General features: G+C 37.1%; 1 protein-coding gene and 1 pseudogene across 2 annotated transcripts; one reads left to right on the forward strand and one right to left on the reverse strand.

Moving 5' to 3' along the window:
* The first annotated feature begins 17,017 nt into the window (after positions 1–17,017).
* HNMT (histamine N-methyltransferase) lies at positions 17,018–54,328 on the forward strand. The gene is made up of 6 exons (XM_081051613.1): positions 17,018–17,332; positions 22,608–22,660; positions 39,844–39,951; positions 41,007–41,137; positions 43,546–43,639; positions 51,556–54,328. The coding sequence occupies exons 1-6, from the start codon at positions 17,196–17,198 to the stop codon at positions 51,909–51,911; spliced, it is 879 nt and encodes a 292-aa protein (XP_080907739.1). The 5' UTR covers positions 17,018–17,195; the 3' UTR covers positions 51,912–54,328.
* Positions 37,767–39,664, reverse strand: LOC308498872 (broad substrate specificity ATP-binding cassette transporter ABCG2-like; annotated as a pseudogene). The gene has a single exon. The product of its transcript is annotated as a broad substrate specificity ATP-binding cassette transporter ABCG2-like (transcript).
* Positions 54,329–72,089: the final 17,761 nt, after the last annotated feature.

A 72,089-nucleotide genomic window follows, 5' to 3' on the forward strand; every position in this document is an offset into this window, starting at 1 on the left:
TAATCAAAGAAATACCACAGACATAGTGTATCTTCATTTCAACAGGACATGTGGCAAAGGTTTCATGCAACTTTAATAGGTTAATGAGCATTATAAATATCCAGAAGCTATTAAATACAGTACTTTCTAAATTATTTGACCATAAAACCCATTTTTGTAGCACACTTAGTAACATTGGAAAGAACTTGCGTTGGACAGAATATTGTTGAGAAACACTAGTTTAGTCTAAGACCAAAAGTAGCAGTCTACACTGTTTAAGCAACCTTTGGGATATTGTGTTTATTTCAAAACACCATTTTTTAAAGGAACCCTGACAAAGCAGAGTTTACCCAAAGGAGTAGACCAGCATACTAGATTATATAAAGCTACATAGTGAAGGAAATAATTGGGAACTACTATGGACTATTTGTGTACTCTCAAAATTATATGTTGAAATCTTAGCCCCCAATGTGATGGTATTAGGAGGTGGGGACCTTTGGAAGAAGATTAAATCATGAGGGTACAGCTAATGAATCATGAGGGTACAGGTAATGAATAAGATTAAGTGCTCTTACAAAAGAGATTTCAGAGAGCTTTTCTGCCCCTTCCAACATGTGAAGAAGCAGTGAGAAAATGGCTAAGAAGAAGGAAACAGGCTCTCACCAGACACCGAACCTACTGGCACCTTGATTTCAGACTTCCCAGCCTCCAGAACTATGAAAACTAAATGTTTGTTGTTTGAGCCATCCAGTCTATGTTTTGTTTGTTTGGTTGGTTGGTTTTTATGGCTTTGTTTGTTTTTTAATAGCAGTCCGAATGGACTAAGAATTATGAAACTATGGAAGAGACACCTTTGGGAGTAGGGCTGTCCTATGAGCCAATTCCAAATTTTCAATGGGTGGTATATTAGGAAAGAATTCAAATCATTCTGTTTAGTTTAATCAATCAGACATAGAAGTACTACCTAAAAGTTATGGAAGGGGGCAGATCTGGGTTGAATATAAAGACTTGTGAAAGCACTGGCGTTGGGATTTGATGGATTAGAATTACATGCCCAAGCCTGCTAGTGCCCAATCAGGAGTCCTTGAGCAAAAGACATAACTGCTCAGAATCTCAGTTTTCTCATCTGTAATATAGGCAAACTTACAGAAGTACTGCAAAGTGAAAATCCTAAAATACTAAATTTGAAATGATCCACACAGTTTCTGGCACATAGTAAGTACTCAATAAATGCAATTATAGTTGTATTAAAAACAGAGAGAGACGTCATCAAAATGGCAGCGTGAGGTGAGCCTCTGTAAAGCTCCCCTAGAATTTACAACTAATTGAACAACAATAACTCCACAAAAAACTCCCTGCACAGCAGACAGGCAAGACGAAGAGTCCCACTACAGAATTCACCTAAAGGTGGGTGAATCGTGCGAGCGGGGGAGGAGGGAGAGGAGAAGTGTGGAGAAGGAGTCACACAGGTGCAGGACACAGACCTAGCTCAGTGCTCCGAGCTCGCTGCATCCCAGATCTACTGCAGCTGCAGGAGACGGAAGAACTCGCACTGCTAGGTCTCCGCTTATGGCCCACAGGACTGAGGGGGCAGCATATAACACGGCTGAACCCAACGCTCACAGCAGAGACCTCAAAGAAAAGACTGAGGGAAGAAGGCTGAAAACGGTGGTTTAAGCCCTCACTACCGAGCAGAGAACGGAAGCCTTAGGCACTGAGACTAGCCGCCCCCTCCTTACCCTCCCAGTGCTCACCCCACCCCCACCTGCCCGGTGCTAGAAGCAGAACAGTAGCAGTGTCAGATCAAAAGAACAGAGTATTTGCTGTTCTGAGAACTGTGGACCGCAGACACAGATTCACAGCCCAACTAGTTCCGGTAAAAGGGAGGGAGCTGTGGGAGTGGGACTGGCTGTGGTGGTGGTCACCGCCATTGCTCTGGGCCACCTCTCACAACTCACCACGCCCCTGGCCCCACCTATCTGGGTGGATCCCTGCAGGAGTAAACAGAACTGCTGAAACATACGGGCTCTGAATCTGGTGCAGAAAGAGCTTTGGAACTCCAAAAGCTCTCCGCACCCACACAGGGATGTGGTGCCATATGACCCAGGCAAACTGTTAACAGAGGAGAAGCCCGTTTCCCAGGGAATCCGCCCATTGTGTGAGAAGCTGGAATAGTGTAGAGAAAACATAGCACTACTGTGTGAGAGAGGAAAAAGAAGGCTGCAGTCGGAAAAAAATACAACATTCTACCAAGAAGTATTGGAAAACAAAAGAAAGACCTCTTCCTATCAACCTGTTGCAGAAGCCACTCCTGTAGATGTCTAGGAAGTGACATAATAAATCAGTAATTGCCATGAATAACCAAGGCAATGAGACAGCTCAGAAAGAAAGTGAAAAGTCTCCAGAAAAGGAACTTAAAGACATGGAAATATGTGACTTAAATGACAGAGAATTCAAGATTGCAGCTCTGAAAAAACTCAACAAGATGCAAGAAAACACAGAAAGGCAATTAGTGAACTCAGAAAAGCAATCAAAGAACAACATGAGCATTTTACGAAAGAGAATGAAATTTTAAAATAGAACCAAATGGAATTTCTGGAGATTAAGAACTCAAGAGAAGAAATTAAGAATGAAATAACCATCTTAGGTAGTAGAGTTGACCAGATGGAGGAAAGAATCAGTGACATCGAAGATAGAAACCTGGAAATTACACAGATGGAAAAAGAAAGAGACTTGAGACTTGAAAGAAATGAAAGAACTCTACAAGAACTTTCTGACTCTATCAGAAAGAGCAATATAAGAATAATGGGCATACCAGAAGGAGAAGAAAGAGAGAAGGGAACAGAGAATATATTCAAACAAATTGTTGATGAGAACTTCCCAAACTTGTGGACAGAACTGGATCCTTGAATCCAAGAAGCAAATAAAACACCTAATTACCTCAATCCCAACAGGCCTTCTCCAAGGCACATTGTATTGAAGCTGTCTAAAATCAATGACAAAGAAGAATCCTGAAGGCAGACAGGGAAAAGAAGACGGTAACCTACCAAGAAACGCCCATTAGATTATCATCAGATTTTTCAGCAGAAACTCTACAAGCCAGGAGGGACGGGAACCAAATATTCAAACTATTGAAAGAGAGAATTCTTTAGATATGAAAAAGGAATAAAGACCTTTGAAGACAAACAGAAGCTGAGGGAATTTTCTAATACACGACCTGTACTACAAGAATTACTAAAGGAGGTTATTCGACCACCATCAACAGGGACAATTGGTGGCAACATAAAAAGGGGGAGGTAAAGGCCTGAACCGGAATATGGGAATGGAGAAAGTAAGTGTGCTGAAGAAAATGGAATACTCTAAATATCAAACTTTCTTTTACATAATCTTAAAGGTAACCACTCAAAAATAATCCAGAACTGAAATATGTACTGTAATAAAAGAAGAAACAGAGTGAAACATCATAGAATACTACCACGCAGAAAAAATAGACAACAACAAAAAGGCAAAGAAACAATGGAGACACAGCCTTACCAGAAAACTAAAGATAGAATGACTGGAAATCCTCACAAATCAATAATCACCCTAAATGTAAATGTATTGAACTCACCAATAAAAAGGCACAGAGTAACAGACTGGGTCAGAAAACTAAACCCAACCATATGCTGTCTCCAAGAGAGACATCTCAGCTACAAGGACAAGCATAGATTCAAAGTGAAAGGGTGGAAATTGACACTCCAAGCAAATGGTACCCAGAGAAAATCAGGTGTAGCCATAATGATATCAGATGAAACAGACTTCAGGGTGAAAAAGGTAATAAGAGACAAAGATGGACATTTCATCATGGTAAAGGGGACTATACAACAAGAAGACATAAAAGTCATCAATATTTATGCCTCCAATCATGGAGCACCAAAATATACCAAGCAACTACTAACAGAACTAAAGGGAGAAATTGACCAAAACACAATTATACTAGAGAACTTAAATATATCATTGACAGCGATGGATAGATAATCCAAACAGAAAATAAATAATGAAATAGCAGCCCTGAATGACACATTAGATGAAATGGACATCATTGACATATATAGAGCATTTCATCCTAAAACATCAGACTATACATTCTTTTCGAGTGTACATGGAACATTCTTAAGGATAGACCATATATTGGGACACAAAATCAGCCTCAGCAAATTTAAGAAGATTGAAATCATACCAAGCATATTCTCTGATAACAAGGCTTTGAAATTGGATATCAACTGCGAAAAAAAAGAAGAAAAAAACACAAATACATGGAGATTAAACAACATACTTTTAAAGAACGACTGGGTCAAATAAGAAATTAGAGGAGAGATCAAAAGATACATAGAAACAAATGACAATGAAAATACATCTTACTAAAATTTTTGGGATACAGCGAAAGCAGTTTTAAGAGGGAAATTTATATCATTACAGGCCTATCTCAAGAAACAAGAAAAACCCCAAATAAGTAACCTCATGTTACACCTTAAAGAACTAGAAAAAGAACAAGTGAAACCACCGTCAGCAGAAGAAAGGAAATAACAAAATTCAGAGCCGAACTAAATGAAATAGAGAACAAAAAGATAATAGAAAAAAATTAATGTGACAAAGAGCTGGTTCTTTGAAAAGATTAACAAAATCGACAAACCCTTGGCTAGACTCACTAAGATAAAAAGAGAGAAGACACTAATTAACAAAATCAGAAATGAAACAGGGGAAGTTATCACAGACACCACAGAAATACAAAAGATCATCCAAGAATACTATGAAGGACTATATACCACCAAATTCAATAACCTAGAAGAAATGGACAAGTTCTTAGAAACATAGCCTTCCAAGGCTGAACCATGAAGAACTGGAAACTCTAAACAGACTGATCACCAGCAAAGAAATTGAATCAGTCATCCAAAACCTTCCCAAAAGCAAAAGTCCAGGACCAGTTGGCTTCACTAGTGAATTCTACCAAACCTTCAAAGAGGATCTAATACCAATCCTGCTCAAACTCTTCCAAAAAATTGAAGAAGAGACAGTACTCCCTAACTCATTTTATGAGGCCAGCATTATCCTGATACCAAAACCTGGTAAGGACAACACAAAAAAAGAAAACTACAGAGCAATATCTCTGATGAATAGTGATGCAAAAATCCTAAACAAAATTCTAGCAAATCGAATACAGCAATGCATTAAAAAGATTATTCATCACAACCAAGTGGGGTTCATCCCCGGGGCACAAGGATGGTTCAACATCCGCAAATCTATCAATGTGATACATCACATAAACAAAATAAAGGACAAAAATCATATGATTATATCAATTGATGCAGAAAAAGCATTTGACAAGATACAACATCCCTTTATGATTAAAACACTTTATAAAATAGGTATAGAAGGAAAATACCTTAACATAATAAAGGCCATATATGACAAGCCCTCAGCTAATCTTATAATTAATGGTGAAAAACTGAAGCCCTTTGCTCTACATTCAGGAACACGACAGGGCTGTCCCCTATCACCTCTGCTTTTCAACATAGTGTTGGAAGTCCTTACCAGAGCAATCAGGCAAGAGAAAGAAATAAAAGGCATCCAAATTGGGAATGAAGAAGTTAAAATATCACTCTTTGCAGATGACATGATGCTATATATAGAAAATCCTAAAGACTCCACCAAAAAGCTATTAGAAACAAGCAACGAATACAGTAAAGTTGCTGGCTACAAAATCAACGTAAAAAAGTCCATTGCATTCCTATATACTAACAATGAAATCTCAGAAAAAGAAATACAAAAAACAATTCCCTTTGCAATTGCAGCAAAAATAATAAAATACCTAGGAATAAACTTAACCAAGGATGTGAAGGACCTATATGCAGAAAACTATAAGACATTTTTGAAAGAAATTGAAGACACAAAGAAATGGAAAGACATTCCATGCTCATGGATTGGAAGAATCAACATAGTTAAAATGGCCATATTACCCAAAGCAATATACAGATTTAATGCAGTCCCCATCAAAATCCCAATGGCATTTTTTAAAGAAATAAAACAAAAAATCATCAGATTTGTTTGGAACCACTAAACACCCCGAATAGCCAAAGCAATCTTAAGAAAAAAGAACAATCCTGGAGGTATCACACTCCCTGACTTTAGCTTGTACTACAGGGCTACAATAATCAAAACAGCATGGTATTGGCAGAAAAACAGACACATAGACCAATGGAATAGAATTGAGAAGCCAGAAATAAAACCACATAAATATGGACAGGTAATTTTTAACAAAGAAGCTAAAAACATACAATGGAGGAAAGACAGCCTCTTTAATAAATGGTGCTCGGAAAATTGGATAGCCAGGTTGAAAAGAATGAAACTGGACTGCTATCTGTCACCATGTACCAAAATTAATTCAAAATGGATCAAAGATTTAAGCATACAACCTGACACAATAAACTGCATAGAAGAAAACATAGGCACTAAACTTATGGACCTTGGGTTCAAAGAGCATTTATGAATTTGACTCCAAAGGCAATGGAAATAAAAGCTAAAATCAACGAATGGGACTATATGAAACTTCAAATCTTCTGCACAGCAAAAGAAACCATCGACAAAATAAAGAGGCAACTGACTGAATGGGAGAAGATCTCTGCAAACAGTACCTCCGATAAGGGGCTAATATCCAAAATATACAAGGAACTCATGAAGCTCAACAGCAAAAAACAAACAACCCCATTGAAAAATGGACAGAGGACCTGAAGAGACATTTCTCCAAAGAGGACATACAAATGCAAATAGACATATGAAAAAATGCTCGACATCACTAATCATTAGAGAAATGAAAATAAAAACCACAATGAGATATCACCTCATCCCAGTTAGAATGGCTATCATCAACAAGACAAATGGTAACAAGTGTTGGAGAGGCTGTGGAGAAAAAGGAACCTTCTTACACTGTTGGTGGGAATGCAGACTTGTGCAGCCATTATGGAAGGCAGTGTGGAGGTTCCTCAAAAAATTATGAATAGAGATCAAAAAAAAAATGGCGGCGTGAGGTGAGCCTCTGTAACGCTCCCCTGGAATTTACAACGAATTGGACAACAATAACTCCACAAAGGACTCCTTGCACAGCAGACAGGCAAGACAAAGAGGCCGACTACTGAATTCACCTCCAGGTGGGTGAATCGCGCGAGTGGGGGAGGAGGGAGAGGAGAAGTGTGGAGACGGAGCCGCGCGGGCGCAGGACACAGACCTAGCTCAGTGCTCGGAGCCCGCTGCTCCCGGATCTTCCGCAGCTGCTGCGGGAGAGGGAAGGACTCGGACTGCTAGGGCTCCGCTTACGGCCCACAGGGCTGAGGGGGCAGCATACAAAACCGCTGAACCCAACGCTCGCTCACGGCAGACCTCGGAGCAAAGACTGAGGGAAGAGGGCTGAAATCGGTGGTTTAAGCCCTCACTGCCGAGCGGAGAACGGAAGCCCTAGGCACGGAGACTAGCCGCCCCCTCCCTACCCTCCCAGAGCTCGCCCCGCCCCCACCTGCCCGGTGCTAGAAGCGATAAAGTAGCAGTGTCGGATCAAAGGACAGAATATTTGCTGCTCTGAGAACTGTGGACCGCAGACACAGATTCGCAGCTCAACTAGTTCCGGCAAAGGGGAGGGAGCTGTGGAAGCAGGACTGGCTGTGGTGGTGGTCGCCGCCATTGCTCTGGGCCACCTCTCACAACTCACCCCGCCCCTGGCCCCACCTATCTGGGCGGATCCCTGCAGGAGTAAACAGAACTGCTGAAACAAACGGGCTCTGAATCTGGTGCAGAAAGAGCTTTGGAACTCCAAAAGCTCTTCGCATACCTATCAACCTGTTGCAGAAGACACTCCTGTAGATGTCTAGGAAGAGAAATAGTAAATCAGTGATTGCCATGAATAACCAAGGCAACAAGATAGCTCAGAAAGAAAGTGAAAAGTCTCCAGAAAAGGAACTTAGAGATATGGACCTTTGTGATTTAAATGACAGAGAATTCAAGATCGCAATTCTGAAAAAACTGAAAGAGATGCAAGAAAACACAGAAAGGCAGTTTAATGAACTCAGAAACACAATCAAAGAACACCATGAGCATTTTACAAAAGAGATTGAAATCTTGAAAAAGAACCAAATAGAATTTCTGGAGATTAAGAACTCAATAGAAGAAATTAACAATAAAATATCCAGTTTAGGTAGTAGAGTTGACCAGATGGAGGAAAGAATCAGTGACATCGAAGATAGGAACCTGGAATTTACACAGAGGGAAGAAGAAAGAGACTTGAGACTTAAAAGAAATGAAAGAACTCTACAAGAACTTTCTGACTCCATCAGAAAGAGCAATATAAGAATAATGGGCATACCAGAAGGAGAAGAAAGAGGGAAGGGAACAGAGAATATATTCAAACAAATCGTCGATGAGAACTTCCCAAACTTGTGGACAGAACTGGATCCTCGAATCCAAGAAGCAAATAGAACACCTAATTACCTCAATCCCAACAGGCCTTCACCAAGGCACATTGTATTGAAGCTGTCTAAAATCAATGACAAAGAAAGAATTCTCAAGGCAGCCAGGGAAAAGAAGACGGTAACTTACAAAGGAAAGCCCATTAAATTATCATCAGATTTTTCAGCAGAAACTCTACAAGCTAGGAGGGAATGGAACCAAATATTCAAACTATTGAAAGAGAGAAATCATGAGCCAAGAATAATATATCCAGCAAAGATCTCCTTTAGATATGAAGGAGGAATAAAGACCTTTCCAGACATCCAGAAGCTGAGGGAATTTTCTAATACACGACCTGCACTACAAGAAATACTAAAGGAGGCTATTAGACCACCATCAACAGGGACAACTTGTGGCAACCAAAACATAAAAAGGGGGAGCGTAAAGGCCTGAACTGGAATATGGGAATAGAGAAAGTAAGCGTACTGAAGAAACTGGAATACTCTAAATATCAAACTTTCTTTTACATAAACTCAAGGGTAACCACTCAAAAAACATCCAAATCTGAAATATATACTGTAATAAAAGAAGAAACAGAGGGAAACATCATAGAATGCCACCACACAGAAATAACAGACAACAACAAAAAGGCAAAGAAACAATGGAGACACAGCCTTACCAGAAAACTAAAGATAGAATGACAGGAAATCCTCACATATCAATAATCACCCTAAATGTAAATGGACTGAACTCACCAATAAAGAGACACAGAGTAGCAGATTGGATCAAAAAACTAAACCCAACCATATGCTGCCTACAAGAGACACATCTCAGCTACAAGGACAAGCATAGACTCAAAGTGAAAGGGTGGAAATTGACACTTCAAGCAAATGGTACCCAGAAAAAATCAGGTGTAGCCATAATGATTTCCGATGAAACAAAATTCAGGGTGAAAAATATAACAAGAGACAAAGATGGACATTTCATAATGGTAAAGGGGACTATACAACAAGAAGACATAACAGTCATCAATATTTATGCCCCCAATCAGGGAGCACCGAAATATACCAAGCAACTACTAACAGAACTAAAGGGAGAAATTGACCAAAACACAATTATACGAGGGGACTTAAATACATCATTGACAGCTATGGATAGATCATCCAAACAGAAGATAAATAACGAAATCGCAGCCCTAAATGACACATTAGATGAATTGGACATAATTGACATATATAGAGCACTTCATCCTAAAACATCAGACTATACATTCTTTTCTAGTGTACATGGAAGATTCTCAAGGATAGACCATATATTGGGACACAAAATCAGCCTCAGCAAATTTAAGAAGATTGAAATCATACCAAGCATATTCTCTGATCACAAAGCTTTGAAATTGGATATCAACTGCAAAAAGAAAGCAGGAAAAAACACAAATACATGGAGATTAAACAACATACTTTTAAAGAACGACTGGGTCAAAGAAGAAATTAGAGGAGAGCTCAAAAGATACATAGAAACAAATGACAATGAAAATACATCCTACCAAAATTTTTGGGATGCCGCAAAAGCAGTTTTAAGAGGGAAATTTATATCATTACAGGCCTATCTCAAGAAACAAGAAAAATCCCAAATAAATAACCTCATGTTACACCTTAAAAAACTAGAAAAAGAAGAACAAGCAAAACCCAAGGTCAGCAGAAGAAAGGAAATAACAAAAATCAGAGCAGAACTAAATGAAATAGAGAACAAAAAGACAATAGAAAAAATTAATGTGACAAAAAGCTGGTTCTTTGAAAAGATTAACAAAATCGACAAACCCTTGGCTAGACTCACTAAGATAAAAAGAGAGAAGACACTAATTAACAAAATCAGAAATGAAAAAGGGGAAGTTATCACGGACACCACAGAAATACAAAGGATTATCCAAGAATACTATGAAGGACTATATGCCACCAAATTTAATAACTTAGAAGAAATGGACAAGTTCTTAGAAACATATAGCCTTCCAAAGCTGAATCATGAAGAACTGGAAAATCTTAACAAGCCGATCACCAGTAACGAAATTGAATCAGTCATCAAAAACCTTCCCAAAATCAAAAGTCCTGGACCAGATGGCTTCACCAGTGAATTCTACCAAACCTTCAAAGAGGATCTAATACCAATCCTGCTCAAACTCTTCCAAAAAATTGAAGAAGAGTCAGTACTCCCTAACTCATTTTATGAGGCCAACATTACCCTGATACCAAAACCTGGTAAGGACAACACAAAAAAAGAAAACTACAGACCTATATCTCCGATGAATACAGATGCTAAAATCCTAAACAAAATTCTAGCAAATCGAATACAACAATGCATTAAAAAGATTATTCATCACGACCAAGTGGGGTTCATCCCCGGGGCACAAGGATGGTTCAACATTCGCAAATCCATCAATGTGATACATCACATAAACAAAATAAAGGACAAAAATCATATGATTCTATCAATTGATGCAGAAAAAGCATTTGATAAGATACAACATCCATTTATGATTAAAACACTTACTAAAATTGGTATAGAAGGAAAATACCTCAACATAATAAAGGCCATATACGACAAGCCCTCAGCTAATCTCATAATTAATGGTGAAAAGCTGAAGCCCTTTGCTCTACGTTCAGGAACACGACAAGGTTGTCCCCTATCACCTCTGCTTTTCAACATAGTGTTGGAAGTCCTCGCCAGAGCTATCAGGCAAGAGAAAGAAATAAAAGGCATCCAAATTGGGAATGAAGAAGTTAAATTGTCACTCTTTGCAGATGACATGATGCTATATATAGAAAACCCTAAAGACTCCACCAAAAAGCTATTAGAAATAATCAATGAATACAGTAAAGTTGCTGGCTACAAAATCAACGTACAAAAGTCCATTGCTTTCCTATATACCAACAATGAAATCTCAGAAAAAGAGATAGAAAAAACAATTCCTTTTGCAATTGCAGCAAAAAGAATAAATTACCTAGGAATAAACTTAACCAAGATGTGAAGGATTTATATGCTGAAAACTATAAGACATTTTTGAAAGAAATTGAAGAAGACACAAAGAAATGGAAAGACATTCCGTGCTCATGGATTGGAAGAATCAACATAGTTAAAATGGCCATATTACCCAAAGCCATATACAGATTTAATGCAATCCCCATTAAAATCCCAATGGCATTTTTTAAAGAAATAGAACAAAAAATCATCAGATTTGGTTGGAAACACAAAAGACCCCGAATAGCCAAAGCAATATTAAAAAAAAAGAACAATACTGGAGGTATTACACTCCCTGATTTTTCCTTGTACTACAGGGCTACAATAATCAAAACAGCTTGGTATTGGCGGAAAAACAGACACATAGACCAATGGAATAGAATTGAGAACCCAGAAATAAAACCATATAAATATGGACAGATAATTTTTGACAAAGAAGCTAAAAACATACGATGGAGGAAAGACAGCCTCTTCAATAAATAATGCTGGCAGAATTAGATAGCTACGTGCAAAAGAATGAAACTGGACTGCTATCTGTCACCATGTACCAAAATTAATTCAAAATGGATCAAAGACTTAAGCATAAGACCTGACACAATAAACTGCATTGAAGAAAACATAGGTACTAAACTTATGGATCTTGGGTTCAAAGAGCATTTTATGAATTTGACTCCAAAGGCAATGGAAGTAAAAACTAAAATAAACAAATGGGATTATATGAAATTGAAAAGCTTCTGCACAGCAAAAGAAACTATTGACAAAATAATGAGGCAACCAATTGAATGGGAGAAGATTTTTGCAAACAGTTCCTCTGATAAGGGGCTAATATCCAAAATATACAAGGAACTCATGAAACTCAACAACAAAAAAACAAACAACCCAATTGAAAAATGGACAGAGGACCTGAAGAGACATTTCTCCAAAGAGGATATACAAATGGCAAATAGACATATGAAAAAATGCTCAACATCGCTAATCATCAGAGAAATGCAAATGAAAACCACAATGAGATATCACCTCAACCCAGTCAGAATGGCTTTCATCAACAAAACAAATAGTAACAAGTGTTGGAGAGGCTGTGGAGAAAAAGGAACTCTCATACACTGTTGGTGGGAATGCAGACTGGTGCAGCCGCTATGGAAGGCAGTGTGGAGGTTCCTCAAGAAATTATGAATAGAATTACCATATGACCCAGCAATCGCTCTCCTGGGTATCTACCCCAAAAATATAAAAGCATTTCTCTATAGAGACACGTGTACGCCAATGTTCATTGCAGCTTTGTTTACGGTGGCCAAGACATGGAAACAACCAAAATGTCCTTCGATAGATGAATGGATAAAGAAGTTGTGGTACATATACACAATGGAATACTATTCGGCGTTAAGGAAAGATGATATAGGAACATTTGTGACAACATGGATGGATCTCGAGAGAATAATGCTAAGTGAAACAAGTCAGACAGAAAAAGCAGAGAACTGTATGATTTCACTGATATGTGGTATATAAACCAAAAAGAACAAGACAAACAAATGAGAAACAAAAACTCATAGACACAGACAATAATTTAGTGGTTACCAGAGGGTAAGGGGGTGGGGGGTGGGTGATGAGGGTAAAGGGGATCAAATATATGGTGATGGAAGGAGAACTGACTCTGGGTGGTGAACACACAATGGGATTTATAGATGATGTAAGACAGAATTGTACACCTGAAATCTATGTAAATTTACTAACAATTGTCACCCCAATAAAATTAATTAAAAAAAAAAATTATGAATAGAATTACCATATGACCCAGCAATCCCTCTCCTGGGTATCTACCCAAAAAATTTGAAAACATTTATACATAAAGACATATGTGCTGCAATGTTCATTGCAGCTTTGTTTACAGTGGCCAAGACATGGAAACAACCAAAATGTCCTTCGATAGATGAATGGATAAAGAAGTTGTGGCGTATATACACAATGGAATACTATTCAGCAGTAAAAAAAGATGATACAGGAACATTTGTGACAACATGGATGGATCTTGAGAGTATAATTCTAAGCGAAATAAGTCAGACTGAAAAAGCAGAGAACCCTATGATTTCACTGATATGTGGTATATAAGCCAAAAACAACAAAAGAACAAGACAAACAAATGAGAATCAAAAACTCATAGACACAGACAATAGTTTAGTGGTTACCAGAGGGTAAGGGGGTTGGGGGGAGGGAGATAAAGGTAAGGGGGATCAAATATATGGTGATGGAAGGAGAACTGACTATGGGTGGTGAACACACAATGGGATTTATAGATGATGTAATACAGAATTGTACACCTGAAATCTATGTAATTTCACTAACAATTGTCACCCCAATAAATTAATAATAAATACATACATAAATAAATACATAAATACATACATACATACATACGTACATACATACATACATACATAAATAAATAAATAAATAAAAGAAAAAGAAGGGAAAAAAACAGAGTTGCCCAATAATGAGAAGGATGAAGAACATCTGATGGTGGAGGGCATCTCAATAGTGCAAGTGATCAAGCACAATTTTCACCATTTAAAATAACAGAAAGCCTACTGTGGGGGAAGCACACATCAGGGGAAATAGATGTGATTCAGTTCCGATCTTTATGAGCTACCAATCATATGGGGATCAGCAGGGCAGATAATGTAACCATGCAAAAACTTCACTTCTTTAAAAACTTCACTTCTTCTCTTCTTCCTTCTTGATTGAAACTGGCCTTGTCTAGTCTGATACCTAGCACTCTGACTCATTTCTTCTTTTCTGTCCTTACCCTTCCACCTTTGCACATACTGCATGTCCACTCCCTTAATCATTATGCCCTGAGGATATCAGATTCTGGTCAGCATCAGTCTCAGGAACAAAGCCTCAGGTCAGTTGATCACAGAAACAGAGTTTTGGTCAAACTAAAGATAACATCTTAACCTCAGTTCTATTTCAGCTCCAGACCCATGAAGGAGGAATAACCCTACTGGCCACCTCCCCTCAAAACCACTCAGAATGACACCAGGACTCACATCAGGACCTGATGCAATCATCACCCAGCCCCCACCAATCAGCAGAGCCCATGACCCACCTCCCTTTCCTATCAAGACTAATGATTTTTCCCTTATTTAAGCTATCTTCTAGAGGTCATCGGAGAGCCACGTCTTAAGAGTGCTAGCTCATCTGTATCTCCAGGCTTAGCACCATTTCCTTAAACAAACCTTTATTTCTTTGCTGCAAACTCCTGTTTCTGTCTCACAGGCTTTAATGCATGCAGGCAAACAAACCCTTTGAGTTTGGTAACAATAAGGCAAATATATTAATAAATTATAGCACAAGGAGAAGTGCTATCAAAATTGCAAGAGACTCAGAAGTTAAGAGCCTGAGTGCTAATCTTTTTGAGGGAAATATGGAAGGCTTCATGGTAACACAGGAATGGGAAAATTTTCAGTGAGGTAACAGGAGCATTATAGAAGACAGAACTATTATGAGGACAGACTGTAGGCAGGAAAGCAGAGGGATATAGCCAGATAAGCAGTACAGTTTGAAAGGATACAACGGAAAGTCTAAAAGAAAATGGAACATCAATCCAGATGATTTGAGGAAGGCGGGGCAGTCACGGAATGAATCTTGGACTTAACTTGGGAGACAGTGGGGACATGGTAAACATTTGAGGGGAGAGGAGTGACTTTATCAAAATTGTGCTTTAAAAAACTGAATTTGGTGGTGACACTAAAAAATTGACTAGGATCTGCCTCATTCCTAACAAAGGAAGGCCAGTAAGAAAAATAGCACAAGTGAAAAAAGAGCATCTTAAGCAGGTTGGAAGCAATGATAATGGAAAGGAAGTGTTTAATGAGACTCACAGGAAGGGCAAACTTGAAAAATATTTGGCAAACAAGGCAGGTGATAGACTGAGGAGAAGAGTGAGTCTTAGTTAATTGTAGGTTTTAGGAGGAACTTGTTAAAATAAGGTCAAGGATATTTCTTCTCAGCAGAATAACACCCAATAGACCCTCAAAATATTTGTTTAGTAGCTGAATATATGAGTGATTTGGATTGAGTTCTAAAGAGAAGAGTCGAAGATGGTAACAGAAAAAACAAAAGCGTGGGGCATCAGTGTGAGGAAGGTGAGGTCGGTTGGACAGAGATGGGAGTTAAGTAGTGTTTGTATGGAGGCCTAGAAGCTAGATTAGGAGTTGGCCATTTAGGGTTCATGGGCCAAACCCAGCCCAGCACTGGTTTTTGTGCAGCCCAAGAACTAAAAGTAACTTTTATATTTTTAAATGATTTAAAAATATCCAAAGAGTCATATTTCATGACATGTGAAAATGATAGGAAACTCAGTTTTCAGTGTCTATAAATAAAACAACTTTTTTGTTGTTTTATTATTGCAGAAGAGACCGGCCTGCACTTTACAGGAGCAATAATAATGTGCTAACCACTTTATAAATGTTATCTGTATAATTCTTATTTATTGTTCCCATTTGACTGATGAGCAAACTGAAACTTTTGTTTCAGCCAAGGTCACACAATTCATTAGTGGCAGAGTCAGAAACTACACCCATATCAACGTGCCTTTCCAGACTTCTTTACCCTGGAATAAAAGCTCTAGCTCTAAAAGTAGTGAGACCACAAAATGCCTATAAAAGAGGGGTTGGGGGTGTGCTGAATGCTTAGAGGGCAGTTTTGGAACTGAATCAGAGGATGGGAATGGTATAGGCAGACACATTGCTAAGAGATGTATACGAATTAACACATTTAATTCTCACAACTCTTCCATGAGTTGGGTACTATTATTAAAAATCCTATGTTGGATAAAGGATGGCTTCCTTAACGGCCCCAGTAAAAGGCCCAGGGTATGGAGATTCTAACACTCTGGGTCTTTTGATTGGTGATACCACTGGACCTCCAAAGGCTTATGAACCCTAAGTATCTGCCTGTGATCCCACATTCAGAAGCACTTAGGAAGGCTTCCAATGGACTCAGCTTTTCTCCAGGTGCCCTTCATTCTTGCCCTAAGGCTCTTCTTTCATCTCCCCCCATAGGCTTCTGAGACCTGCTAGCTAATAGTTCTCAGATGGCTTATTTTAAGGAGACTTTCTAAATCACAACGAATTAATCAGTAGTTGAAGAAATGCAGGAGATGAGCTTAAAGATGAACTGCTGAGGGATATGAAGACATGAAACTCTCCTATAGAAAGCAGGGAGGTAAATGAGAGTCTTATGTCAAAAATTTCAGCAGCTATAGGTATCAGAAAGCACTTTGCGCTTTATAGCTGCCATGATTATTCCTGTATTTGTCACCTCTGGCCCTTAACGCAGCCCCTTTCCCACTTGGAACTTACTTGTGGCAGCTGCTGACAAAAACAGGAAGTGATTAGAATGTAGTTTGTTTTTTCAACTCTCTGAACTTTGAGTTTTGAAACAAGCTTCAGCAGAGGATTTACTGCCTTGCTCTACTACCTCCAGTTCTTATAGAAAAAAACTGTAGGCGGTTAAGTATCAGTGTAAAATCCCATACAAAGACTGACTTAATATCGAGCTTTGCATACTAGTCATTCCCTTGCCTGTTAAATTCAAGCTAGCATTTTTTTTTTTTTTTTTTTTTTTGGATACAAATTGGTGGGGGTGGGGAGAGAAACAGGGAACCCGGGAGAGAAGGAAAGGGGAAGTTAAACCTTCCCTCCCTCCCTCTCTTCCTCAGAAAACCAAATATGGCATCTTCCATGAGGAGTTTGTTTTCTGACCACAGCAGATATGTTGAATCCTTTCGGAGGTTTCTCAACAATTCCACGGAACACCAGTGCATGCAGGAATTCCTGGACGAGAAGCTGCCAGGCATAATAGCAAGGTAACAAAAAAGGACATTTTTGTCAAAGGGACCAGCCTCCGTGCTTTCTTTTCAGTGACAGATGAGTGGAGCCCAGCCCTGCAGGCTGGGCGAGGGGATAAGAACCTGCTACTGATAGCAAACCAGGCTCCCTCCTCGCCCGCCCCACCCCATGCCCCTTTTCCTGTGGTGCTTTAGTTAGACATTTGCTTTAAACATTCAAAGGTTCCTATTTGTGCAGCATTTCCAGCTGCATGGAGATAAGCTTTAACCATTTCAAGGCACAAATTCGTGTTCATCTGGGAAAAGATTAGATGCAAACCTCTGAGCTCAGATTTTTCAACCCTCCTCTAAATTGTGCATTCAAAAAAGTCCCAAGTGGAGTCTAATATTCTTTTCATTAGAATCAAATATAATTACCAAATACTATTTGCTCCTGAGGATTGAGTGGGTATCTCTCGATTCTAATATCCATTTAAATTCATTTTTCTTATCCATTACTATTGTTATCACACTCCAAAATAAAATAAAAAAAAAATTATCTTTTCCATTCAACTTAATATTACCAATGTGGCCCAAAAAAAATGCATTTTCCCATTATCAGTGAAACTCACTAGTTCCTATCCTTCTTGCAGACTACTTTTTTTGGTGATTAATGTGTTCAATTTGTGCCAAGGCTGATAAGCATTATGAGAGTAACAGATTCCACATGCTAAAGATAATCAAATCACTTATCTAGGGGTGGATTGCTGTAACTTACTCTGCTTCAGGAAATAATGATGGGAAACTAGTAGGAAGAAATGAGTGACTGTAGATCCAATTTGCAACAGCAAAAGAACTGATATTTTATCTTTTGCTGGCTTTCTCTCTTATAGGCTTGAAATTCTCTCACCAGGATAGTACAGTACTTCTGCCTGACCACAGCAGACATTGTTGGATGTGTATGGAATTATTTCCCTTTCTGTTTTTCATGGTTCAGTTTTTAGATGTGTTTCTTCTCAACTTAAAAAAAATGTTTTCAATTACAGTTGACATACAATTTATGCGTTTTTAAAAACTAGAGTATTACAAAACTTATTAATAATTAAAAAGTAATAGAGTAATGATGCAAAAATCAAAGCAGGCAGCAAACTTCTGATTCGGAAACTAATTGTAGTTTACTCCTTCGGGTCTTTTTGTTCATTTCTAAAATTAAAGGTAATGCGTTAATTTCTGAGTTCTTTTGCAGAACTAAATGTCTGTGTTCATGTCTATAGTTCATCCATGTACTTGGTTTTCTTTAGCCATCAGTTTTGTTTGAAGAAACATCATGGATGGATATAACGTAATAAATGCTGACCCCCATCTTCAAGGTGTATACAATCTAATTGGAAATATTGAATGTAGAATTTGTTCTGAAGAACTTGCAAAGGCATAATTAATTTTGCATTATAATTAGGAATGATCTACATCAAAGTATCATTTATTCAAAAAGTAACTTTTTTTCCTGAAGGTGATGTTTGGAATGAGAGTTAGCTGAAGCACCTTCAAATTGCTGCTTAAAGTTGTTTCTAAGTTACATGTAGGTGATATGCCTGCCTAATTTTTTATTCCAAAATTTTTTTGAAGGTCAAATGGTTCTAAAAAGCTTATAACAACAACAGCAACAAAAACACTGGTTCCATGCCCTACCCAATCCCATCCCTGACTCCCACTCTCCAGAAGCAACTACTTTCAACACTCTTAAATCTTTTAGTTGTTTTTAATGGAATTTTCTATCGTAATTCTAAATAACATGTTATTCTTCTCCAAGTTTATTGTATTAAAATAGCTAAATAAACATGCGCATTTCCTCCTTTATCATGTGAATGTATTTCAAAATTTTTGTATAGATAATTTGAGTGTAATATCATTTTACCTCTATACATATTACTTATAATTGAACAATACATTATACTACAATTACATTCTCTTTTATGTACAACTTTTTGTTGTTTTACCTAGAGTTAACTATTGTTTTGATTTTAGCTTCTTCTTAGTTTTCAATACCTCAACAAGCAGAAGTATTAATCTCCTCTCAATATATTCCAACAGATCAAGTAAGCTGTTAATTTTTCCTAGGGGAACATCTTTTCTTGTTTTCTCTGTTCTTTTTTCCCCAGTCTGTGGTGATTTGCCCTTGGCCTGCTATACAATTATAGATAAGGGAATTTATTTCATGTTTTAGAAATTCTCTTCTCCTCGCTCTAGTATTGGATTCCCTGATTCTGGTTCTTAGGCCCTTCTTTTCTTGGTTTCCTTTGTCTTGTTTTTTTTTTTTTTTTCTTTCTTTCTTTTTTCTTCAATTAATCGTTTAACAGCTTCCCAAGAAAAATTCACATGGGAGTCTTTGTATATTTAAAAATGCCTTCACTCCATGCTCATCTTTATTGGGTAGTTTGACTAGGTATAAGACTCTATGCTGAAATGATTTTATATCAGCGATTTAAAGGTATCCGTCCATTGTTTTTTAGCTACTAGAGTTATTGTTGAGAAATCCAGTACCATTCAAATTTATCATCTTTGGCTTATGACCTTTTTATTGTTTTTTGTTTTGTTTTTGTTTTTCCTATGTAGAAGCTTTTAGTATCTTCTCTATCTAGTATTATAAAATTGTAAGATAATGGGTTGTGGTGTGGGTCCTTTTCACCATTTTTGTTGGTATTGCCTGCGCCATTTCAATGGACCTTTAGATCATTCAAGGAAACTTCAGTATTTTTTTACTCATTCTCCCCTCTCTTTTTTTCTTTCTGGAAATTGTATTTATCAAACACCAGTCCTCCTGAATTGATTCTTTAATTTTCTTGTATTTCCAATTTTCTATATATTTTTTTTTCTTTTAGCTCTTCTGTTAATTTTTTGCTATTATATTTTTAGTTTCCAAATGTTATATTTTTATAGCATCCTATTCACATCCTGTTCACCTTTCAAACATGTAGTTCCTTCTTTTATGTATTATAAAATTGTCCATTTTTCTCTGCGTGTTGAGTTCTGTTTTTGTTTCTTTTGGTCTCTGTCTCTCATGTTAGGAGAGCTCCCCAGCTATTTGATTAGACTTGGTTGTCCATCCAATCAAATAATGAGGCACTCAAAAGTGATTCAGATCCTCCTTGTGTATGTAAGGGAAAAGTTTGTTGAGTGGATAACTCATTGTTGCAATTGGATGTGGACTCAGCTGTTTGTTGGGAGATTCTCAGGTGTCAATATATGCAAGTTGACTCACTGAGATAGCTTGTTTTTCTAGGGAAGAATTCTTCAGTCCTCTATCTGGAAGTGAAGAGTGGGATGGGGAGAGTTAGAGTACGTGGCTGTAAATAGTAAATGTTTTTTGTTGTTGTTATACATAATGCATTTAGATCCTTGCCTGGAAAATAGTAAGTTTTCAATAATTATTAGTTATTATAATATATGAAATGGGATAATAGTAATTTACAGAAGAGTTGTGAGGATTCAAAGAGTTAATTCATGTAAATCCCTTAGCTATACCTGGAATAATCATAATTGCTAATAATGTATGCTTGTAATGAGCAGATCCAATTTCTAAGAGATTTAGATGAATTAAATAATTTAATGCTCATAACTCCTCCATGAGTTAGATACCATTATTACAATCCTATAAGATAGATGGTATTATTATTGTATTTCATAGGTAATAAAGATGCAGAGAAGTTAAATAACTTGCTCAAGGTAATGAACGTATCAGTAAACTGGAATTTCAACCTGGGTGCTCTGCTCCATAGCCTCACTATACTATCCACAGATAAGCATTTTTAAGAATTAACCAAGAGCTTAGATAGGAATGGGTATATTAAGACTCATGATTATGAGTTGGAAGATAATTAGAACTAAGGAAGGCAACTCATTCATAGGTGTGCTTGATTCTATGCTTTCCAGTTTCCTTAAGAACCTTGCTTTAACATATCTTCATCCTATTACTCTGTGAATGCTCTTCCACTTTAACAAAAGAACAGAGTTGTTCACTATCCTAAAGCCCGAACAAACAAATAACATCCTTTGAGTTCATGTCTCCCCTCTAATAGTCTCCCTTTCTCTTCTCACTCTTTCATCCTATTTTCAGCACTCTCTAGGTCTTCTTCCTCTTTATCAAGTTCACTTTTAATCCCTCTGCTATCTGACTTCTGCCCTCAACCTTCTCTTAAAACTGCTATTTTCAAAGATATTCATTTTGCCAAATTCAATGGAGATATTTCCTTTTTTATTTTTTCGCAGTGTACTCCACTACTTTTGACACTACAGATGGCTTTCTCCTTTTCTAATATTCCTATCATCTCTCTGAGCTTTACTGTTTTCCTCTGTCTTCTTTGTGTATTTCTCATAATCCAGTGACTTTTAAAAGTTTTTATTGCATAATCACCCCACTGCTCTTCCATTTGCAATATCCTTGGGTGATGGCATCTACTCTCCTAGTTTTGACCATTACTTTATGACAACAATTCTCCAGAATATATCTTTGATGCTGATATCTCCCACCCAGATTAAATTTTACATATCCAGATTTCTGTTGAATTCAGATTTATCAAAACAAACAAACAAAACCCTAACAAAATGTAAACTTGCTATAAAACTATATTCTCCAGCTTAATTTTTAGCTCCATGCTTCACCAAGTCATCCACGCTGGAAATTTGGCAGTCATTGTGCACTCATACTTTTTTCTGACCACTGTACATCAGTCTAAAGCAAATCATACTGTTGTTTTCTAGCCCATCAATCCCACTCTATTTCTTGTACTAGAGTCATAATGTTTGACTTTATTATCTCACATTTCACTTGAGAACAAAGTAGTATCTTCTTTATTTTTATATTCTCAATACCTAGAATAGGCACATAGTAAATATTTAATAAACACTTGTTCACTGAAAAAAAGTTAGCAAGAAGGAAGGAAAGAAGGCAGATATACAGATAATACGAATCACCTTAGCCTTTTCCCCATATACAGTGAATAGCTAATTATATCACCAGACTCAAAGGCCCATTTTTTTCTGTTCTTTTTCTCCAAATAAATTCTAAACAAATGGTTTATTCTGAGATGTTTATACTGTATTTTAAAAGTCTACCAGTTCAAGATTGTTAATGAATGAAACCTATATTTCTAAAGATTTCTAAAGACATCAATATAACTACTGAATTAACGGAATCTTTTACGTTAGCTTAATTTTTATTCACTATAATTGTAATCTGTTCTCTCAACTAGATTTTATAATCAGATTATACCAAGTACCTAGCACATTTTTCTTAAACTACGTCTTTTTTTTTCAGGATTGGAGACACAAAATCAGAAATTAAGATTCTAAGCATTGGCGGAGGTGCAGGTATGAATAACACATTTTAAAATGCATATTTCACTTTAAGTAAGCATCAGTCTGTTTGATGGCAATATTGTTCATTCTTTGGGAAAACTATTTTGCTTTGCATTTGGAAGACATTAGCTTATTAAAACTAGTAATAGCAATACCACTTCAACTAAGATCAATACCCATAGATTTACAGGGTTTAGAAGGACATCAACCTCTGTTACTATCTGTAATGTAGATAAGATGTGGCTTTCTTTTTTATAAATGGAAAAACATACAGGATATATTTGGATAACTTTTATCCAAAATGATTTAACTGTTCACAGAAAAGGAAAATTTTGTAAGAAATTTCTTAAACTTAAAGTGTGGTCCTTGGACTGGTTGCTCATTTGCAAACTGTTACCGGTCCACAAAAAGATAAGAAATGTGCACTGAAATGTAAACAAGTGCACAGCTCCCTTCATTGAGAAACTATTGCTATGGGGGGAAAATATGCTTAATGACATAGTTAATTTATCTGCTTGTGACCCCACTCTTTGAGCTGCACTTGCCTAAACACTCCCTTCCTCTGATTCAGTTCCAAAACTTCCCTCTAAACATTCAGCACACTCCCCAGCCTCCTTTTCTAAGCTTTTCATGGTCTCATTACTCTTAGAGCCAGTGCTTTTATCTTAGGGGAAAATGGAAAGTCTGGGAAGGCAGATTGATGTGGGCATAGTATCTGACTCTGCCTCCAATGAACTGTGTGACCTTGGCTGAAACACAGGTTTCAGTTTTCTTATGGGGACAATGAATTATATAACATAAAGTTGTAGTAAGAATTATATAAATAACATTTATAAAGTGATTAGCACACTACTACTGTTCCTGTAAGGTGCAGACTGATCTTCTGCAAAAATGAAACAAAAATTTCATCCGCAGGCTTTGCTTCAGATCCAACTCCTGAGTTGTGTTTTCTTTATTTTTAAGTCGCTAGTCATCTGGAGGTCTAAGTTAATGTATTAATATATAAAATGTAGTCATATATATTATTTCTGTCTTCCTTTCTCCCTCTCTTCCTTATTCTCTTCCTCCCTCCCTCCCTTCTTTCCTTCCTCCCTTTTTATTGTTTTTTTTTGAAATAATCACCAAGTGATGGCTTAGTATTTGTTACCACTTAGTAACTAGTGGATATTGCAATACCATTTGTTACATAGTGATATGTGGTAACCTCTTGAGCCTCTTAAGAATAAGAGTTCTAGCATCATATGAATGAATAAATTGTGGCCCATATTAACACAAGGATAACCAAGAGCCTTCTAATGGAATGGGATAGGTACTTTTTTCATGTCAACATTTGTTCATTTCTCATAAAATATACTGCGCTATCATGTAATAAGGACTAACCTTTAAAATCATTTTACTTTATCATCTTTCACCAATAAAATAGAAACCAACAAGGACAAATAATAAAGGATATTATCACGAATGATCTTATAGAGAGTGTTTAAACTAAAATACTCTATTATTGCTTACTTGGTATTTTAAGTCCTAAGGATTATAAGAGTGATGAATTGTCCAAAGAATGCCCTAATAATAACTCATTTAACCAAGACAGTCACTTCCAGTGTGTTTTGCACATGAGTTTCAGACAAACAACAGGCAATGAGACTATCATTTGATATTGTCACTTGTGCTTGGACAAGAAGAGAAGCCCTACAAGGAAAGTAATTAAAAACAATCTCTATTGTGGCCAAGTTAATTGACCTTCTAATATAAAGTTAATTGAATTTCTAATGTAAATTTATCCAGATGCTTATAAGCTATCTAGAGAAAGGAACATTTGGCCCACACAGTTATTCTTTACATAAAGGTGCACACAGGAGCTAATATAGAGAACTTATCAAAACAAAGGGAACAATACTTGGAGTTCTGACTGAACCCTAACATTGTATTAAAAGCAGGCTCTGCCTTGGGGAGAATGTGGGTGCCCATGAAGGTTACTCTTCATGAGAAATTGATCAGAAATATAATAACTCCAAGAGAAATTTAAGCTATGTTTAGCTTTCACTGCCAAAATAAGCTACATGAAATCAAAAGTCATACATTTAAAAATTTTGAGGTCTAGGTGTCCCTGGCCTGGAAGAGCAGTGTTTTGTAGGGGAGATAATACCCCACTCATATGAGCACTCAGCTTGAGTGCTCATATATCCACTGGGGCATATTTATCTGATAACCTGTTATTGCCTAACTTCAAGCACTGTGCAAAAGAACAATATATTACTATACAGTGAGGAATTTCCTATTCTTGCCTAGAGAAGTGGTCGCCCTATATGTTCCACAGTCTACAGTGTGTCTGCGACTTTTGCGTTAGCCTGTGTGGCTTGACTATCCTTCCAAATCAGTCACTGAACTCCAATGCCTGGCAAACAAGGTCGTTGGCCTTCTCTGGTACCTTTGGCTCAACTCCCATAATGCATCTTCCAGGAATCTACTTCAGTCTTAGCTTATAGTCCTCTTTGGTTTTACTTCCTAGATCTTCTTGGTTGCCCAGAAACCAGCAGATCATATTCTGCATGTCTTTGGTGTAAATATTCTTTCTGCATTCATAACGGTGCTACCACTTCTACCCACCACAATGGAAAAAGATGACAAAAGCAACAAACAAAACTTTCCTATGTGAAATTGGTGCTTTTATGTCATTTAATGCTCATTTTCTTTGGTGGCCTATTTGATTTTCCTTTCAGAAACATGAGCAGGTGGTGCACATGTACCCTTTCTGTCTTCTGACTCTCTTCTGTAGAGGTTGATGTTTGTGTGGAGAGAGGTTCCATAGTTTAAGAGACAATGTAAATATCTGAAAAGTTTTTGGCAATTTCAAGTCAGAAGCCAAGCAATTATTAGGCCTCTGAGCAGTTCAGAAGAAAGGACATTGGTGGGAAACTTTTTATGTCATGTTTAAGTAATCTACTACATCAGTAAATACAATTGATAAACAGTACTGTTATCTATAGATTATATGTTTAATGTTAGGAAAATGTATGAAATATGTGAACTCAAAAAAGGAAAGAGAGAAAAGCAGAAGAAAAACAAATCATGAACAGAAGTGCAGACCACATAGTTTTTACAGAGGCCAGAATGGGAAGTACAAAGTTGTGTGTGTATATGAGCTTTAATGAAATACAATGAGCAGGCAAGATTGCCTTATTCCAGGTCTCAAAGTATTCATACCATTTTCATTTCAGCAACTGGTTTTAGATATTGAAAGCAATTGCACTGTATTCTAAATCTCATAGAGTATGCTTTTGGGTCCATCTTAGGCGATGATGCTTCCTAAAATTAAAACACTCAATGGGGCTTCATTATTATTCAACTTTTAGTGAGTGTTGTCTAGATGGTACATAGAGAAAAAGAAACTCATACTTTTTTTTGGTAAGGGAGAATGCTATTAATTTACAGTGCATACATTTACACCTGGAAAAATATTCCTGAAACCAGTAACGGGCAATGTATTCTCTTTGCTGTGGGCTCTGCTTAAAGGAGAATCATTTTATCTGCTGCTCTGTTCAGTTCTTATGTTTAAATGCCAGAAAGTTTCATAGGGGTTAAACAGGATTAGAACTCAAGTAATCTCATTTTGTCCAGCTTCCCACTTCTATTCATATTAACCTATTGTGTACCGATTCAATTGCTATGCCCTATATAATAGTATATTATATAGATTTTTAATCCACTAAAGCGACTCACATATGAAGTAATGGTGGTTTGAACTTTCTCATAACAATTTTTGGTTGTTGACAGCAGTTATGTGGTTTTCTTGTTCTGTAATATAGGGACACTAGCGTTCCTACAAAGGTTAAAAAATAGAAATAGAAGACCATCAACATACTCAATTTACAAATAAGAAACCTTAGAACCACCAAGTCAGAACAAAACTCAGGTCTCTTGACTTTATATTTTCTCTCTATATTTATTGGTCCAGTCCAAAAAATTGTACTAAACAGATAGAATAATTTTTTAACTTGGTAAAGGAGAGATTAGGTACTTAGTAATGACTGGATATTTGAAAAATCTAGTTTTATCAGATTATTAATCTTCTCTTTCCATAAATGTCATGTTAGGGTGACACAGAGGTTTTGTTTTCTGAGCTACAAATAATTAGGGCTGGAAATGGAAGAGTGAGCCAGTGGGTCAGGTTTAGAAGCCAGAACATGGTAAGAAGCAAAGGTTAATGTTTTCCAGTGGTTCAGAGTAAGCCAACCATCTATATAAGCGAAGTAGGAATGACTGGAGAGATATAGGTTATTGAGGGAATTTTTGCCCAGAAAAATAAGAATATGAATGTGCTTACTGCCATATTGAAATACTTCCTGTTGATCAAACTACAAAACATTTGCCCCTAGTGGGCCAATGGTTGAAAGAGAGATTGATTTCTTGGTTCGGCATTAGAATTTACTAATGATCCAACCTGTCCAGAAATGAAAGCACACATCTTGGGAGGTAAAGAGCTACCTGTCACTCTAGGAATGTCAGCAGAGACTGGAAAAATACTTTTCAGACATGCTGTGGAAGGAACTGATTTCTTGGGTGGCTGGGCTGTTAAATGCGCTTTCAGTTCAAAATATTTTTGTTTTATGAGTAACCTTCTAGAAAGAGGTAGGCATTGGTGTGGCTAGCCCCATGTTTGGTTATATTAGGAAGAGGAATTTATATGGGACTGTTAGATACGCAGAGAACTTTTAGTCTGCATTCTAATTGCTTATAAGTTGAAATAAGTAAGAATTGTTTTACTTATATGCAGCATATTAGCAGTTACTCCATTATTAGAAGGATATGTACTCTAGTGATTCACTAATAAAACAGGATTTAGGATGGTCTACTTCAGGTAACCCTCATTTGGGGCCTCAGATATAAAGTATTGTTAAAGACATTCATAACTCTGTTATTTAAAACATAAGGTACTTTCCATATATAATTTTACCAAAAAATAGTGTACCTCATTGTATTGTATTTAAAACTTGCAGTGAACATGAAATTATTGTTAAAGACAGATACATTTCAGATTTGAGAGAACTGAACACGTGCGACAACCATGGGACCATTGTCATTAAAACCAGAGTAAACAAGATCGTTTGAGCTAATTTAATAAGGCTTGAAACAGGATAACAGGGGATCATGAGCAGAGTTAAGACAAAACTATCATTTGCACCTTAAATGACTGTATACTTAGAAAAGCAAATAAACTCAGTTGTACAGCTTTAGAATTAATAGGAACTCAGTTATGGCCTGGATACAGGTAACACAGGTAAAAAGCAATGGTGGATCTACACATTTTGCTGTCATTGTTAACATTTGAGTGTTTTCATGCACAGTTTTGATTATTTACAATGTACTTGGAAGTCCCTGGCATTTAACTATCTGTAATTTTGCTGAAGGACAAATTTGTACCTTGCCAGTTCTTATGCCAGTTTGGGACACAGTCTCTTAGTGATTAGGCTTCCACTTGACATACACTATTGAGTAAAGCTTGGTGATTCATACAAACATTCATGCAACCTTGGTGTGGGGAGGAAGTCTCTTATCATCTTCATTTTATACATTCTGAACCTAATAATGGCCCAAGGGATTTGGAGGTTATAGAGATTGGGTCTCTACCCAGGGTCTTCTGTAGCTTAGTCTCTAGTAACTGTAACAAATTGGTAGAAATAATAATAATAATAATAAATTGATTAGGTAGTTAATAACATATTTAATACAAAATATAAGAAATTTGAAGAAAAGTTCAAGTGTTTACTGAGAACAATTTGAGGTGATTTAGAAAGCCAATATGCAATAGTGAAGAGGTTATAGCAATATAAAAGCTTTTATGTACAAAAGGTAAGGGTAGGCAATGAAACAAAATGTTCCTGAAAGTAATGTGACATTGTGTCAAGAACAATTCTGATAGTGATTTCATGCTCAAAGGCCTGGTCATGCTGGTTGTTAAAATATTGACATACTTGGTAAATAGCCACTGCCCTGCTGCCCTACCACAGCCCTAACTGCTGCTGCAACCCCTCCTCCTGCTGCACTCCCGTAAACCCCTCCTCCCCACCTACTCTGGACCCCTGACCCCTATCTCCAACGCCTCTAGCAACTGGACTGGTCTTGCTAGCCCAGGACCTGGAAGAATGTGCTTTAATTCTTCAGCCTGAATCCTTTCTCAGCAGCTGGCACCTAAGGCGGGGTTTTTTCGTTTAGTTTTGTTTCATAGCACTGAAGATCAAGGGCCTCATTCTAATCATTAATTCTAGTTCTTGCAATTCATCTGAAAAAATTAAGATTTTTGCAAAAAATTCATGGCTCATTGTCAGGCTTTTTTGTCATAATAGCATAAAAGAAAATTAAAACCAATTATAACTATCAACCTACCTATCTAAAACTATATAAAATATATTTCCATATATAAATATATATTAATAGATCCACATATAAATGTACACATTTATATTTTATAGCACATATGAAAGGTTAATAATTAAATTAATCATTGCACATATTTTTAGAGAATATAGTGTCACCACTATAAATAACACAGTCAAATAAATTTTGATATATTCATGGTTTAACTCTCAGTTAAGAAAATCAAAATTATATATACGGATATATAAAATGATCTCACCTGTGTAAACTAAAGAAAATTATGTGCTCAAAGGAAAAAAAAAAGAAAAGCTTGAAAGGAAATAAACCAAACGTTAACTTTTGCTTTTTCTAGTAATCAGATATTGATTTTCTACTTTATACTTTTGTCTATGTCTCAAGTTTTCTGTAGTATTAATTGTATAGCCAAAGACAGGAAAAATAAACTCAATTAAAACAAAATTTTATAGTTGATGAGAGATGATGATAAAGAGGAGACTCACTGGCTTCTGACATCTTCTTCAGGTATTTGAGTGATGCCCAAAGCACTGTCCTGACACATATGACAGTTTTCTGTGAGGCCATTTTTTGACTCACCAGTAATATTAATAGTATTAGACCTGTACAGGTGTGTTAAGAACAGTCTCGCCTGTGTTATAGCTTAGCAGAGCTTTTGTTCACAGCCCATAGATTCTCCCACGCCTGCTCAGAGTACCCGTTAGCCATGAGGGTGAGGGTGATGTTGACCAGAGGATGGTGGCTGTCTGCTGTCTGTTTCTTGCACTACTTGATGTTTTTCGTTATTTCTTGTTTCTTATTCCACAAGGACCACAGGCTCTCAGACTCTAGTCACATTAGGGTATAAATGCCTAATAATTTTCCTCAGCAACATTTGTGTTTTAAATGCTATTAACATGGTGGGCCAATGGAGTGGAGCTTAGAAGGGAGATCGTGAAGGTATTTGAGAGAGGGGGGCAGAGTGAGAGACAGCCCCGTGAGACGATGGTGCCAGAGTGTGCAAGCGAGTCCACACGCACTGATATTGATGCAGCCACACCAACTACATGATTATCTTGCACTACGTTTTCCAGTTCAAGTAGTTTCATTTTATAAATCCTGTCATTGGGCATGAAGAAGGTAGATGAACGTTAACACTTCATTAAAGGTGACTCAATGTAACTTTTAAACATTACAGTATTGTGTGTATATCATTTACCTCTCTACGTATGTATCGAAGCCCCAGTCAAGTATCTATGTTTAAAATTAACTGAAACTAATTATTTTAATTATGAATTAAAAGTTAAGGCAAAATCTAGTCTTTTCTGAGTTGTCTATCAAATATCTCTACACTTCAGTGTTCAGCACCCTTTGGGGCATTTTCTCTACATTTGTATTTCTTAGCACATTTCCCTAGCATGGCTTTTCTTAGGCCTCCAGCAGTTGCAAAACATTCAGGCAGTATTGTTCCTGGGCCAACAGCCAGAAGAAACATGAAAGCAAATGACAATGCCCTTTTGACTCAGAATTTATATTTATAATCCCCTTTCTGAGACCCTACAGCTATTTCAATATTCTAATTTCCCCATACTGACAGGACTGCTTCAGTACTGAGGCACCAGGGTAGGGTAAAGAAAGAGAGAGAGAAAAGAAGTGATCTTGTCAACGATCTAAGAATCTTCTATCTTTCCCACTGCAGCTCAAAATCAGATTGTTCTTACTCAGGTTGCAAACACATAGCTGAAATTACTTTTCATCACTAAGCACAGTTGTATGGGCAGTTTTACTTCCTAGAAACAACTTGTGTGTGTGTGTGTGTGTGTGTGTGTGTGTGTGTGTGTGTGTGTGTGTGTGTCTGATATTCTAGTAGAGAGAACAAGGGAGACGATAATAATAACACAACATATAATAATTTTTTTCCTGCTGATAATCTCAAGAATTCACATATATTTCAATATGAGATATGAAGCAAGAACAGACAGAAATTGAATGAGAGGAGAGAGCTCAACAGTATTTAATCTTCCATTTTCTTGACCTGCAGATTTTCTATCTGAAGAAGCCTAAGGGTCTCAGGTTAGGATTTGTGTTTCATTTAAAAGAGGCTTAGTCAGAAGGACAAGCCATCGTGAATACATGATGATGATGAGTGCTTTTCCAAGTTGTCATTTTGTTATGGAGCTGGCCATTTAGAAAAGTAAATCTTCATTTCCCTCATTTCTAGGCTCTTTCAGACTTCTCTTAAATGTCACCTTTTCCATGAAGTGTACTTGACAACTCTATGGAAAATCACAAAGGCCCTTTCATGGCTTCTTCTCACTCTTTTTTGCCTTGGTTTTTCTCCATGGGACTTATCACTATCCATAAAAGTTGGATATTTTTGTCTGTTTTATTCGTTTCTGTATCCAGTGATTACAACCTGGAATTTAGTAGGTGCTTGAAAATATTTGTTGAGTTCATGTATAATAGCTTCAATTTGCTAAGTAATTACTATACATCATGAACTATGGTAAGTTATCTCTATATAATTCCTCTAACTTTGACAATGACCCTGTAGCATAGACCATATTATCCCTAATTTACAGATAGGCAATTTAAAGGACAGAGGCATTAACAAATTAGCATCAGGAAATTCCGGTGAATCCTATATTTGAGTTTAGTTTTGTTTCTCTATAGTCTTTAACTTTTTCATTTTTTCCCCGTTTTTAATCAAATTACCTTGGATTTCAAGCAAAAAAATACTCTTATTTCATTAAATATATCCTTTAAATTCAGGGAATGGAATAAAAGTTGTCTAGAAGATGAGATTCCCTCCCTTCCTTGTTTTTTAACTTTTTGTAAGCTCTGCTGTCAGGGATGACAATTAAATGTCCCTCTTTAAATATAGGCATGATGCATTTAAAATATGGGTCCTATAAAAGCAAGGTATTATAACCACAAAAATATCTCTATGTAAAATTAAGTGAAACACTCAATGTATCCCAGAAAGGAGACATGAGAAATCATTCTATAGTTGTGGCTGATTTGAGTAAAAGAATGGTACAAAGGAAAGGGATTTGCAAGGAAGGAGTTTTTTAAAATTTAGTTTTCATTTAACTTTCCAAATAAAAAAAGTCAGCATATTCTGTTTGATAGAAAATAACACAGGAGTGAACAGAACAGAAAAATATCCACAATCCAGCCTAAAAGAAAATAATTTTTGATGGATGCTGACACATATCTTGGTTTTCCTAACTTTGCGCAAGTTCCACATGTTGATCAACTAAGAAAATCAGTTACATCATCATAAAATGCAGACTCCAAAATCATTAATTTGCTTTGGTAGTCACAAAAGGAGAGGGGAGGAGAGGGGAGAAAGGGAGGAGAAAGAAAAGAAGGATAGTATTATTGGAATAAAGTTGTTTAATCATTACAATTTTTTCATTTGTCACAGGAAACTGTAGATTTTTGTTCCAAAACTTTGGGGAGAAATACGTAATGAGGCTTCAGCTAACTCAAACAACTGCTGGAATTTATGTGTCTAAAGGCTTAGGATGTCAAAATAAGTAGTTTACCGTTGTCAGAATTATGATTTTGTAAAGCATAATGAGAAATGATATGTGAAAGAGGACTGACTATAAAATAAACATGTGTTGCCTCATTCCCCTTACATGCTGTTTTCTGGATCTCAAAGTTAAGAGTCCCAGAAGATTTTGCAATACACAATAAAAGCAGGCCATTGGCTTTCACATTTCTTTTGTTTACCACTAAATTTGCTAAGAATTTCCAAAATATTTGTTCATTTCTAGTTTACTTTCCCCCATTCTTATGATGCATTAGTTTGGCTTGTGTGCTCTCTAGAAGCATTTATAGAGTGCTTAATGTCTGATACTGGAGCACATTCATAATGGTTCACCTCCTGGTCAGGTTTCAGTTGAGAAAGAACAAATTGTCTTTTCCCCCCCACACCACCCTTTTATTCTGCATCTTTTTACTGCTGGTTCCTGATACTGCGAGGTCTGATAATCCTTCATATGCTTTTTACTGATGGATGATCAAAACCGCTCAGTTCTTTAATCTACCATTTTAGAGTCTTTGGTGCTATTTAACAAACTCATTGGCATCAAGTTTTTTGCTAGTAAATAAAATAAGTGAAGTAAAGCAATAATTTAGATCAGGGAACACAAGAAAATTTTGTCTGTGTTGCCAACTCTAGTCAGTTGATGCGTACTTTCTGTCTAAAAGACTCTGATGCTACTTCCAGGCTCTGTGGGAATGAATTCCAAGGTAATCAGTCATGTGTGGAAGTGTTCAAGATGCATAAGAGTTAGTCAGAGGAAGTGAGGAAATGAGGAGAGAGTAATCATGGCAGAGGAGAAAGCAGGGGCAAAGGACAAAGAGCATGGAAGAGCATGGTGTATATGGGATGAGATGGGGAGAAAGCAGGATGGAAATGTAAGAAATTCAGGGTTCCTGGAGCCAAGTTTCAAACTATGAAGTTGTGAGAGATGAGAATAGCAAGGTGTTCTATGCTCAGTTAAGGACCTTGTACTTTATCCAGTTGATTAGTCATTAGAAGGTTGTTTTTGTTTGTTTGTTTTCATTTTATTGGGGTGACGATGGTTAGTAAAATTACATAGGTTTCAGGTGTACAATTCTGTAATTCATCGTCTATAAATCCCATTGTGTGTTCACCACCCAGAGTTAATTCTCCTTCCATCACCATACATTTGATCCCCTTTTCCCTCATCTACCATCCCCCTCTCTTTACCCTCTGGTAACCACTAAACTGTTTTCCCTGTCTATGAGTTTCTGTGTCTTTGTTTGTCTTGTTCCTTTTGTTGCTTTCAGTTTTATATCCCACATATGAGTGAAGTCATATGTTTCTCAACTTTTTCTGTCTGATTTATTTCTCTTAGCATAAAATCTCAAGATCCATCCATGTTGTTGCACATGGCAGTATTTCATCTTTTCTTATGGCAGAATAATATTCCATTGTGTATATATCCCACATCATCTTTATCCAATCATCTATTGAAGGACACTTCATGTCTTTGGTTGTTTCCATGTCTTGGCCACCATGACTAAAGCTGCAATGAACATTAGATCACATATGTCTTTATGGATAAATGTTTTCAGATTTTTTTGGTAGATACCCAGAAAAGGGATTGCTGGGTCATATGGTAATTCTATTCTTAATCTTTTGAGAAGGTTTTAAGAAGGGAAGTGATAGGCTTGCTTAGCTTAGAGTTTAATGGTTGTTGTAGTGACGGCTTTGAAGAAGACAAAGTTTAATAGAAATAGGCTGAATTTTTTAGGATGTTATTATAGTATTCTAAGAGACGGATAATTTGGGCCTGAACAAGGGCATTGCTAGTAGGGATGAAAAAAAAAAAAAAAAGAATGTAAAGAAACATTTAGCAGGAAATCTTACAGATGGCCAGGGAAGGAAAATGAACAAAAGAGCAAAGTTTGGGTGGCTGGGTGGACGGTGAACAGTCTAAATGACGTATCAAGAAAATACGTATAATGAAATGTTAAATGTTTAAACTAGACTGTAATACTATATAGAACATCTGAACATCTTCTCTGTTGACTTTCTTTGTTGGGAAAGAGGTTCATATATATCATTTTTAAAAATTCATGTCCCCTATTTTTGAGGGATACTAGAAAGAAAACTATGACGGCTATGAGACTAAGGAATATGTTATCTTATGGGAGCTCTCTCTCACTCTCTGTCTGTCTATCTATCATCTATCTATCTATCATCTATCTATCTATCTGTCTGTCTATCTATCTATCTATCTATCTATCTATCTATCTATCTATTATCTATCTAATCTCACAATAAGGAATAATAGAGTCTACTATAAATAACAAACATAGCACTGAAAATAAGTGCCTTATGAGCACAGTGGCATTATTTATTGTCAAATCCAGGATACTTTTAAGAGTGAGAGGTAGTGGAAGTGGATAAAAGAATTAAAATTATTGTAACTTTTTGAAATATTTATTGAACAAGTTTTTATTATATTTGTCTATTTATTAAATAGTTCTTTTAAAACCTATTTTCAAAAATAAAATTCTAATGATAATACTTTTTTGTAAATTTAAAAAATATACAAGAAAACTTAAAATAAGAAAGAAAACCACATGAGACACCATCACAATGAGCATCAAGAGGTAGTGTCCCTGGCAGACAGGAAGTATGGTTATCTGACTTATGAAGTCAGAGATGGATTTTATGTGCTAACTCCTGAGGAAATAGTTTCATGATCCCCTCTTTTTGTTCATTCATTCCTGTAAATGCATGGATGGCCCACACATGGCCGCACATTCTTGAGGTTGTTATGTGCACCATAGTTTCTATCTCAGTTGCAAGTCTAGCATTGTGGCCTCTGTCATTGCCCTAAGAGGAGGTACTAGCTGGCTCTGACTGGGGCAGAAGGTTATGCAGAAAGCATCAAAAGAACAAGATAAACAAATAAAGAAATAAAAACTCACAGACACAGAAAACAGCTCAGCACATACCTTGGGGATGTGCTACGTACATTCTGTCATTTGGGCAGGTCCAAAACGTTGGGTTCCATCTTAGAAGAAGAGCTTATCAAGCCCCAGGGAAAAATAATTGCATTTTAACTATCTCAGTTTCAAAACGTTGGATTTGGGGGCCTCATAATTGATTTTTTTTTTTAACTTAAAATATACGGCTAAACTGATAGAAGCAAGAAGAGAACTTTTGGCCTCTAGTTCTTTGGGCAAGCTGTAATCTCTTTAGTTCTCATTAGCCCACAGCTTTCCCTATCAGCCTTTGTCTTAGTTATTTTACTTATCCTTCAAAAATAGTTACTATAGAGAAGGGAAAAAAAAATAAGTCTTACGTTCTTTTAGTATTTGGTATCCTCCTATTTTTTAGTATGAAATAGTTAGAACAAACACTTTAGAGTCAGACCAATGTGCCTTAAACTTTGGATGTATTAACATCCCCTGAGTGTCAAGTTACTCAAATCACCTTCTCTGGTTGGATATAATCTTGTGGAGTTTGTCATAGTATTGTGGTCAGGATTAAATGAGATTTTCCAAGTAAAATGCCTAGTACATTGTTTGACAAATGGTAGGTAGTCAATAAATGGCAGCTAGAATTATTAAGAAATTAAAGGTTTCATGTCGGTTGGGCCAGCTTTGAAGAAAATTGTCACATAGACTCCTCATCCTCCATTTCAGCTTCCTTCCCATTCCTTCTCCCCCCAACCCCCACCATCTCCTATTACCAGTACTTGTGGCTCTCATTATACCATTAGATTCCCCTCTTTTCCTACACTAGTATATTTTGTTCCTGATTTATCTTCCTCATCTCATTCGTTCCAGATCTCCCAGTTTAGGGACCTATGCTTCTGTTGCCTGCCATATCTAACCTTGAAAAAGTTCCTTTAATGTAATTTATAGCAAAACAGTAAAGGCTAACACCATTTTAATATGCTAGTCTTGCCAGAACATTGGTCTATTTTAGTGAAGGTGTCAACATCATAACCTAAGAGAAAAGTGTAAAACTTAAGTTGAAGGAATCAGTAATAGGGAGAAGAGATATTTTTAAAGAGAGAGACTCGATAACAATAAAAATGAACAGTTAACATTTATTGGGTGCCAACTCTATCTTATACTGTGCTTTATATACCCTCACAACCAATAAATTATGTACTATTATTGCTATTTTTCTGATGAGAGAAATATACCTTGCAGTGGTAAAGCAAATTACCAAAGATAATATACACCTAGTAAGGGGAAAAGACAAATTTGAGATTCAAGTCCATCCAACTTACGACCATCTCTCTCGCGCAGTCATTTACACGCTAAATTTTCATCAAGGCACGTATCTATGTCTCTTATCACTTGCTAGAGCCTAGTACAGTGTTTGACACATAGTAAACAATCAATTAGCAGTTGGTTCTTGAATTAATGCATAAATACCTATTCTGCCATAACCTCTTCTCCATTTATCTCTCTGGTGTCACCTCTTTCTTGGAGACCCTGCCTTGCCAAATATTCCAAAACTGAATGGCCAGTAGTCCCACATACACTATTCTGCATCCTGACTTCATGCCTCCATCTTCCTGTCCTCTCTACCTGCAATTCTTCACTTCCCCAGAAGTTTCTGGGTTAACTTCTACCTATCCTATAACACAGAGCTCAGGAGTGAGCTCCCTCCATGAAGCTTTCCATCTCTCTGACCTCTCTTTCTATCCTTTCCCTCACTGTCTTCTTTCCTCAGCCCAACCCAGTCAGGGTTCATTCCATGTCTGTGTCTTCCACTAGACAATAGTGTTTTTGAAGGCAGATGTCTGACATTTTTGTACCCTATTTGGTAGCTGGTATATTTTGCATCCGACATAGTTTTTGTATGCTTCTGGCCTAGCCTAGTATTTTTTTTCCGATATTAACATCTGTGAAATTGGGATACATCTTCTAGTTAATGATATCCCAAAATTATAATTGACAATGCTTTTTTTGACTTAGTGATACAAAAGGAAGTGTTGATTGCATCCTATAACCAATGGCATCTTAGATTTAATGTAATGCAATAAGATATTGAATGAATGAATAGCAAATCATAGGCCTCCTCAAATCACATTATTATTCCTACTTACAACCTAGCTGTTCTGCACCATAGACAGTGTGGCGTGGCTTTCTTTGTAAGACAGATTTTTTTTTTAATATTTAAATCAAGGTGCTCCTTTTTAAATGTGTATGTAAATTATGTAAAATAGAGAGGAATTTAAGAAAAGATTTTAAGAAATAACAATTTTAGGTAGGCAATTGGAAGGAAGATAACAGTCATGCATGCCAAGGCTACATGATTCTCCGAGGCGAGAGGTTGATGCCCTGGTTTATCAATAATTCTCGGCCAGTACATATTGCAAAGCTACCGGTATTGTTTGCTGTTATACTGTGTTTTGGGCAGAAGTTCTGTCCCAAAAATTCATTATGGTGCAAAGCCACGTAGCCATATTGAGGAATGCTGAAGTACTGAAGCCATGACAGCCGAGGCACAATGGTTCTGAGACTGACCGACAGCCCTGAAAATATCATCATAAACACAGAAGAGATTGTCATGAGAAGGGTTGCTATGGATACCAACTCTGACCTGCTGCTATGGCCAGTGCCATAGAACTAGCCAAATAAGCCACCAGCATAAGCGTAAACATCATGATGAAGAAGACCTCCACCACTGGTGTCAATCCTAACAAGAAGTATGTTATGCAAGTAAATATAACACTTGCTAACATCCTCATGGGTAGTAAATCAGATGACAGTTTTCCAAAGAAATAAGATGACACTGTAGAATCCATTGCTACATCATGTATAAAGAGCTTTTTCCCAACTGCAAAGAGCTCCAGGGACGTCATACTGCTGAAACATTGGTTATTTGTCAGGAAGAAGAGCACCCCAGTTCTATTCTGGATTCCCACAGGGACACTTGTTAGATCACAGAAAGTGCCACCTATAGCCAGTCCCAGGAGGTTATGATTACCTCAGCTATCCATGCCTGGGAATTACCCAGTACGTTTTTTAATGAACTCTCGGAAATCCATTTGGGTTGATGACAGAAGGAGGTAGCATAAGTGCTCTCCTGGAAGGCTACACTCTTCTTTTTCTGAACCCCTGAGAGTTGATCTAACTCAACTTTCATTTTTCTGAAGAAGGCAGAGTTGACATAAAACTCCGCTAGTTTTTCTATGAGTGGCTTATCCCCTTTGAAGGCTCTTCTGTCTCCTGGGCTTCACCATCTTCATCCTCTCTGATTAATGTCACATCAGAGGAGTCTCCATGAATGACATCCAGGAAGAAGTCTGCAGGATTATTATGGAGCTCACAGTGGTGACCAGCTGATGTAGAGTACCCCAGGCCCTTGGAACACTAGTCTTCCGGAGGCCAATAAGCTGAGGCTATTGAACAACTTGAAAATGGAATAATGAGGTTGATGAATGGAGAAGATGATAGTTCATCCCTGTTTAGACATCTCTTCAGGAGCAAAAGGACAGCATTTGCTGAGCTTGGATCTAAGCCAGTTGTGGGCTTATCCAGGAATAACATGGATGGATCGGTAATAAGCTCCATTCCAATACCAGTCTTTTTTCTTTTTCCTCCAGACACATCAGAGAAAAACTGAGTTTCAATCTCGGAATCTGCCACTTTAGCCAGACCTAATTCTTGAATGACCATGTTTATCTGTTCATTTTTTTCATGATTTGTCATAGTTGGTAGAAGTCAAAGAGCTGCTGAAACTGTAAATTTACTCTCATTGTCAGAGTTCCCATCACAATATTATCTTATATCACATAACTTGAGTTATATTTGAAATTTGCAGGTTGAGGTGCTCCATTTGTCAAAACATCTCCAGATAATCCCTGTAGAACTTTCCTTGAAGCTAAGACATCTAAAACAAAGATTTGCCTCCACCTGTGGGTCCCAGCATAGCATTGAGGCCAGGTCTCATGATCCCTTTGATATTCATTAATATTTCTTTCTCAACTGTTTTCCAACCAATTAGAAAGCCACTCTTCACTTTTCTCAATAATACATGTTATAGAAACTTAACATAGCTACTTCAGTAAATGTCTTCAGGTGGATGGAGGTTGTCCTGGGGAGGCCAATGGTGTTTCTTTGTGACATTGGATAAAAATGTGTTTATTATTGGAAGATATCTGAGAGTTTCTGCCTTTACGTGTGGCAAACAGACTGGTAAGGTACCAGCCCAAAGTCACGATCACAGTCAGTTGGAGAGTCGGGCCAGATTATCCTTAATCATTTCTTTCTGGACTGATGTGATCTTCCTTATGCTTGTATTCTAGGTGAAATTGATCTTCAAATTATCTCCAAAGTGCAGGCTCAATACCCAGGAGTTCGGATCAGCAATGAAGTTGTTGAACCAAGTGCTGAACAAATCGCCAAGTACAAAGGTACCTGTAACCCATGGTGCTGTATGTCCAATTCTCTCCCAAAAGGCTTGTCACCCCAAATTTGTCCCTTCAATCATTAACAACATAATTACTGTGGGATGTTCTTTGTAATATTATGGGAAGAAGAACCTAATCAATTTGTTTTCTTGGCAGGCATAACGAAAAACCTCAGAATAAGAAGTGTTAATAATTAAACTTTTTTTCACTGACTCTGCATCTATTCACTGATCATCAACTATTATTTTTAATGTTTATTATCAGAAACAGAGCTGTTAATTCATTCAGAAATATTTAAAATCTTTGTCCTTAAAGAGCTTATGTTTAATGAGTTATTACAGGAATCCACAAACTTTTTTCTGAAAAATGGCCAAATAGTAGTAAATATTTTAGACTTAAAAGGCCATATAATCTCTGTCACAACTAATCAATGCTGACATTGTAGCACAAAGGCAGCTATAGACAATAATACATAAACTAATGAGTGTGGCTAGGTTCCAATTAAATTTTATTTATGAACATTTGAATTTTGTATCATTTTCACATATAACAAAACAGTATTCTTCTTTTGATTTTGTTCAACCATTTAAAAGTGTATGAGATATGAAAGACAGAGGCACGAAGTCAGGAAGTAGAATAGTGTAAGCTTTCAGCTTTCAGCCCATTTAAAAGGAGGTAGTGGGCCAGATATGGCCCATGGCCCATGGTTTGCTGACTCCTGGCTTATAGAATCATGTTACTTGTTCTACATCAATTTTTCCATTGATAAAATCCACCAGTTAATTCCCCATGAATACTGAGACAATGTAACCTATGTTTGATCAGGGTTCTCATAATTATTTCTTATTGACTCTTTATTTATTTTTCATCTCTAATTTCATTTCCTATTAGAAAAAAATCAGGATGAACTCTCTGGTCTTCCAGAACTACATAAAAAAGAAAAATGTGTTTTATATCTGTTATGTATGTAACATTGATTGCATTAAAATTCTAAATGAAAATGGGTTCCACATTTGCAATTAAATTTGATGGTATGATACCTCTTCTCTGTATTTTAGAGTTTGTAGCCAAGTCATCAAACCTCGAGAACATAAAGTTTGCTTGGTATAAAGAGACATCATCTGAATATCAAAATAGAATGATGGAGAAAAAAGAACTTCAGAAGTGGGATTTTATTCATATGATTCAGGTAAGAAATGTTTATTGTTTCATAATCTCAGAAAGATTTTTTTTTCCAGAAATATGAAGAGTGCCTAATATTCTAACTTTAAAAAGGAAAGTGAGAATCTGATTTCTGATTTTACAAGTGAGCATATACAAATTGAGGATAAAGATGTTGAGAATACTAAGGAATTCTCTGTAACATTCAAAAAGCCAGTTTTCTCTACTCAAAATACTTCCAGAGTTATTAATCATTTTTTCAATGTGTGCTTAATTAATTTTTGTAGAACTTAAAGTCCATGGATAGATTTGAGGACAATCAAATATGTGTAACATCTCCTAGCACCATTCTCCAGTAGCTCTCAAAGTCTGGATGGACCAATGTCTCAGTTTTTCTGAATCCTCTTACTTTTGCCTTCTGTTGACCTGTCTAACATGACAAAAGGGGCCGGTTAGAGGATTCCTCAGGTCAATAAAGTTTTATTAATATTAGTTAAACATTCAGTAGGGATTTATTTCTATCATCCAGCACTGATAATGTATTTCATAGAAATACACTAGTGTATTTCTTGGAAAGGGGGTGACATTGAATAGATTTTATGGGGACAAATATCCACTGATATTTCGGGGTAGCATATGGGTATACAGGCATCCATTAGAAGATGTGTATATTGTAGAAATACCACAATTAACAAGATGCTTCTTACTTTCTATAGTCTACAAGTATAGTCACCCCAAAGGAATAAACTTAAAAGAAATCAAAGGAAGAAATGACTCCAAGATTGGAATTTTTAGGCAATCCTGCGTCTCTGCTGTCTTAGCTAACAAAATCTTTTACCTGTAAGGGAGTGGTTAACATTGCCCAGCAAACCTATTATATTTCTCTGTTAAACATTCTTTTCCACCTCCTCATACTTCATACCTCCCTCTTTCTTTTTATATCTCCATAACCCTTCTCCCAGCTCATGACTTCCCTTCACACTGTACAGGAAAAAGAGAAACCATCAGATAGAAACTCATCTTTCTTTGCCCTCCAAATTTACAAACATAGCTGTGATTGTACCATCTCTTTCTTTTATCTTCTTGCAAAAGCCTTCTTTTATCAAAAGTCAATCCCTCCACTTATGCTCTGGATCCATTCTTTACCTGTTATAAAATTTTGCAGCGTCAGCAATCCATTATCCCATTTCTCTCAAAGCTTCCACGTTTGGTCTTTCTTGCAGTAACTCTGCTTCCTCTGCATTACTAGTCTATTCCTCTCTTCCTCTCTGTCGACTCTGCATTTTTCTGTGCTAGGTCTCTGTCTCTTCATTGTTCCTTATAATCCTAACACTCTCATGACATTCTTTCAACCTAATAATCATAGTCAACTACAGAGAATCTCAGTGTTTATTAGATCAAATTTCATAGCACCTACTGTGGCCCAGCTCCTCTCCTTTCATTAGGTCATGTCATAGATCTTTAGCCATTTTATGGATCAGCTGTATCTGGGTACCTATCTATGTACGTACGGTCCCTATACTGAACAGCGTGGGATGACATGATAGTAAATATGGCCCCTGAAGCAGCATAGGTCATGCGCAGGTCCATTTTATTTCATTTATTCATTCAAGTGAGAGAGGCATATCTTAAGTTGTTTGTGCTTTATGCAATAAATTCTATCATGGGAATCTATATAAAGTATTGAATTCTTGTCCAAGATGGACGAGATATAAGAAGTGTCTATGGAGGTAGATTCCAGGAATACAAATCCTCAGGGAAAATTTTACACTGCCAATGTATAATTCCAACCTCTACCTGTGTTGGGTAGAAAGGCCTCTCCCTATATACTTCACCAAAGATGGTCCGGAATTATTAAAAATGGGTGGATTGACTCTTAGCATCTTGTGACCAAGGATCTAACTTCATGCTTAATCCAGTTCTTTTCTAGAGACTCAGTCAACACCAGAGTCTGTCACATTTTCTGTTATTAAAAAAAAAAAGCATCTGTGAGCATATGGTGAAGCTACTGCAAAGGGCTTAATTTTAAAGCAACGTTCCATGAAATGGGTCTGTGTTTACAGTGCTGTCACCGTTTTCTCCCAGAGGAACTACAATTCACAAAATGTATAGTAATATAGTCATTGCCTACATGTGGAGTGGAGACTAAATATCCCCAGTTATGAATGTCAGTGTTATTATATTAAAGCCAGAAAGAGTAAATTTAAAACTATTTGGTCGAGTTGAGCAAATAATATAGTTCTACTTCCCTCAAATATTTCTTCACATTATTATTCTAACTCTCCATATAACATCTTTAATTTTGAAATTTCTTAAGTGTTTTGTCGAGTAAAATCTACTCAACTTGAAAATCAAACTTTCTAGTGAGTATCTAGTCCAAGCAACAAACACATTGACATATGAAAGTGACTCCGTTCTCCTTTCCTTCATTTCCAGATGCTGTACTATGTGAAAGACATCCCAGCTACACTGAAATTCTTCCATAGTCTCTTAGCTACCAATGCTAAGATTCTTATTATTCTTGTGTCAGGTAAGTTATTTTCATTTGGCCTGCATTTTAAAACAACGATACTGCATATATGCATGTGCTTGAAGGCTGTATTACAGAAGCCCTTCACAACAGCCCTCAATTTAGGGGATCAAATGGAATTAAATGTCTGTTTACTTCTTTCTCTTGGGAAAATTTGTCGTTTTTATGCATACATTCTTTTTTATATAAGACAGAGCAAATGCAACTTTCAGGAATTTTTTTTTACTAGTTTAGGAATATTTTTAATGTGACTAAAAATAGTAAATATATCTAATTTCCTCCCTTTTGTCCCTTGAATGTCTCTTTCCCCTGTATCATGTTTATTAATGAAGGTCTAAATATTTTCGATGACATCATATTTGACTAATTTGCACTTCTAAAGCCATTGTCAATACTATTCATTATAGGTTTTCTCAAATAACTATTAAAAATGGTTTTGTGTTGTTTTACTTTTCCATGAGACTCTTTTTTTTTTTTTTCTTTAAGTAGGGCACAGCTCATGGTGGCACATGCAGGGATTAAAGCAGCAACCTTGGTGCAACCAGCACACACTCTAACCAACGGAGCTAATCGGCCACCCCTGTTTTACTTTTCAAAGAAGGCATTTGATCCTATCATGTTGCTTCCAGGGGTATAATGAGTACCACACAGGGAACATAAGTAAACATGTTAACAAATGAAACACTGACATTGCTGAATCCATTAATGCATTGCTTCTTTAATTCAGCAATCTTTATGGTCTGGCCACACAGTGCTAGGTAGGTTGATTCTAGATATACAGCCGTACCTATCTACCTATAAGCTTATCTACCTAAGCTTATACCAGACCCCATACTTAAAAACTATATGTCACAAAACTAATTTATTGTTAAATATGAAGAATGACTTTAAGGATGGCAAACATGGCTGTTGCCTGTAATCCTGGATTTGAACTCATGTGGGAGTTTGGCAAATGAGAGCTCCTGTACACAACCTCTTCCCAAAGGGAATATTTTGATATATTGTTTTTATCTCTGGTTAGTTAAAAATACTCATTTGTGTGGGAGAGTTCTGTCTTCCCATTTAGAAGGGCTTATGTAAACTGGATGCCTCCTACTAACCTCTCTAAATTAGGACACTGGATAAAGCACTTTGTACTGCTTTTAGGAATGCAAAAGTAAACTTATTTTTCAACATTGAAGGCAGTTTATTCTTGATACTCTATATCAATTATACAGAAAATGTGTTGTAGACAGAAACAATAATTCATCCAGAAGTAATATGTTTGATTTTAGAACATATTTAATATCAATAGCAGATCCACTCTTATTTATACTTGATTTATTCTTAAATATTTTCAGAAGTATTTGTATGTCAGAAGGTGGCTTTCTATGAGTAATTGTCTACCAATAAGAAAAAGCCAGACTAAGGTTTAGAAAGTGGCATGAGTAGTTTACAAGCAACTGAGAATTGCTTGTAGTGCAATTCTGAGTGCCCTTATGGATACAGTATTCTGCTGGCTGTATCATGAATAAGTTAATAATATCCACCATTTATTGGCATCAAGAAATGTGAAAACCAAAACAGGCCCAGTGAAATGTATGATGATCATGGAGCAAGAGTGTCAAGGTACTTCCTAGCTGTGTGAACTTGGTCTATGAGTCTAAGTTTATTCAAGGGCTGTTTATGGATATTCATACCTACATTATATTGCATCTATGCATATATGTGATGCATATATACTATGTATATGAGTACATTGTCTTTATATATATACATATATATATGTATATGTATATATATATATATATATATATATATGTATATATATATATACACACACTTTGGAGGAAAAAGTCAAAGAAAAGGATTATAGTCTCAAAAATCAGCTTTTAAAAAAAAAAAAAGTATTTTGAGTCAGATATTATTCAATCTGTGTGGTTTGATCGTAGAAGTATTTTCCTAACTTTTTCAGTATGCAGTTCACAATTCTTCATTACTGAACACAGCATGGGTGACAGGTATCCCAAAGAAGAAAACACTGTTAACAGATACTGTCCCCAGGAATAAGAATCCAGCAAATAACAGTTCTCAAATTATTAAAGGGACTCTCATTACCGCCTTCCTTTACTATATACACTTCTTTCTTAGAAGATTTTATACAGCTTTAGAATAAATATTATATACATTTCCTCTTAAAGAACGACTTAGCAGAAGGAAGAAATAGATTTAGGCATTTAATTTTGGACTTTCCACTTCTCTCCGAAGGCTCAAATCATAGATTTATAGCTTCTTTTTGTCACAAGATTTGTTAAGAAATTAATTAAATATAAGTAAAAAATAAATAAATAAACCCCTGTTCAATATAGTTTCCTTTACAGTTAAAGAAAATATTCTACCCAAAAAGGAAAACAAAGTTGTCAAATATATTGATCTTGTCACCAGCCTAATGTAATCTAATGTCTCCATATTCCCCAGTGTATAGGCTCATACTTCGCTTAAAAATTCAGAGTAAATGACTGGAGCTCATATTCCAAGTAAATTGGATAGTCTGTCACTTGCCCCATGATTCCTGAGGATTCCTGGGTCATGCTTATACGTTCCTTGTGGTTGCCAGCCACTGTTTGCCCCAAATTTCTGCTCCCAGTTCAACTTTTAATTTATTACCAAACCTTATGGCTACAGCTACCTTTTCTTATCCTATCCTGCTTTGCCCCCAATATGGACATAGCCCCACTTCCTTCATTTATCAAAGCACTATTCTTTGAGTTGGGGAGATGTTGACACCTATGGGGAAGGAGAAGAGCAAAAACAGAAGTGAACGTCCAAGTCCCACAGCCATTCTTCTTCAAGCTTTCCTCTTGCTCAGTCGGGCCCACTTCCCTTGCACCTACTCTTAACTTCTTTCAGACCTTACTCATATCCCCTTAGCTCAGGGCTTTTCCCAAGACACAAACTCCCCACTTCCTCCTTTCCCCCCTCCAATTTATTATACAAGGCAAACTCCCTTTCTCTACCTCTTTCACCTAGATAACCCTGTGCACCTATGAACCTGTCTTAACTATGACGTATTTCTCAGAGATAAATTCTGTTGCCCCTTCAGTGTATGGAAGTGGCTGTTTTTTGACAAACAGAAATAATTGCTTTGTTGTGTTAAAGCCAATATAAATATATGGGTCAACTTTTAGAAGAAGAAAAAAAAGTTCATGGTGAGTTTCCAACAGTGGAAACAAATTTAATCACAACGAATTTCCAGTCAGATTTGTCTTACATTATTGTCAATCAACAGGTAGAGGATTGGTCCACATTTTTATTAATCATTTTCACTTCAAATCCCTGTCTGCTGACCCAGTCTGTGGATAGTAAACAACTCTGGAAAACTCTCCAGGCCATCTGAGGTGCCTGATCACCTCCCCTCCTCACCCCTGTATAAAAACCAGTGCCCTAAATGGCCTTCTCGAAAACCTGGAGCTTACAGGTTTACACTTACAACAAAATTGTTCACATTAGGCTGTTTCTTGTAGTCCCTTTCTAAATGGAATCTGCTTCATAATTACCTAGAAGTCAAGAAACCTGTTTGTGTATTTCCTCTGTTTCAGGGCAATACTGTCATTCATAGCTACACTGCAATGCAGAAAAAAGAGTGCTCATTGTAGACAGATTCAGACAAGACTAAAATTCCTCATTAAATTAAATTTCTAAGACACTCATCTAGCTAATATTTCATCTAGGCAGATAAGAGTATGTTCGGATTAACATCTTGCTCTCTAGGGTCATCTTAAATACACCACACAGGTAAGGCTCTTGCCTGTCCATCTTAGAGACTGACCTGTTGTTAAATTGACAAGATATTTCTCTGAATAGACTGAATTCCTCAGTTATTTGAGCACCATATGGACACTCATTTTTGCAATTTATTAGATTGTAAGATAATAAAATATGGGGTCAGTTTCTAGATTTAATCATGCAGAGCACCTAGCTTGGATCTGGCGCCATGTGTGTTCAGCCATATTCAAAACAGTCTCTACTTGGTCCCATGTTGCTTGCATAGGATAGTAGTTGTGTAAAAGTGGTCATTCAGCTTTTATTGAGCTCCTACAGTCAGTCACTGCTAGGCTGTGAAGGTTGCAAAGATTATTTTTCCTTGCCTTAGAAAGGCTGCTAATTTGATGGAGAACTCAGATATGTAAACACTTTCAGCAATATGCTGTTTCCTATCAGAGGCAGATGGGGAGCTTACAGAGAGTTCCTTAAGAGCAGGGGCCTCTGCCTCTTATCTCTAGTCTCAGATCTTTGCAAAGCCTTAGACACCTAGAGACATGCAGTAAGTGTGTTTGAGTTGAACTGAATAATTGCTTATTATTTAATTGCTTACTATTTCTCCTTTATGATATCCAAACTACAACTAGTTCTGAATGTCCATCATACGTGTGTCTGTGTGTGTGTGTGTGTGTGTGTGTGTGTGTGTGTATACCATGTTTTAGCTAAAACTTACTACTTCATAGAAATGGAATCAAAGAATATAGAAAATTCTGGTGAATTGAAGATAGGTTTAAAAAATAAAAGACTCGGTAAACAAGATACACATATTCTCTCTCTCTCTCTCTCTCTCTCTCTCTCTCTCTCTCTCTCTCTCTCTCTCTCTGTCACACACTCACACACACATAAAAACACACACACAGTGCACACTGAAATAGGTGGACAAAAGCAATGAAGGGTAGGCAAGTGAAGCTAATTTGGAAAAGAAATAGACATTGAAATCAGAATTAAATGACAGCATTTGCTGGTCAGCCTATTAGAATAATACATGTTGCTTGAGGAAAGAGAGGTTGTCCTCTGTTTCTGGGTACCCATTACAGAGCTAGCCAAGCTCTGTAAATATTCACTTAATTATAATAAGCAGAAGTTCCTGATTATAAAGATAAAAGATTTGATTTGGGGATAAAAAGAAGAGAAATGAGAACAAAAAAGGTGTATCCGACACTAAAGTGATGGCAGTGACAGGTTTTTCTGCAAATGTAGTAGACAGGTATTAGTTAAATGAGTTGCTAATTAAATTGCAATCTATTTTGTTAAGGGAGATTAGCAAGGAGATAACAAAAGTTTTCTGTCCTTCCCTCTCCTTACCTGACTAAAGAAGGAGTCATATCGTGGTGTGTTATTTTTAATACAGTAGGGAAGAAATAAAGTGGTTTGTATCATGTTGAAAACAAAAGTAACACCATATGTTGTACCCACCGAGAGCCATTATGATAATGCATCAGTCAGAAAGTATATAATTGCTCAGCTCAGAAATGGCACCGAGTCACAGAACACTGACACCAGCAAATTTTCGGCAATTATTGTTTTGTTCTTTTTTCTCTGCCAGGTTAAAAAAAGTAATAATGATAACAGAGCCTCTCCTCAAACACTGAAATTTATTTTCTTGTAACATCTTGTTTGTAGGCAAATTCTTATTCGGGAAGATAATCACTGTATTTGGAATGAAACATCTTTTAATATATACCCATGACCCTCATTCTTTTCCCCATTGAACTGAGGTTTTATTTTTTTCTGCTTCATTCCAATTCCTAGAGCATATCCTGCAGTTATCGCTCCTTCTTCGGAAATATAAGTGGAACATCAATTATCTAGGCTATTTATTATTTACCATTTGCTGCCGTGGATAGTTTCTTTTGTTGGGTTAAATCAGGGGTCTAGTCCATGGAGGAAGACCAGGCTTCTTTGAGCATACTGTAATTACATGCACAACTGGTGGGTATGGATTGTTTGTGTACTTTTCAGGAGAGTCAGTTACTTTCATTAGATGCTAAAGGAGAGTTTGGAACCAAAAACGTTCAAGCCTTTGATGTCTTCACCTTTAATCATGGAAGTGCATAGAAAAATGTAGATTCTCTCTTATATTGCTTTGGCCAAGTCCAACTTAATTACCTAACACTTCAACAGTGTTTATTATGTGCCAGTCATGGTTCTAAGTGCCTTACTTCCTTAATTCAGTTAATTCTTGCAGAAATTCTGTGAATAGATTCTATTACTATTCCTGTTTTACAATTGATAAAACTGAGGCACAGGTTCACAAGGCTAGTGAGAAGAAAAGCCAGGCTTCACACTCGAGTAGTCAGGCTTTAATGACCACTCTTAATGACTGCACAGTATAGCCTATGTAGGTAACAGCCCACTATTACATGCATGCATTGGAAGGTCCATAAATCGATAATCATTGGTTTTGATTTATTGTAATTATAGATTTCTCAACAGCAAGTTTACTTTTGCATAGTCTAGAGATTGCAACTAATAGAAATATTAAATTCCACATAACATTCATTTATTTTGTCAGTACTTACTACACCTCAGCAATGCATTCAGCATTGTACAATGATTCACTTAAAATATCTCATTTAATACTTGCAGTTGCATTTGAGGTAAGTATGGTTATGCCCATCTTATAGATGAGAAAACTGAGGTTCTGAGAGACCTAAATAATAAGCCTCATCTCATTTATGAAGTGTCGGAAGAACACTCCAACCTATTAATATATCTCTCTTCTTCAGCTGCTGCATTTCTTAACCTCTTCATTGGGCTGCATTTTCAATTAAATGCAACAGACATTGCTAAAACATCTTCTAAAGTTGGTGACAAAATTGGTAGGAATCAATCTAGTTATTGGCAGTCAGTCCAAGGCAACATTTACTAAGTGGATAGACATGAAAAGCTATTCCATCTTTACTTTGACTAAATCATCATTGTGTTTATTGTGCTCTTTCTTCAGTTTTAGTTTTTACTCTTTGATGCTCTACTCTGAACCTAAGACTAAAATAAACAACTGCCTTCCTCCTACCACCACCTGAATATCCAATAGGTTTCTCAAATTTACATTTCCCAAGTCACACTTGATGATACATTTAAACTGCTTCTCCCTCATTCTCCCTATTTCCAGTAACTGCCATTTTCTCTTTTCAGATGCTTGGGAGAAAATCACTGGGTTCATCACTGACTCTTCTTTTACTCACACCTAATATCCTATGTTGGCAAATGGCACTCGATCTAGGAGTTTAACATATAAAAAATCCAACCACTTATCATCTCCAAGCTCGCTGGTCCAACTTACTATCATCTGTCACCCACGTTATTGTAGTAGCCTTCTTACTGGTCTCCTTGCTTCTGTCCTTATGCTCCTATAGTCTATTCTCATCTGTGTGGGCAGTGACCTAATTAAAAGGCAAATCAGGTTAAGTCAGTCTAATGTTGTGTTATCCAATATGGAAGCCACATTCGGCTACTGAAATTGAAATTGAAATGAATTACGAAGAAATATACTTTTAAATGCATTTCCTCAGTCACACTCGCCACAATCCAAACACTCCATAGCCACAAGTGTCTAGTAACTATCATATTGGATAATGCAAACAGAGAACAGGTCCATCAGTCCAAAAAGTTCTATCGGACAGCACTACAATGGCTTCCCATCTCCTTCCATTCTCCCCCCTTATTCACTCAATTCCAATCTCACTGGCTTCCTGGCTAGTTCTTAAACATGTCAAGCATCTTCCTGCCTCAGGCCTTTGCAGTTGCTCTTCTCTCATCCTGGGGTAATCTTGTCTGATATGTCCACATGGTTGATTGGCATGTCTCTGCTCAAATGTCACATCATAAGAAAGATTCTCTGTGACCACCCTCTATAAAACAGCAACCGTACAACTCTTTGACCTTCCATAGTCCTTGCTCTGATTTGTTTTTCATTAGCACTTAGCACCACCTGATATACAATTTATTTATTTATTTAACTTTCTCCCCCACCCCTGACTCTTTGAGTTGAGCTACACAAAAGCAAGAATAATTTTTCATTGACTACTCTATCCCAAGTAGCTAATGTACTGCCTGGCAGAGTCGGTAAATAAAAGAATAAATGAAAGCATGAATTTTGTTCTATTGCACAGGAACCAGTGGCTGGGACAAGCTATGGAAAAAGTACGGATCCCGCTTACCCCGGGATGACCTCTGCCAATATGTGACATCGACCGATCTCACTCAGATGCTGGACAAGTTGGGGATTAAGTATGAGTGTTACGACCTTCTGTCCACCATGGACATATCTGACTGTTTTATTGATGGAAATGAAAATGGAGACTTGCTTTGGGATTTTTTGACGGAAACATGTAACTTTAATGCAACAGCACCGCCCGATCTCAAAGCAGAAATTATGAAAGATCTGCAAGAGCCTGAATTCAGTGTAAAGAAAGACAGAAAGGTTCTTTTTAATAACAGTCTGAGTTTCATAGTGGTTGAGGCATAAATATCAATCATGAGAGTGTATTCAAACATTATATTTTGAACAATAATTATTTCTGTATTAAAATTACAAATACATCTTATAATATAAATAGAGTATTATCACTTATGTATAAAATCTAGAAAATTCCAAGACATTCTTGGACTTCACGTAGAATCATATATGATATTGCTGGTCTTATCTCATCCCTTTTCCAGGTAAAGAGACCACAAGTAGGCTAAATACCACATAAGCTGGAAAAATGACAACTAATTTTCACTAGCTTATTGACAATAAAATCCTTTCCATTTGTTGATTGTATTGGAATTTCCTAGAATACTAATAAAGTATGTACTATGTATTATTTAAATACTAGTAAAGTATATATGCTTATTGATACTTTGAACACGAAGACAGTACATGTTTATTGATTTTTACCCTGTTGTGAAGAAGTGTTTGTCTTTGTATATTTCTCTATTGTAATTTATATTTTGTTTTTGTTGATTACTAAAAGTTAGTACTTTTAGGATATTACAAAATTAACTCTTTTCATCATGTGTTGCCATTTTCTCCCATTTTCTTTTCTTTTTTAATTTTATGATTTTTATAATGCTTTGTTTATTTCTTGATATACTGAATTTTTTTCTATTTTATTTTTTCAGTCAAATTTAGTTTTTTTTTTAAAAAATTCCAACACATTTTAAAGGCTTCCTAAAACCACTTTGAAACATTAACATTTTTTCATAATAATTTTATAATTTTACTTTTAAAAAATCTTTGATATGTTTGAAATTTACATAAGTTTAAAGAGTGAGATGGAGAACAAGTTGTTTTCCCTCAAAATGATAAGCCAGCTGTATCAAAATAATTTACTTAAAAAAAACAAAACAAAACAAAAAAAGCCTCTACTGACTTAAAATGCATCTCTTGTCGTTTACTAAATTTCTAGAAAACATAGAATCCCTTTCCATACTCTGTATTCCCTTATATCTCTCTGTCTAAGATCTCTTCTAAAACCAAGAGTCATCTTTGGACAGTAAGATTTCAGGGGATTTTTGAAAACTTAGTTGATGTTCTTTATTTTATTTTGAATAATAAACATCTATCATTCTTTTTAAAAAGTCTATTTCTTTAGCTAAGTAAATAAGTAATTTTATAATTAATAAATGCATATTTTAGATTAAGTAACTAATTACAACTTCTTGTTAGAAACAGCAAAAGTAAGGTTTTATTAAAACACTCATGAATCCTTATTTTCCCAGAGATGAATCCTTCAACACAGTATACTAGTCACTCTATCACATTACAGACCTACCATTTAATGCTACAGTATAGTCACTTCAAAGAGTTGATGCCCCTCCCTAATCTCTTAGCTGCCCCCCAGGAAGTACACTGGAATACAGAGCCTATTTACATTAACAAATAACCAAGCTTTGTTGTTCATAATAAGTAAAACTGACTTGCATTGCCCTCTTTTCTTGAAAAACTTCATCAATGTTTTGTGAATTATAAGTTCCAACAAAATAAACGACAGTTATCCAATCAGATTCCTGAATACGAACCCTAAACCATTAATCATACTGATATGTAAAACTGACAAAGGAAATCCATGAGGCACACAAGATTGATGAATTTAGGCCATGATGACCTTGAACAACTTCACCAAAATAATGGAAATCAAGACTCTACAGAGCAAATTATGGCCTTTTCCAAAAAGCACATGTGCAAAACAAGAATAGAACTAACATACTACTTAAAGGTAGAAAAGAAAACAGTCCACAGATGGGTATTTATACAAATTTTATCCCTATACAGTCCTTACTATAAAATACAAGGATAAATAAATTCTCACCTGCTTCAATGTAATGTAATGGGAACACCTATGCCTTTTTAAAGAGAAAATCCCCATGAATACCTACCAGTTAGTGGTGGAAAGCTATATAGGTACAAGGGATAGAACTACTGGTTTCTGTCTACACTGCATAATATTACAAACAATTGGAGCAGTCACACACTGACTTTGAATATTTGTCCTTGTGGTTCAGAAAAAAAGCCCACAACATGAATTTGGACCATTGTTGTATACATCATTGTACATTTTCCAGTGTTTAACATGGTGCCATGCATATGGAAGATGCTAAGTAATGGGTGTTACTGAAGTTTTTCTTTCTCAAGTATCTATGTGTTTATATTTTTACTGTAAACATAGTTCAAAAAAACAAAACTGTTTGTTGCCCTTAGTATAAACCTTAATTTAAAGTGTTTCTCACACTATTTAAAATTTGTTGTTAGGGAGTACTGCCAAAATCCAAAGAGAAAACATTAAGTGGAACATAGTATTTTAGGGCCTTGGTATTTGCTTATTATAAAAATTGGCAAATTACTTAATTGAAAATTCTGCCAATCTGGGCAAAAAATAATTAAATTTCTGGTGTATATACATAAAAACAGATTCAGAGGTCATAGAGAATACTAGATCCTAAGTCTGTAAAGCTGCATGGACCCAAAGGTGTATTTGATGTATTTTAAATGTTTATTAAGAATAGCTTAGCCAGAATATTTTGACATTTTAACAGCATATTTGCATGTGTTTACCTTCTCAGAATGTTATTTCTAAGAAAATAAGCATTCATTGCTAAGCCCTAAAGGGAATGAATATATGAAGCAGTCTTGTTAGTTGGAGAGGTAGAACCAGACTTCCTGAGTTCAAATCTTGGTTCTGTTACTCACTTTGTGATCTCAGGCAACTTATTTTCTCTCTATTCTATATTTCTTCATCTTCAAAATGAAGATAATCATAGTACCTAGATCAAAGGATGATTGTGAGGATTTCAGGAGTTAAATTACCTAAATGTTCTCATATAGTAGCAGTCTCATAGGGAATTTCAAAAATACTAACTATAATTAGTATTAATTACACAAAAAATTCAGTATGAAATGCAGAGCAGATAAAAAATTAAATTAAGGAAAATTATGACTGAGGCCAGAAAGCTAGCACCTAAAAGAGACAACCAAATTCCTGACCTTCACATTTCTAGCCAAAGGTACATGGCTTCCCTGCGTCTATTAGAGCTGAGCTGGTACTTCACAAAAGTCAAGGTGCAATCAGGGCTGGGTCATTCAAGCCCCACCTGGGGATGGGTCTGCCTGACACTGTAAGTGCCCACACTCTGAACTCTGTGAAGTGACCCCATCTCAACCCTATCTCTGATTTAGACCAATGGGTGGGCAGCTGACACACGGTTGGCAACTCATAGGCTGGCCAGCATTCCATTGGAGTGTTTTCTCTTGAAAGATATGAAAGGGATTCTTTCAATTCTTCTGTTAGAAATTTTGAATTGCAGGGTCAAATGGCAGAGTAGATAAAGTCTGTGCTTCATCCTCTAACGATCACATCAAAATTACAACTAAACTACAAAACAACCATCACTGAGAATCACCTGAAGTCTAGCTGAACAGAAGTTCTATCACTAATAATATACAGAAGCAACAATTAGTAGGAGGGGTGGAGAGATGGAATGGGCTAGCCCCACACCTGCATATGGTGGTTAAAAAGTGGGAGGGATATCTCAACTACAGAGATTCCCCCTGAGGAGCAAGGGGTCCCAGACCCATACCAGGCTCCACACCCAGAGTTCCAGTGCTGGGAACAGAAGTTTCTGTAACTTCTATTTATGAAAACCGGTGGAGATTGTGGCTGAGTGAGACAAAGGCTGATGGAGTCCCAGGTGTTCCTCTTAAAGGGCCCAAACATGGACTAACTCACTGACAGACTCACACACTCTGAGTTCCTGTGCTGGGGCAGTAGCTTGAAAGGCACCAGGGACATATGGAGAGGAACTGAATTGTCTGGCTTCTAGGCAAGGGCTGGAGGGGCAGCTTTCTCCCAGACAGAAGGTGGCAAAAGTTATTGTATGCAGAATCAGGTGACCACCATATCTGAGTATCCATCAACCTGGCTAACACCGTCTGTCCCATCCCAGTTATTGCCTGAGGCCCCATCCCACTCAACTTACAGACCCACCCAAGCCGCTTCCAGTGGCTTTTCCATACAAGTGACCTGGCTTGGCTCATGCTACAGACTTTTCTAAAATCTCTCAAAGGTTAACAAACCTCAAACAAGCAGCATCTGGCTTCCACATGCCCTGTATCTCTTACTGAGCTGCCCCATTCGTGGCAGCCATGCTTGGTCCCTCCCAGGCACTTCTAAGACCAGTGTGGGTACCAGTCATCTATGGATTGCTTTGTGGTGCATTCCAGGTAGCCTGAGGCAGGGCCTTGCCCAGGAGACCCTGGGACCAGCATACCTTGTGGCCCATTTTGGACCATACCTGAGCACCACCAGGCTGGCTCCACAGGGGACACAACCAAAGTGCAGACTGGGCAAGCACCGGAGCCCTGCTAAAGCAAATCCTGCTCCATAGAGATGTATAAGAAAACAAGACTGTTACATATGCTGCCTATAGGACACTCACTTTAGATCAAAATATATACACAGACTGAAACTAAAGGGATGGAAAAAGATATTTCATGAAAATAGAAATTAAAAAAAAAAAGCTGGGTAGCATGACTTATACCCAACAAAACAGACTTTAAAACTAAAGACATAGCAAGAGACAAAGAAGGACCCAGTAGTCCCACTTCTGGGTATTTATCTGAAGAAACCAAAAACACAACTTTGAAGGGACATGTACATCCATATGTTCATTGCAGAATTATTTACAATAGCCAAGATGTGGAGGCAACCTGCGTATCCATCAATGGATGAATGGCTGAAGAAGTTGTGGTACATATATATGATGAAATATTACTCAGCCATAAAAAAAAATGAAATCTTGCCATCTGCAATAACATGGATGGAACTACATGGTATTATGCTGAGTGGAGTAAGTCAGAAGAGAAAGCCAATTGCCATCTGATTTCACTTATATGTGGAATCTAAAGAACAGAATAAACAAAACAGGAACAAACTCATAGATACTAAGAACATCTCCAATGTTCCCAAATGGGAGGGAAGTTGAGGGTTTGGGTGAAAAAGGGGAAGAGATTAAGACGTACAAATTGACAGTTACAAAATAGTCACGGGAATGCAAAGTACAGCATAAGGAATATAGTCAATAATATTGTAGTAACTATGTAAGATGTCAGATGGGTACTACATTTATCAGAGTGATCACTTTGTAAGTTATATAAATGTCGAATCACTATATTGTACACCTAAAACTAATATAATATTGTATATCAACTGTAACTGAAAAAAAATGGAAATTATAGATCTGGAGAAGTCAGGTGTTAATTCTTTCACTTATTCATAAAATATACATTCAACCAACATTGACTGTGTGGGGCACTGTTCTAAGCAAGGGGGTATTGCTGTAGAGAAGACAAAGTTTCCAACATCACTGACCTAATTTCTAGTGGACAGAAAGAAAAACAAATAAATCACACACACACACCCACATCAGATAGTGATAGTCGCTGTTAAGAAAATAAAAGTAGATAAAAAGAAAAGAGTACCAGAGAGTATAATATTACTTGGAGTGGTCAGGAAAGGCCTTTTTTAAAGGGTGAGATTTGAACAGAGATTTAAATGAAGTGCAGAATCCAGGCAAGAAGTTGGCAGAAGAGCATTTCATGAAGAAGAAAGTGCAAGTACAAAGGCTCTCATGTGGGACTGAGCTGGACATATTTGAAAAACAGTCAGGAGGTTGGGTGGCTTTCTATACTAGTAAACTGAAAGGTCATGAGACAGATTCAAGTCCAGAATTGCCATTGTGGCCCATTTTTGGGAGGACCTCACTAGAATGTCAGTTAGAAAGAGTGGAATGGAGCTGACTTGCAGAGAGAATGAGAACATGTAGCCTTTAAATGGGAAATGAGCTTTGGCATCTCAAGTTATGCTCCTTGTCATTTCCAATTCCTGTCTGCTCTGAAAATAAATACCCTTTTCCTCAAGGTATCCTTGTGGGTATCTCTGTCTCTTGCCTCCCAAATGTCCTTGCTAGAATAGTATATAAAGTCTCATTTGATTGTTAATGAGTTTGAAACATTGGTTATTATTATCCCATTTGGATGGTGAGGAAGCTGAGATACTGATAAGTTAAATGACTTAGCCCAGCTCTCAAAGCAAGTTCCTAACAGGTTAGCTGGACTCTATACTATCTGACTTCACATTGTGTGTCTATATATTGGTCAAATTAAGTTTATGATCCTCTTTCACTTTTAATGCAGCTTGTCTTAAAGAGTAAGCCTTCATAAAACTAAATTACCTTTCCCCCCAAATGTCCATCTGCAAACTAAAAGGGATCTGATTGTAAAAGGGAAGAAGAAGCAATGGGAGGGATAAAGCATAGTATAAAAAAATCACCTCCTTGAATGGTGACATAGAACTCTTTCTAAGCACTATACTTCACTAATGCTTGTTTTAATCTAGTCACAAATACCTGGATTCTTCCATCCATTTGCTTTGACTTTTACCTTTATTTTTCTACCTCTATTCCTATCAGGTCCCAGGAATCACCAATTTCATGTTTAAATTATCTGTCATCATAGCCTAGCTCCCCTATGATTCATACACGCAACACACATTCATAGTATGCGATGAACTAATGCAGGGTAGTTATAACTACAGATTGTGTAATCTATTTCTCAATGTGATATACACCATGAAAAGACAACTGTAGTAAAAGGGGGTTTGATTTAAGAGGCTCCCTGGGCAACGACAGTCACAATTTCCAAATGTGCCAAAAATTCATTAGGACTCCATGTCAGATTGCTGTAATCTCTGTAGCAATGGATTAATAAATACGGTGATGTGTTGTTTTGGAGACTGCAATGACATCGTGAATATTCTGTATAAGCAGTGTCTTCCTATGATCGCATTGTTTTGAAGAATTATCTGTGTTTCCTGATTCAACCTAATGATACTTGAAGGACTTTGCAAACAACCTTCCTTGGGTAGAAAATGTTGAAATAAATCTCAGGGGCCATCAACTACAGTCCAAGCTGGGTGAGCTCTCCAAAGATATTTGATATAGAAGATGCAGAAAAATGTCAGTACCTCTATTTATGTCCTGTAGCTAACTAATCTCATGCTAATTTCATTCCTGTGCTGTGATTCCTTTTTCTACATGTGTTGATGGATGGGTTTCATGCATTAATTCTCTAGTTCCCGACGCAGACAGACTAGACATAAATCCCGGGGTTCTGTAGGAGAGGCAATTGTTCCATGCTACTTATTATCAGCACAAGCACATTGCAGCCTTGGCTTATTTATCATGATATTGCTACTATTCTGCATGTTTTCCAAGAGGCTTAATCTACCCCATGATAGCTTTTACGCAGAGGTACTTTACAGTCTTTGTGGTTTATTATTTTTTTAATTGTTATTATTATTATTATTTTATTTCTCTAGGACTGACTGAGAAAGTTTGGACTTCTTTCTCACCATATAAAAGATACTCAGAAAATGGAACAAGGAAATTAGCCAGGGCTTACTGCTTCAGAAGAAATCTCATGGGACGGGTTTGTTTGGACATTGGCAATCCATGGGTTTCCCATCTGTGTGTCCGAGGAATGGTGAAGTAAGCATTGGCTCCCAGGTCTCCTTAGTTTATAGATTTCTAGCTTGAAACAGAGTTAATCTTAAAGGAAGATTCTTTGCTAGATTAAAAAAATCTTTAAGAGTTTTAAGGCTCCCATGTTAATAATAGTGAATATTTATTGAGGGCTTATGATATGTTAAGCACTGTGTTACATTACTTAATCTAATCCTCATAACAAGTTATGGGTTAGTTACTATTTTTATTCCAGTTTCACAAAGAAAGAAACTAAGGGTTAACGTGTTGTTATAACTTCTCTCACATTCTCACAGCTGGTGGAACCAGAATTCCAACCTGCACAAATAAACCCTAGAGACCATTTTCTTAACCACCATATCTTGGCTTCTTCTAATGTTAATTCTTGTTGATTCTCTGTTGTCTCCCAGCTTCTGCATTTCCATTCTATTTCCTGGGGACTGAGTTCACCTGGTGACTCTGCACAAAGAAAGCACCTGTTTGACTTAATCACCTTTGATCCAACACCATATTACCTTCAAAAGGCAGCTTATGAATGTGGCCTGCCCTCTTGGGCAAGGGAGGACAATCCCAGTGAAGTGATCTATTATTCTGATCTTGTGTAAATGTAATCTCAGATCCGGAGTATTCATAATAAAAGGACTTTACAATGACAAATAATAAGGACTGCATAGCTCCAGCTGGCCAAAGAGACGAAGGTAATGTGTCAGAAACTGTTTCTTAATAGCAATCCTCCCCTTCTTCTATTCAACTTTAATTAGGTTCCTGGCTGCCCACATGAAGATGTACATTTTCCATAATCCTTTTGAGTTACATGTACTCATATGACAAAATTCTAGCCAATGGAATGTGAGAAGTAATACAATTTGTGGAATATGCTGACAAAGGAATAGGTATGTTCTCCGTCTGCTTTTCTTCCTTCTGGATGACTGGAATGAAGGTGTGAGAGTGACTTGCTCAGACCATGAAGACAAGAGCTGCAATGCCCCAGGAAACACTAAACAACGGTGGAAGGAGCTGGATCCCTGGACCTGATGGAGCAGTTGCCACATTGGGGGGAACTGCCTAGCCTCAGACTGTTACATGAGAAAGAAATAAGTTTCTACCTTCTATGTACATTGTTAACTGTTTTCGGAGTAACAGTGGTTGAACCCATGTCCTAACTACCAGAAGTAAATTAATCTGACCCAAGTCTTTCCCATTTTCATAGGAATAATTTTTTTCTAATCTATAAAGCAGTCCATCAGAAACATTGGGAAAATAAGAGAAAAACTGAGAAATACAACACAGGTTGTATTGGGTCTAAGAGGGTGGGTGACTGTTTTCAAGGAAAAGATTTTTTTTTTTTCCAAATAGGGGCAAGATATCAAGATGAGAAGTGTACCCATTTTATCAATCACATGGATTCCAGATGTTTAATCTGCATGATGTCAGTTACAGTAGTACCTCCTTATCCAGGGGGGTTTTTCAAGACTCCCAGGGGATGCCTAAAACCATAGATAGTACCACATCCCATGTATCCCATATATGTGTTTTCCTATACGTACATACCTGTGATAAAATTTGTTTTATAAATTAGGCACAGTAGGAGAATAACAACAATAATTACTAATAAAATAGAACAATTCTAACAGTAAAATAAGGGTTACCTGAATAAAAGTACTGCCAGACTGCCACACTCAATCTGATAACCCAAAGGACTACTAAGTGACTAAAGGGTGGAAGCACATACAGTGTGGATGTGCTAAAAAAAGAGATGATTGACTTTGTGTGTGTGTGTGTGTGTGTGTGTGTGTGTGTGTGTGTGTATACTTGGCTAAGCTGTGATTAGCAATTTTTAATTTTGTCAGTTTCTGTCAATGTGTATATATGTATACAGACCATATGTGTATGTCTGCGTGTCTGTGTGTCTTGTGTGATATACACACAGACACATACACACACAAACATAAATCATTTAAATACACACATCCACATTTATATCACAGCTGTCGATCTCTATAGTGAGAGGAATCATGATGTGGGTTACAAATTCACGTTAATTTAACATGAATACTTGTGGGTTTTCTTAATTTAAAATAGTACTTACATAAGCAAGACATCACTATATATCAAATCTTAACTGGGTCCTTAATTACAGCAGGAAGTTAAACAGAAATTCACATACGAAATGTTACATTTAACTCAAAGACATCAATATATCTCATGCTTTTGTTTTATAGCTAGAATTTTTAACCAACAGGATTACTCGAATGAGAAAAAAGTCTCCATTTTCAATAAAAATAAAAATGCTAAAATTAAATAGATTAATATCTAATTTTATACCTTCATTTATATTATGTGCAAAGTTATCTTAAATATTTGTTATGGATGAAGTGGCTTTCTACCAAATGGGGCCTTTTTATGGTAGAAAATGTTAACATAAATTGTAGCATAAATCATTGCCTTGTAGAATACCAGAAGGCGCATATAAAAACCCATATCTTTACTGCACATATTTCCCATTAACCATAATCTATTAGTAATTGAAGTTCATTACAAATTCTTGTACACTTTATTGCTATCATGCTGCATGACATACCGAACCTGGCTTGCATAACAAGAAGTCCTTGCTGGGAAATATCCTATTAACAATGACAGTGCATTTGTCATTGTGATAATAAACCCAAAAGCTGCCTGTAGACCATAAATTATGAAGGCGCCATTTGTGCTGCCCTGGCTTGAAGGTTTGTCAGCGCTTCCATTTTAAACTCCTGATTTTCAGTGAGTTGTAACTCAACTATCAGAATCTGCAGTGAGTTGCAACTTTGTATCCAAGGACTCAGCTCAAGACTCTTTTGGAACAATTCTTAAGTACAATTTACATTTCCAATCAAAAGAACAAAGGTCTGCTGACTTGTGCCCAACAGCATTAAAGGGATCTGTAAAACATCATCATTTCCCACCAAGAAAAATGAGTTAAGATCTGGCCCAGATACCTATGGCTATGTAAAATCAGAGTTAGTAACAGTCCCAGTTTTGTGCCTTAAACAGTCATTTTTAATTTTTAGGAGGTAAAAAACTAAACTCAAAAGTCAGGGATTCAAGGCAACTACCTATTCCAAGTGTTTTTCCTTTCATGCAAAGAGCCCCCACTTCCACTCTCGATCAATATTGGAAAAACAAAATTTACAGGGAGCACTGAGGAAACATCACTGAGAAGGGAGAGAGGCATTGGAGAAGCAAATGTTAATTTGAAACAGAAATAGCCACAACTGTATAAATAGATGTGCCTTTGCTTGGAGACCAGCTTTACCAGTCGGTAACATTTCTCAGCCGAGAAGCTGCCAGCTGGACCAGAAAGGGCTTTCTGAGTTGCAAAGGGACTGATTCCACAAGCTTTGAACTATCCTACTAACCTCAAAATGGGGCTTTAGAATATTACAGTTCAAATTGTCCCAATTCCTAAATTAAGGACATGCATTTCCATGGACACAATCACAGTAGCCAAGATTCTCACATCTCAGGGGTCTGCAGAGAGGGAGTGACTGACAGGGGCTGACCTTGTTTGGAAACTTCTGTGCAAGACTAGATACTGGGTAAAATGGAAACATTGGCGGAGCAGGAGAAGACGGCCTAGCTCTCACGAGGTGCTCACTATTAAGGGAGACTGACAAGTGAAAAACAAAACAAAACAAATATAATACAAGATGAAATAAGACCCAAATGCAAAATTAAGCTGGAGACACTACTTGAGGGGTATAAAGCAATTACTTCTTACTAGGGAATTAAAAATAAAACAGATTTCATGAACAGGACACATTTGAGCAGGATCTTCAAGAATTTCATTGCTTTGTTCATTTGTTTTGTTTTCTTTAGTCAAAGACTCCCTTCCCCAGTGCAATGCTGTTTTCTGGGACATGTCACACCATGAGAAGAAAAATAGATTCCTATTTCAGGAATGACAAGTAGCTTGGGGTGGAGTGGACGAATTAATACCTGCGTAAGTTCCAACAGTGACAAATACAAAATCATAGCCAGAATGTAGCAATTGCTTAGAAAAAGGGGGAGAAACCAAAGCATAGCCAGAGTGAATAAATCTGAATTCAGGGAAACTCTAATGTCTAGGTCTTTCTAGCCTTCTTCCAAAGGGACACTGGGCCTTCACTCAAGTGGAAAAAAGCAAAACACATGGGTTCTTGTATTGAATTTATTCCCTAACATCTTTGAAAGAAAAAATCAAATAGTTCACACAATATTAGTTCAATCCTTTGCATCGCAAATTTACTGGGAGGGACTAGATGAAAAATCCTAAATCTACCTCCCAGATACTATACTAAGCAATGTAATACGTATTTCGTTGCATTCCTGCAAATCACAGAGTAGGTTTCTAATATTTTCATTCTACAGAAGGAAAAACTGATACTTAGGCAAGATGTGAAAATGAAGACAGTTTGAGATTTGCCTCATATCAAACAGTTATTAAGTGGTACAGTGGGAATTCAGACTTGGGGCTATCTGATTGCAGTGTCTCACTCTACCCTCTATACACCCCTACTATTGTTTTTAAATTAATCTCAAGTTATAAACTAGAGCATTGAGAAAGCCAGTTCCCACATCCAAATCTAAGTTCATACTACTAATTAACTATGCTTCAATTTTTTTTCTTTCTTTTTAGAGCCAAGTAATTTGATTGATGCTCTTCAATTGTATATAATTCTGCTTTACTCTTTTCCTCAAGAACTATTCCAAAACACAGTAGTGATGTCATGTTTAAATAAAAGAAAACAAAGTAAATGTTATTTAGTCATAAGGATCATTGGTCCTATCAAAATTACATCATAATCTCTTTGGATTATTTAGGACAAAATCCATAATTCAAGATCCAGGTTTTCATTTGAAAATAGTTCTGGTCTCTATAACAATGAAGCACATGGAATTTATCCACACCTAGATACCAGGCTGCCACCTTAACTTCAAACTCCACAATGTGCTCAAACTCTTCTCTTCCCTTGTTAGCATCTTTGTCATTGGGTGATGGATATCTCTGTCCCTTCACTTGATTTCTTTTCAAACTGCATCCTAGTTCTCTGACAAATCACAATTCCCCCCCCAGCAAGTTTTATGTCCTTTTATAATAGTGAACATGACTTGCACAGTCAACAGAGCACTGAAATATTCTGAACAAATGGAGTAGGGTCATTTTGATTCCAAATATTTGTCCAGGCAATAGTTTGCCATTTGGAACCAACCTGAAAGCCAATGAAAGCATGACGAGCCATCTGCTCATTCTCTCATTCTCATTCTCAAGAATGTAAAACAATTATGAGTATTTCCATTCCAATAGCACCTTTCTTTCAAAACGTTTGCCAATTGGCATGCATTGTATTTCATTTATCAACCCAAACTTTCCACTAACTGAAAATAGATAATTCAGGAGAAAGTGAAAAACTTACTACATATCTTATCCAGTGATATCCAAAGTTTTTCCTTCATGGCAAACCAAAGAACAGAGACATCAAATTTCTTACTCCAGAGATAAAGCATATGACTTCAGTAAGTAATGATTTCTTCTCCCTGCACTGACCAAATTCCCATGTTTTCATGAGCTAAAGACGGTTTGAACACAGAATATGGAATATGTTATTGGAGAAAAATGAGAATGTTAGACATAAGAGATACTTCTTATTGTTGGGGGTTGGGGAGAAACACATATGTCCAACTTTATATCAAACACATGAGGTAACACATACAAAAAATCCATTTTAAGTTTGAGATCTGATATTACAGTGTATCTGGGTATTCTATCCTGAGTCAAGCTCAGGGAGATAACAAACATCATGGAAAAATCTTTCTGTAATCACAGGCATGGTATAGCATGGCTAAACTTGTAAGGGCAAGAGAAGGCAACAGGGGACATCACACCCCAGGGCGTGTTGCCAAAGGCTTGAGTGTCACGAGCAAGCATTCCCAAGATGCTTAACCACTCTACCCCCACCCCCTAAATGTGTGTGCAAGGGCGGAGAGATGGGCACTGGTCCTCAACAGGTCTCAGACTTACGACAGAGGGCTGCTTGGGCAGGGGGACTGGAAGCCAGTGAGAGCACAGTGGACACCAGTGATCATGTTTCACTGCTGACAGAGACCATGGCACCATGTTCGGTGACATCACTGTCACTATGCAGATCAAATGTAAGCACAGGCTCTCACTCAGAATGACATTGGATCTTCCCCTACCCCATATTCAGAAAGAGTTTCTGAAATTGAGATTGGACTTGAAATGACTAAGTAATCTGTTATTTGTCTGAATTTACCTAAAATTGACTGTATTGTATTTTCTACCATTATGTGGAAATGAAGTTGAAAGCAACAGAAAGTATTTTTCCAATTTGTGAAAAAATAAATTAAAATTGTGCTCTTGTGATTTTCAAACTATGTATCTGCCACTCACATAAGGACTCAAAAGCTATATAGGTTGGTTTCTTCCTCCTCTCACCCTATATTTCCAATATCAGGGCATGACATACTGCCTTTGGCATGACAGTGAGCATTCCCACAATAATAAAACAGGCCTGATTTCAGATTTGGTATTTTACATTCTAATAATTCTTTCTTCCCAATTCCATGCAAATTTCTCTTAATCTGCAGATTTTTCAACACCCGGAGCCAAACTTTGCTTTCCATCCAATTTCCATTCATTACCTCACAGGCACAGTGCATCACAACCCAGGGAAGATTATCTCTTAAACACAACCCATTACATATGTACTCATGCTTATGTACCTTGCCTCATGAGAAGAAAATAGTCCCTCCACAATTAGACAAAGCTCTACATCTAAGTATCTAAAGAAAGTCAAAGTTTCAACTAAAGAAAACCACACAAGAAGTCTTGGTTTCCAGGCTAGCCTTCATTCTCTGTTCTTTAAACCACACAAAATCTTTTTCTGATCACATTTTCTAACTGTATCCAATTCCTAAAACTCTTTCCTGTGACTTATAAAACTCCTGGTCCATTATAATTAGCCACATCATGTACACCCTGACTCTCTTCTGAGGATACCACTTCCTCCATTGCCCTTTCCAATGATAGCTTTTATCTCTTCTGTACTCTCAGACACTGGTCTTGCAGGAGGGATGGGTGTCTTCTTATCCCTCCATTGTTCCTTCCTTCCTATTTTCTTTTCTTTCTCCAGGAAAACACTGCTTTGAATCTCAGATGATCAGGCTATTCCACACACCAGTCCTCCTTTTTATAGCTGTCAACTTATAGTTAGACCACGTCTTAATTTTTGATCCTGACTTATTGTCACTTTATTTTATACCACTCCTGCTTCTTGGTTATGTCAATGTCCTTCTGATCTAATATGAACTTTTTATTTAATACCCTGGCTTCTCAGACTTTGAGCTCTCTTCTTCCTGTGATCATCTTCTCTGTGTTCCCCAGTCATTTCCTTCCATAATTATACCATGGACCTAATCATTATTTGAACTACATTCCTTTTATATTCTCTATTTCCAGCATTGCACTCTCTGACCACTACCTGCTATCTTTCCAGCCCTCTGCTGCCAGTATCCTCTGTCCAACCTCCATTTGACCCCATCAGGACCCACAATCTGTCAATGATACCCTTTTTCTGACCCACCTTAGATTCACCTCCCCTTCTTATCCAGGCTAAATTGTGATCCCTCACTTGCATATATTCATGACTTCTTTGTGCCTCTCTAACTTCACCACAGGCAAAACAGAGCCCAAGTCCAACGCTATGTCTACTCCATGCCTGCCACTGTGCAATTGAACACAACTAAAGAAAAGCATAAAACCATGATAAATGGCCTCACTTTAAATTCATGACCACTAATCTCAAGTGAGCTCCTAATGCTAACTGAAAATTTTCTTTCCATATCCATTTCTCTCCCACTCTGCAAGTGGACTATTCCATACTTGAATCTTCCAATACATCTTTCCCCATCCTCCTTTCTTAGCTGATGACTTGGTTTATCCTCCTCAGCTTTATATTTTACTAAGAAAATAAAAGCAACCAGAAGGGAACTTCTGAAACTCCCACCACATGTGCTCACCTATCAGCATCTGTCCCCATGAGCTCTGCCTCCTCTCCTGGTCTCTGGATGTGCTGCCCAAGCCTCTGCTAACGCCAATGCCTCTACTTGTGCCCTAGGTGCCAACTCCTCCACTCTGCTCAAACATTGCAACAGCAATTATCCCATCTTTTCCCTGAATCATGATTTTCTTTTCTTTATTATATCTTTCTTATCAATATAATTATTCTCCTACCTTAAAAAAATGTTTTAACTAATTCTACTTCCTCCTCTAGCTACCATTTATTTCTGTCTTTCCCTTTACGGAAACTCTTCTTGAAAGTGTTTTCTATACTCACTGTCATTCATTTTCATGTCATTTCATGTCACTGAGCCCATTCTGTGTTTTATCCACACTACTTCACTGATGCTGCTCTTTTCAGCGTCCCCAGTGATCTCTATGACTAGATCCTATGGCAAGACCTTTGTCCTCACCTTGTTCCATCTATTAGCAACATTTGTCACATTCTATCCTGAAACATATTACTTGACTTTCAGGACACCTCCCCTCTCATGTTTCGCCTTACACCTCATCTGCCTCTACTGCTAATGCTTTTGTAATGGTTAATTTTATATGTCAACTTGACTGGACTAAGAAATGCACAGATAAATGGTAAAATATTATTTCTGGGTTGTCTGTGGGGCTTTTTTTTTTTTTTGGAAAAGATCATTAGCACTTGAATTGGTAGACTGAGTAAAGAGGATCACCCTCACCAAGGGGGGTGGACACCATCTGATGTGTTGAGGACCTGAACGGAATAGAAAGTGAGAGGAAGGATGATTGCTCTCTGCTTGAGCGGGAACATGCATGTTCTCCTGCCCTTAGACATTGGTGCTCCTGGTTCTTGGCCTTCGGACTCAGACTGGGACTCACACCGTTGGCTTCCCCTGGTTCTCAGGTCTTCAGATGTGGACTGGAACTACACTATTGGCTGCCCTGGTCCTCCAGATGGCACATGGCAGATCATGGGACTCTCAGCCTCCATAATTGTTTGAGCCAGTCCCTCATAATAAATCTCTCTCTCTCTCTCTCCTCTCTGTGTCTCTCTCTCTCTCTCTCTCTCTCTCTCTCTCTCTCTCTCTGTCTCTCTCTGTCTCTCCATATAGATATATATATGTATATATGTATGTATATATACATATATGTGTATATATGTATATATATGTATACACACACACACACACACAGATGGTGCCAAAAACATGTATACACATTTTAAGAAAGGGAAAAAATTGTATTAATTGTAATACTCAATATACACCAATAATAGAAGATGAATACAAGTCACGTTTGACTTCTGCAATTGCAAGAGGTGCTTAAAGTGGTTACCATCAGCATCCAGACACTTCTGATTACTGCAAACTACTGGTGGAGCATGGATAAAATTTCTTAAAATGTGCATACATTCTTTTGGCATCGCCATATGAATATATGTATGTATGTATGTATGTATGTATGTGTGTGTGTATGTGTGCCAAAGAAATGTATACACATTTTAAGATAGGAAAAAACTGTATTAAAATTGTAATACAATAAATGACGCTAGCATTCATTTGATTACCGCCATCTTTTGAGCAAACGTCATACCACACATTGCTACTGTAATTCAATTCAACTTCGAAAAGTTGATAACAACTTCAAATACATAGATAACATCTCTTAAAATGTGTACATTTTTTTGGCACCTCCGGCATATATACCCAATTGATTCTGTTTCTCTGGAGAACCCTGACTAATATAGCTTCATTTCAAGTTCCTCCTCATCTCCCTGACCTCTTTATTTTGGAGTGCCGAGTACTCTGTCTTTGGCCTTTTATTTTCCCATCTATGCTCACTGTCATTCCCTTGGGGCTTAAATATAATTTATTTAAGTACTCTTGATATGCTGACAACTCTGAAGTCTCTTTCTGAGTTCTATATTTATAGAAGCAACTACTTATGTGGCATAACTTCTTAAATGTGTAATAGGCTTATCAAATTGAAAATGTCTAAATAGTCGGTCTCCCAAACCAAACCCCAAGCAAACTGCTTTCTCATTTTTGCTTCATTTCAATTAATCAGAATGCCATCCTTCCAGAGGCTCCAGCCAGAAACCGTGTTCTTCTGTGAGCTCCCTCTATTAGTCACACCCCAACTCCACATGATGCTGTAAGCCCTTTCTATCTCTGCCCAAATGCTCTTTACTCAGAGGAGCCATGATTTTCTTTCACCTCCTTCAGGTCTTTACTTAAATTCCACTCTAAGCGAGGCCTTCCTTGACCTTCAGTTTTAAAACTACAACCCTCTACTCCCAACATTTACTATTCATTTACCTGCATTATTTTTCTCTGTAATATATATTGCCATTTTAACATATACATTACTTATATATTTTGTTTGTGGTCTGTCTTCCCCACCCGCCCCATATATTATAAACTCCATGAAGACATAAGTATATTTTATTTGCTCACTGCTCTATTCCCAGTACCTAAAATAGAATGGAATATAGTAGGCATTCACTAATTGTTATAAAATGACTGAACAACAGTTATTCTTAATGTTTTACTGGACAAACTCTGTGGCCCTGTGAAATATGTATTAGGAAAACCCCTTTTGTGTAACTGTTTTAAAGGTTGCAGCCCTCACCAACATCCTGAGTATCACAGGGTCTCCTGTGTGCTACATTCAGGGCAGCAGCCCATTCCTTCCTTGCTATACAAAGGCATTCTCAAAAGGGGAGTCCGGTACTCATCATGACAAGAAAGGAAGGAAGCCTGTGGTTTTCCCGTAAGACCCTGGGTGTGATGGGTGCCCAGTTTAGGATGATGAGTACTAACTTCCTTCCTTCCTCTAATGCACCATTTAGGAGCCAACAACTTCTTAATTGGAATCATTTCCCAAAACATCCATTCTTCACAGCATACTCTCTCTTCTACATATCGTATTCATGAATTTATGCTCATCTCCACCCGCCCACAACCATCTTTTCTCTCAGTCAGGGTCCTACCAGGAAAACAGAAATGCTCTGAATATCTAAAACAATTGGTTTTGGAATTGCTTTAAAAGTTATATAGAGTAAAGACAGAGTGTTGCAAAGCCACCCCCTACAGAGGGACACAATGGAGAGATGAGCAACAGCTGGAGGCACTTATAATCCCAAGTTTGAAGGGACATGAGATGAGTGTTGTCACTGGAGCCTTAAGGATGAGCCACATAGTATAAACTGAAGCCAACATAGGTCATTGCAGGGTCTGCTGGAGACAGAAGAGAAGCACCTGCTTTTGGAAATCCGGCCATAGGCAGAAAAGAGATAGCTTCTTCCTTCCTCCCACCAACAATCAATCTTCCATCAGTGCCTTCCTTGGCCAAACCCAACCATAAGCTTGTGCCTGTGAACCTAGCACAGGACCCTGGAAAACAACTTACAGTCAACCTTCCCCTAAACTGCCTCCCCTCCCTTTGTAATGCAGAGTAGGGGAGAGAAAAAGTGGAAAAATCAATGTGAGGGCAAACAGTTCCATGAACAGTTACACAAGATGGGACTTTGTTCATTTGTAGCCATCAGTTAATTGCCCCGGGAGATCTGAAGATGCATGTGGGACCTTCAGGACACGGAGTACAGCCAAGCTGACTCTTAAAAGGTTGGGGTGAGGTGAGGGACTTCTGTTGGGGGGAGGGCAGGAAGAAGAGGAGTGAAAAGAGAAGAACCTCCCGGGGTCTCAGGCTGCTTCAGGTCTCACAGGGGCCATCTCAGTGTCTAAGAGGCACATCAGATGAGAAGTCTGGTCTGGAATGTAGACATCGGTTTCCCATCCACTCCCAGGGTTCACAGCTGTTTCAAACTTCCTTCACCTGATTGGACTTCTGATTTTCAAGAATCCATAAATTCTCAAAAGGGCTATGAAGCATAGTTCTAAAAGATCATATTATAAAGACTATAATTACAGTAAGCCCCAAATCAGGTAGTAAACATGGGACACTCTTTTTACAAGAATTATATAATACAAATAAACAGCAAACTGAGCAGAACCACATTATTTTCTGGAGAGAACTGCTCACTCTTTGAAAATTTAAATGCAAACAACAGAACATATGTCTCTCCCATCCCTCCTAGTAACTAATTGTTACCAGCTACTTTACATTCAGCTAAAACTCAGTGTTGATGAAGCAAATTTTTCGTGTTTGACCACAGACCACAGACCACTTCCCCAACACAGGAGTTGGCATGAAGTGGGGGCAAAAAGATGAACAGTGGGGGAGAGAAACCTGACCCAATTCATATCCCAGCTCCTCTTAGCATTCGGATATCCTTGGGGAAGCTACTTAATCAAAGTCTATTTCTTCATCAGTAATAATTATTATAACTTATATTTACCGAATGTTTCATGTTCGCCATATACCTAAATACTTACATGTATTAACTAATTTAATTTCCAAAATTCTATGATTGGCTTCATTTTACAGAACAGAGAGAGGTTAAATAAGTGCACAAGTTCACATAACTAAAAAGCAACAGAATGAAGGTGATATTTCATCTTGAACAACACAAAAGGTGTCCCATCTAAGAGT

The sequence above is a fragment of the Rhinolophus hipposideros genome (assembly GCF_964194185.1).
Source record: "Rhinolophus hipposideros genome assembly, chromosome: 6".
NCBI lineage: Eukaryota > Metazoa > Chordata > Mammalia > Chiroptera > Rhinolophidae > Rhinolophus > Rhinolophus hipposideros.

Coding starts and splice junctions, on each gene's coding strand:
- HNMT (XM_081051613.1), top strand. CDS start 17,196: ATGGCATCTTCCATGAGGAGTTTGTTTTCTGACCACAGCAGATATGTT. Junction 39,952..41,006: donor ACAAATCGCCAAGTACAAAG/GTACCTGTAACC, acceptor TCTGTATTTTAG/AGTTTGTAGCCAAGTCATCA. Junction 41,138..43,545: donor ATTTTATTCATATGATTCAG/GTAAGAAATGTT, acceptor CTTCATTTCCAG/ATGCTGTACTATGTGAAAGA.